This window comes from Lactuca serriola, chromosome 6, assembly GCF_051521515.1.
Source record: "Lactuca serriola cultivar US96UC23 chromosome 6, Lser_US96UC23_V15, whole genome shotgun sequence".
In the NCBI taxonomy this organism is placed as follows: Eukaryota; Viridiplantae; Streptophyta; class Magnoliopsida; order Asterales; family Asteraceae; genus Lactuca; species Lactuca serriola.
This window is the reverse complement of record NC_136413.1, coordinates 91942897-92014985: the sequence shown is the minus strand read 5'-3', so window position 1 is coordinate 92014985 and position 72089 is coordinate 91942897. Positions and strand designations below refer to the sequence as shown.

The 72089-nt window shown below is 36.3% G+C and overlaps 1 protein-coding gene and 1 non-coding gene across 3 annotated transcripts; one reads left to right on the top strand and one right to left on the bottom strand.

Annotated features, from left to right (window-relative positions):
- Window positions 1-10172: 10172 nt before the first annotated feature.
- On the bottom strand, window positions 10173-10279 carry LOC145060810 (small nucleolar RNA R71). The gene has a single exon (XR_013686993.1). It is a non-coding gene; the product is annotated as a small nucleolar RNA R71 (small nucleolar RNA).
- Window positions 10280-47792: 37513 nt separating this feature from the next.
- LOC145056513 (uncharacterized) lies at window positions 47793-51725 on the top strand. 2 transcript variants are annotated; one of them, XM_079004204.1, is made up of 3 exons: window positions 47793-48390; window positions 48484-50288; window positions 51099-51725. In XM_079004204.1, the coding sequence occupies exons 2-3, from the start codon at window positions 48633-48635 to the stop codon at window positions 51462-51464; spliced, it is 2022 nt and encodes a 673-aa protein (XP_078860330.1). In that variant the 5' UTR covers window positions 47793-48390; window positions 48484-48632; the 3' UTR covers window positions 51465-51725. The 2 variants fall into 2 exon arrangements, with proteins under 2 accessions (XP_078860330.1, XP_078860331.1); XM_079004205.1 differs by having other exon boundaries at window positions 47793-50288.
- Window positions 51726-72089: the final 20364 nt, after the last annotated feature.

Here is a 72089-nt window from a genome sequence, read left to right as displayed (position 1 = left end):
TATCGTTAGTAGGCCACGTTCATGAAGCCGGTCTATAAGGGGGGGTGGGTATAAGGTTACTGCCTATAAAATGGCAGTTTAATGGGTGTCCACTCTCACTCACCGCTTCCTTGACTGGTGGAGGGTCGTTAACCGAACGGGTAGGACAGGACTTTAATTCTCCCTTCATTAAAAGTATAATGATAAATATAAAGTAACTAAACTTTTATTAAAGTTACCAATCTTAGTTGCTTTAGGAAAAATGTGAATTTGGTGCTAACAAATGAAATTGCACTTTGCACCTTGTTAAGTCATTAGTGAAGCGTGTGTGGTTAACCGACACACTAATCTGGGACTGACAATGTGTGGCAAAGGATAGTTTGATGTTAATCATAGATCAATGGAGTGTGTGTGGTTAACCAGCATATTGATTAGGTGGTTGTAACATTGGGTGTACCAAGCTAATTTGCATGGTTATTCACTCCTTGTTTATGATCCTCGGCATCCCAGTCACATACTTGAAGGGCACAATCGAGATTTAAACATGCCATAGAATAGTTCAATGAATCTCAAAGGATCTAGGAATTTCAATTCGTTTAAAACCTAGAGTTTATTTTCGTTTTTCATGGTAGAAATTGGTAAATCGTCATTTACCTACCTTCAAATATTTTGTAGCTTGGATTGCGACATCCCTCTTCCAAGTTATAAAATATAGTGTTGGGTCCTAGCCTTAATATTTCATATTGGGTGTTATATTAAGGACTTAAATCAACCTGCTTGAATTTCTCCCTCATAGATGTCTAGTTCAGACAACTATGGTCTTCCTTATCCTTTTGGATAAAGCTTTCCTAATGAAAATGATATCCTACATGGCGATCAAGGTGAAAGATTAATCCCTTTATCGTGCATTAACGGAACTGGAAATCATACTTCACTTCCTCCACCCCCTCCAATTATTCTCCCTAACCCATAAGTTCTTGAAAAGGTCAAGGTCACTCAATCCCTATTGGCAAGCAATGTCTATATGTGCTCACATCTTGAAGATGAAGTCACATATTGACAAGATGGGAGAGTTGGGTGTCGAAGTCTTGAGGAAGTTGGTTGTTGACTGGGTTCTTTAGTCATTCCTTGATGACAGATCACGACATGACCCTTATTGATCTTACTTATTTGCTTGTTGCTGCTGAATCAGCAATGATTTGGAGCACTGGTAAAGCAAATTTGATTGGAAGATCTACTTCCCAAACTTCCATGGACATTGACAATGGTAACATTAGAAGTCCAGAAAAACTTTATCTTCCCAATGGAAATGGATCAGCCATGGTCAAGTCATTTGACCCAATGGTAAAGAGAAAAGCTAAGTCTGAGATAGTACCATATACCATTATTAAAGAGTCCATATGTTTCTATTGGCAAAAGAAGGGGCATTGGTTGCAAAGCTGCCCTATTTACCTGAAGTTCACTAGGATGGTAAAAGTCAACGAATTTGACTATGCTTCAGGTAAAGTCCACTATCTAACTCTATTAAGTTCCTATTTGGAGATTCTTATTACATGACGTGACTAGGTCAGTAGGTCGCATTTTGATCTTTTGCAGAATCAAAGAAAAAAGAAAGGAAGCTTAAAGGAAGAGTAAGCTGATTCTGATCGCGAAGAGATGTATTTCGATTGCATGGTTCGATGATCAGAATTTTGAGCTGCTGCTTAAGAGTCATGATAAATTGCTTAGGATTAGATAACAACAAGTTTTTCATTTGTAATTGCATCGTAAGGAAAAGTTTTCCGCAAATTTTTAAATAAAAGAAAAGTTTTTTTTATTTTAAGTTTCCTTATAATGGCATTTGTGGAAAATTGTTGTTTATATAATTCCATTGATATTAATATTGGAAAGTGGATTTGATTTTTTCGTTTGTGGTAGTGTCATAATTTTCCAAATAAGGAAAGATTCTCGTCACCCAAGTTTCAGCTGGATAGAAACTTGGAATCGTGCAACCTGTATTACAATGATGAATGAGAATTTTCATCTTTGGAAAATTAAGACTAATTCCTTGTTCACATGTATATGTGAGTCAACTGAAGGACTAGGAGATCGGGTACACTTGGTTGTGCGTTGATCAGGTCCACCACAAAGAACGATAAGGCTATTCATCATGATTTAATAAAGTTTAGTTAATATGGTTGTGCTTACAAGTTTAAGTATAATTCAGAAACATTGGAAAAGTTTCAATGTATGGCAGGACGAATGAGAAGAATCAAATTAGGCAAAAAGATAAAAGTTTCTCCAATCTGAAAAGATGGGAGAGTACTTCAGTATCATGTTTTATGATCATCTTAATGATTATGAAAAAACATATCATAATTGATCCTCTAAGGACATCTTAGTGCATTTGTTTGACTAAGAAGAGGAATCATGAATTGTTGAAATGGTTAAATCAAATGATGAATCATACTTCGTTCCAAAATTGAGTCTTAGAGTAACACTCCAAGATCGAGCCTTGAGTGGAATAATGTTAAGAAGGTTTAAAACACTTATCAAATGTAGATTAAAATGTTTTGTACTCTTGTACATTTGAAATTGGTGAGTTGTGATGTTTTGGATAAAACAAAGACAAACTAAGGCCAATTGTGTGAAGTGTTTGTCTTGATAAGAATCCTCACTAACTCTTGAATATTTTCTTTGTCAAGGAATGGTTCTTAACAAGAGAATCTTATATGTCAAGAGGTCAGTGGGAGCCTTAAAGATCTTGAAAAATTCAAGAACTAATCAAGGGTATTATTTATCACTAGCACACGACTTGAGGTTTGTAACCTATCATGTTGACATACTCTTGTTTCTGTGTCCATTCCAGTTAAAGTTGAATATGCATATGAGTTCTATGAGTTCTCAGTTGTTTGCATAACTATTTGGAAGCAATGGTAGGCCCTTGTGTTGTCAGGTAGCAAGAAGTTAAGATTGAACAAGTTCAGTCCATATGAGTTTGGATTTGGCACTAACCTCCTCTTGTGGTTATGTTTTTGAAAAATTCACATGGATAGGAACACATACACCATAAAATCTAAGTGTCATAAGGTTTCTCTTCGATTCATGAAAATGATGGTGAGGAAACGCTTTCAATAAGTAGATTTTAAGGAGATAGAAATTGTGATATTTGCATTCTCAAATTCAATTATGATTACGACATCCCTTTTCATAATTCAAATTGTGAGCAATGACAAAGGTCTAAACATTTTAGACTATGATTACGACATCCCTTTTCATAGTTCTTAAATTGTTTAGACACACATGTGAGCTATCTAAGGAAAGGTCTATGATTTTGGGAAGCATAGATAAAGTCTTATCGAAGCATCTCGTATCAGAAACCTGAACTTTGGTAATGCAAGTCCAACTGATTTCTAGATACATGTCAAAGCTAGTGGGAGCATAAGTGTTATGTTGATCGGAATATAATTATCATGTTAGTGGGAGCATGATTATTTTGTTAAGTGTTGCAAGTTAGCAATGTTAATTATAGAAAACAGAAGTTTCAGTTTGCAGAGTTGCAGGGTTTGAAAATTTATTTTTCTATAATTAAGGGACAGGAAATTATACTTCATTCCAATTCTAAAAGCTTAAATTGAGATTTTAATCAAATTTAGTCAGGTATATATATATATATATATATATATATATATATATAGATATATATATATATATATATATATATATATATATATATATATATATATATGAATGTTATGTTGGAATGGTTCAACATAAGGAAGTTCTATATATGGAAATATTATTTACGTTCTAAAATTCGAGTATGATTACGACATACCTTTTCATAATTGGAATTATGATAACATGGAAAATAGAAATAGAAATATTATTACAAAAGACTGGTCTAGTATCATGTCTTTATGTGAGACATTATGAATCGTATCCCATATGCTTCGGATATAGGATCGATTATATGTGTTGTAATGTTAATCTGTTCTAAATTTTCCAAATGCCTAGGGCATTAAGAGGAAAAGGGCTAGAACTGGATATGACTAAAATGATTTAGCAATTGTCAAGGACAATCTAAGGCTTACCAAAGATTGGTTGCTCATGGACAGTTGGAAGTATAGTGTAAATTTTTGGAAGAACCATATTGACATATTCTGAAAAGAGGCAACTCTTGTTCAGCAGTGATAGTCAAAATGGGAATATGGAAATGTTTCCATAGGAGGAAGTTATTCATTAAATCTGTGTAAGATTGGAAAACTTAATGCAAGAAGGATGTTCAAAAGAATGTACTTTGAATATGAGACTTCATTTCCATGGAATTGCTCTCCATTGGAATACTTTGTAATGTCTGTTACCAAGTTTTTGTGACTTTTGTGCATAATCATTACAAGAGGATCATTGCAGATAAGTTTAGAATCTAACATATTTCAGTAAATGGAAAAGAATCTTGTATTCTTACATTTATCATAACGATTTGGACCTGTGAAATGAGCATCATTGAAATGTTTTCAATTGATCTATTCCACAAAGAAAGGACCATAGGTAAATATAGTGTGCATGCTTGTAGCATGGGACAACTATTGTTTTAGTTCAAGTATTAAGTTGATTATTTGAAACATTATACGATGAATAACGAGTTATCAATATGACTCAAAAGTTTTGGGGCCATATAGGATTAGTACTATTCTTGTGTTTCACTTTGCATGTTTTGACTTCCCGAATAACTAGGTTATTCAAACCGTCCACAGTCGATCACACTTTGGAAGTAGGTATTGAGACAAGACTGTCATGAATTGGTCTGTAGTTTGTCTAGGTGTTTTAGACATCGCTGTAGTATTCATTAGTGCTCCTAGAATAAGATTCGAGTATTGGATTAAACCCACACTCATTTGAATCACTTCATGGATTTTATCACGAGTGATCGTGAGACGATGATATCTCATATTCTTAAAACGGAGAGATATGAGTTGCAGTCTACAAGTCGGTTGCACATTGATAATGTGAAAACGCACCAGTAACTTGGTGTTATAAAACACATTATTGTGTATGATTTGATGAGTAGATAGAACAAGCATATGATTTAAAGTTTATCCATTCCTTTTACCCTTAGAGGGATAAAAGCGATATATGTGGGCCCCTCAATGATTTAGTGATGACAACCCTAAGTGCTCAAGCGGGCCTGGACTGATTTGATTTGTTCAATTAGTCGGTCGTCATAAATCAGAAATCGGGAAACAACAAATAGACAGAGAGAATGATTATAATCCATGCCTCAGTCCATATGATATCTAGAATGGAGGAATATATGATCCCTTATCTAATGGACACGTCATTGACAAGGTCAGAGTTCGACAGCAGCTTTTAAGAGCTATGATTGCTAGTCGGGATTTTGGAGTCGTATTTGCAATAATAGTTTTGGACTTATCCAAGTGGGAGACTGTTGGATTAGATTTTTTAGCCTATAACCATTATTGGTATGTACTCGAACCGAGAGTAGCATGGTTCATTTGGGATGCATATCATCAGGACAATTTGTTAGGATGGACTTTTGAGAAGAGGTTATATATGATTTATTAATATATTATAAGTTCTAATATATTAATATGAATGCATATGATTTAATTAGTATTGATCAAGAATTAGTTTTGAATTAATTTAGTCATCAAAAGAGACTAATTTAATCTATGGGGACTAATTATGGTAATTGGTTATATTTATATGTGTTGTGCTTATAATCCATATTGGACTAAGTTTATGTATGGATACATAAAGAGTTGGGCCACATGTACCATGGATCATAAACCCATGGGTATGGATTTGGGTTATACCCATGACCCTTGGAATCCTACATATAAATATATGATTGATAACCTAAACACGCCTACTTCTAGTTCTTGGAGATCATGGAAGTGTTTTAGTGCATGGAAATTCTCTCTCAAGAGTCACCTTTGTCCTGGGTGTGCTGTGAGCCATTTGAGGCATTCATACTTTTGGTGCTAAGCTCTTAAGGCTAAATACAACAAGGTTTCAAGCTACATAAAAAGGTATGTAATCCTAACTAGTATTTCATATTGTTTATGTTATTTGCATGCTAGTTATAGGCTTAATGCTTTGGAAACACTATTACATGTATAATTAGAGAAAACATAGATCCAAGACATTTAGGGTTGTATGTGCACCATAGGATGTTGTAGTATTCTAAACCCAACACCAAGTGTCATGGGCTCCCCCCATGTCTTTACCTGAAAAGCCATGGGCTCCCCCACATAGTCTTACATCCAAGTGCCATGGGCTCCCCCCATGGTCTTTCATGCAAATATCACATAGTCACTAACATACCACTTAACATAAAGCTAACTCTCATACCACATATCTCTACTACAACTATTGTACCACATATCTTAAAATGGGTCGGCCTTGGTGCCTTAGACCCATTCATATGGTTAGAAGACTCACCTAACACTGTTGAAGTCCCGCGGATAAAACTCTAGCTGTTGGTTGACAGGTTCCCGAACTGTCAATCATCAAAACGATACCCCATTAATAATTGGGTTCCAATACGTAACCGTAATTCCATGCTTGGGGTAAAAAGACTACTTTACCCCTAACTTAACTTTATTCAAGTCGAAGTCCCAATCCAAAAGCCCAAAATTCAAACTATGGACCAAAGCCCAACATATGGCCTAATTTTCCAAATTGGGCCCAAACCTCTACATGGGCTTATCTTAAGGCCCAACCATTTATTCTAGTTCAAACACTAGGCATTCTGATGGCCTAATAGCTAATAATCCTCAAGGCCCAATTATGGCCCACTTATGGCCCAATTTTCGAAATTGGGCCCAAGCCTTTCCAATGGGCCTTATCCTAAAGCCCAATAACTTCCGTAGTCCATAAATATGTTCCCAATTGGCCTACAAAGGCCCACAACAGCTTAGTCAAATAAGTGGCCTAATAAGAACCCAAACCCAATTTGGGTTTTTCACATAAAATGACGATTAGGGTTAAGTGTTCCTACTTAACCCATTAAGGACTTAATCAATTAAGTCCATTACTCCACTAGACCAACTTAGTCGGGCATAGTTCAAAATTCTAAACCAATGGTCCTGCGCGGGTCCCGACAAATCCAAAATACATATTCCCAAAATTAGGTTTTTCTAAACCATAATTAGGGTGTCCAACCAAATCAAAAACCAATTAATACAATAATTCTATTTTTACATTAATTAAAGTCTAATCTAGTCGGGTACCACCCACTACCACCTCGAGTAATGGTGGTTAGCGGTGGTTCACGGTAGCAACCACCACCTCACAGTGGTGGTGATTATGATCTTTGACCACTACAACACCAAAGGTACTCCAAATATCAATCCAAATGCACCCGAAAGCCCACAGCCACCCGAGATGGTGGCTAATAGTGGCAGAGCGGCGGCAACAGGTGGTGGTAGCGAGTTCTCTTCATTTTTTCTTGTCCAAGAAAATCCATATATCATTAAACTCATGACCTATGCTCACACACACACACCAAATCATGCCCACAACCACCCCCATAGTGGCTGGTCGCGGCAAAAGAGATGGCAGCCACCACCTCACGCTGGTGGTGGCTGGTCTTCCTTGGTTTCCAGGCCAAATATGGCTCATACAATCACACAAATACCGATAGCACATAAATAATCGAACGTACCTTCACCCACACATCTCCTAAATGGATGAAGTCGCTAGAGTTGACTACCGTAGCAACGCGATAGTCTCTGGCAGCAACAATGATGTTTACGACGTCCAACACTGAGGGCACGACGGGGAGGAGAGAGAGGTGGCGGTTAGGCCTACTGGAAACTTCCTAGCTGCTCACGACCTGATATGTGCATAATTAGTTAATTATTTAGCATACATTTTTATTCATTTTTAACTAATTATGTGAATAATATGGACAAAAGGTACTTAAAATGTTTAAATTTTGTTTTCAGTCCAAAAGACATGCTTGGGAATGAAAGGTAACAATGGGAAGCAACTAGAGAACAAAGAATGAAGATTGAGGGACAAAAGCTTACCTACTCAGCGAGTACATGAGTCTACTCGGCGAGTCCATCAGAATATTCCAGAAGATAGCCACGACTCCTGATTTAAGACGGATAACTACGAGCCTACTCGGCGAGTTCGGTCTGCTACTTGCCGAGTACACCCTGTTTTGAGATAGCTATAAAAACCGAGCCTTTATCCGATGGGACTACTTTCTGGCGTTTTTTGAAGATCCAGCTGCGATTGAGAACCCTTGAAGGCGCTGAGGAATTCTAATCTTCAACCTTTTGAAGAATTAAAGCAACTAGGTTAATCATTCCACTTAGCTTTAGGAATTGAGTATGTTTAATCTAGCTAAACTTGTTTTTGTGTTTGTTTTTACTGCAACTATGAGCTAAATACGTTTTTGTTTCTATTTGGGGAATACCAAGGAACTCCTATGGTTTAATTCTTAGCTTTTGGTTAATTGTTTATTGGTGATCTATTAAATTAAGTTTGTTAAAGAACCTTATGCATTAATCACAATTATTTTCTATTAATTGGAAGACAATTAAGTTGCATGAACATCTCTTAGTTGTTAACCTCATATGTCTATGTGAACACTAAATCATATGCTTAGGAATAATGATTATGAAACTAAGATTGATGAGACAATAGTTAGATTAATGTGGGAGCTTGTTTGAGAAACCATCAAACAAGAGGTTAATTGAACCACTAAATTGATTAACCACTACAAATCTTATTTAATCCAAATTATTAATCTAGGGAATTAATTAGCTTAAACACTTGATCACTGCTTGAATTAATTAATTATCTAAGGGTTAGGAGTAATGAACATGAACCTAACCACTATAATTGGTAGCCAATAACAATTAATCTATCATAAATACAAAATAACCATAGGAGTGAATTGGTTGAACCAAAATAGAAACATCTTTATCAAATTTGGTGAATTAGTTGTTTGCTTTAGTTACTTAGTTAATTAAGTGTTTTATGGTGTGCTTAAGTTTCTAGTCTTGTAAAACTAGAAGAAAAACCTTTTACTTTCATTAATTGCTTAGTTAAAATTAGCCATTAGTTTAATTTTCCGTTCCCTGAGTTCGATACCCTACTTACTCAACTATACCACTAAAAGATAGGTTCACTGCCTTTATGTGCTAAATTTATTAATAAAAAGTAGGAATAAAACAAGTGCATTTACACACATCAAGTTTTTGGTGCCGTTGCCGGGGAATGGTTCTAAATAATTAATCTAATCCGTATTTTTTTTCGATCCTTTGTGTGAGTTTACTGGCACAAAGTTAATTTATTGCAATTTAGTAGTTAGAAATTAGGCTTTAGCATTTGTTTTAGTTTTAAAATTAAGTTTAAAATTTCTTCAAAATTACACTGATACTCGCCGAGTGCAGTCGCACCTACTCGGCGAGTACAAGGGTATTTGGCAGATTAATTTTCGATTTTTTTAGTATACTTTTTTGTTCTTTTTACGTTTTTATCTTGTTTGTTTTAGGACTTTCATGACCAGAGGATCAAACACCCCGCTGGTACCCCTGTTTGAAGATCCTGAATCCGCAATGAAAAGTAACAAAGGAAAGGACGTGGAGAGCTCGAGTACACCAAAGAAGCCACCTTTGTCCAATTTGAAGACTGTTTTTGGGAAAAAGAAGAGAAGCAAATCAGGAGCATCCAGCGCTTCTTTAGTAATCGACAAACCGGTTAAGGAAGATATTGAGTACGAGACCGAGGAAGAAGAGTAGCCTACATACGATCACGAAACCGATTCCGAGGAAGAGTTAGCTATCACAATGGCTAACATTGATGAAATCCCCATGGGAGAATGGAAGAAGAGGATGCGCGATGACACTGGCCCGGGACTTGTGCAACCCGTAATTCCTGCGACTGCTACTTTCGAGCTAAAGGGTCATATCCTAACTTTACTTAAAGAAATACCTTTTTATGAAAAAGACCATGAAGATGCCTACAAGCATTTGGACGAAGTCAATGATGTAGCTGATTACTTCAATGTTCCAAATGTGCCCCGCGAGACTCAGCTACTTCGTATGCTTCCGGTGACATTCAAAGGTGCTGCAAAAGACTAGCTCAAGTCACTTCCCCCCGGATCAGTCACCACTTGGGCCAAGATGAAAGAAGAATTCATTGATCACTTTTGCCCACCTTCCAAGATAGCCAAGTGGAAGAAGGCCATTGCTAACTTTGAACAGCAAGCTGGAGAGTCGCTATATGAAGCATGGGAGAGGTACAAGAGCTTACTAAGAAACTGCCCACACCATGACCTAAACAGCCAACAAGAAGTCTCCATCTTCTATGATGGAGTCAATGTCACAACTAGGCAGTTACTAGACTCGCAAGGCCCGCTCACAAAGAAGCGGCCCCCGGTGATCAAAGAATTGATTGAAGAATTCTCTAAACACTCTAGAGAATACCACAACCCTAGACATGATGTCACTAGGGGAGCCGCTTATGCAGCTACTGAAGACTTATCTACGGTCATGGCTATGCTAAAAACAATGGATAGGAGGATGGATAAAATGGATCAAACGATCCATGCTATTCGGGTGGGTTGTGAAAACTGCAATGGGCCTCACCTCACTAGAGACTGTGATTTAGATGAGAATGGCAACAAGAAGGTGCAAGTTTGTTACTCAAGTGGAGACCGATATGATGAAGACTGGCGCAAACAAAAGAAAGAGTGGCTCCCTTATGAAGAGTACAAGAAAGCCAAGGAGGAAAGGTTTAGGCAAAAAGGGAGAGGGTTCTACCAAAAGGAGGAGCTGGTGCAAGAGAGGAAGCCAACCTTGGAAGAAATGCTCACCAAATTTGTAGTTGCTTCAGAAAAAAGACATAGTGATCATGATGCTGCAATTCAAGAAACAAGGACCATGCTCAGAAACCAGCAAGCATCTATCCACAATATAGAAGCACAACTTGGGCAACTTGCTCAACAAATCAACCAAAGGGCACCGGGCGAACTTCCTAGCAAAACTGAAAATAACCCACGAGGCGCGCACATAAACATAGTCACAACAAGAAGTGGGAAGATAATCACTCCCCTGGCACCTATTCAGACTGAGGCATCCAAGGAATCACAGAAGGAGGAGGCAGAAAAGCAAGCAGAAAAACAAAACATACAATCTGACAGCCCTACTCGTCGAGTACCACGTATGGACTCGTCGAGTACACCACCAAATCCCAACGAGCAGGTCCCTGAAAAGCTTTACCAGCCTCCAATGCCATACCCAACCCGAGCTAAGAAGGAGAAGCAGGAAGAGGAGTATTAGAAGTTTCTAGATCATATCAAGACTCTTCAAATCAACATACCCTTCATTGAAGCCGTCATGCAAATGCCCAAATATGCAAAGTTCCTTAAGGAACTTCTCACTAATAGAAGGAAGATGGAAGAAGTGAAGAAGGTAGTAATCAATGAAAACTGCTCAGCTGCTATGCTAAATAAGCTACCAAAGAAGAAAGGTGATCCGGGGAGTTTGACTTTACCTTGCCAATTTGGCAACTTGGCCACCATTCATGCCTTAGCCGATTCGGGAGCAAGTGTGAACCTAATGCCATATTCATTCTTTAAGAAGCTGGATCTCCCAGAACCAAGGCCAATTCGCATGGCAATTCACTTGGCAAACAAGACAGTCACCTTCCCAAGAGGCATATGCAAAGACATACTAGTCAAGGTGGACAAATTCGTCTTTCCCGCTGATTTTATCATTCTAGACATGGAGGCGGATCCACAAGTGCCAATCATCCTTGGAAGGCCCTTCCTCAACACGGCAAGTGCTATAGTAGACATGAGGGACTCGAAGCTCACCTTGCGGGTAGGAGAAGATTCAGTCACATTTGGGGTAGACCAAGCTATGAAGTATTCAAGGAACAGTGACGACAAGGCATTCTCAATTGATATGCTTGACGAATTATTGGAGGAATGCATAAGTGAAGATCCCAGCAAGTTCACAACTGATGATGAAGAATTTGATCCAGAAAAAGACTTAATGGAAATTGAAAGAGTGCTGGAAGAAGCAGATTATGAAGAATTGGTGAAGCAAACTGACAGTCCTACTCGTCGAGTAGGACCGATCTACTCACCGAGTTCCTCTTTAGAAAAGGCAGAAGTCGTGAATACAGCCACAAGCTCGCCGAGTACCCTACCTGCACTCGGCGAGTCCAACAGTCAGAACCAAAAATCGGAGCTCAAAACTTTACCAGAACATTTGGAGTATGCTTTCCTTGATGAAGGCAACCAAAAGCCTGTAATCATAGCTGCTGACCTGTCTAATTCTGAAAAGGAAGAACTCGTGCAAGTGTTGAAGAAGCGGAAGCGGGCCATAGCATGGAGCATCACCGACATCAAGGGAATAAGCCCATCTTATTGCTCCCACAAGATCAATCTTGAAGAAGGAGCAAAGCCAGTTGTACAACACCAAAGAAGGTTAAACCCAAATATGCAAGAAGTAGTCAAGAAAGAAGTGGTCAAACTCTTAGATGCAGGAATTATCTATTCCATTTCCGACAGTCCGTGGGTGAGTCCGGTCCAAGTGGTGCCCAAGAAAGGAGGGATGACGGTCATAACCAACGAAAAGAACGATCTAATTCCGACACGAACGGTAACCGGTTGGAGAGTGTGCATCGATTATCGAAATCTAAACGATGCCACTTGTAAAGACCATTTTCCCTTACCTTTTATTGATCAAATGTTAGAAAGACTATCGGGCCATAGCTACTGTTGCTTTCTAGATGGATTCTCGGGTTATTTTCAAATACCCATAGACCCAATGGACCAAGAAAATACCACATTCACTTGCCCAAGTGGGACTTTTGCTTATAGACACATGCCTTTTGGGATATGCAATGTACCCGCGACTTTTCAAAGGTGTATGACAGCCATATTCCACGATATGGTGGAAAAATTCATGGAAGTTTTTATGGATGACTTTTCTGTTTTTGGATCTTCTTTCCATGATTGTCTCACAAATCTTGACTTAATGCTTGCTAGGTGTGAAAAAACCGACTTGGTCCTCAATTGGGAGAAATGTCACTTTATGGTCAAGGAGGGTATAGTTTTGGGCCACAAGGTTTCCAAAATGGGAATTGAAGTGGATCGGGCAAAGATTGACACCATTGCCAAATTACACCCACCAACTAATGTGAAGGGCATTAGAAGTTTTCTAGGACACGCGGGTTTTTACCGGCGTTTCATAAAAGATTTTTCCAAAATAACTAGACCTCTAACACAATTACTACTAAAAGATGCACCATTTACTTTTACTAAAGAATGTTTTGAGGCATTTGAATGTTTAAAGGAAAAATTAACTAATGCCCGGATCATTATTGCACCAAATTGGAACTTACCCTTTGAGATTATGTGTGATGCTAGTGACTTTGCATTAGGAGTTGTCCTTGGTCAAAGGGTTGATAAGCACTTTCGACCCATATATTATGCTAGCAAGACTCTAAATCCAGCCCAAGAGAATTACACCACCACTGAAAAGGAATTATTAGATGTGGTGTATGCCTTTGACAAATTCCGCCCTTACTTGGTTTTATCCAAAACTACTGTTTTTACTGACCACTCGACTATCAAGTATTTGTTTGCAAAACAGGATGCCAAGCCAAGACTGATACGATAGGTGACATAGAGATACGAGACAAGAAGGGAATGGAGAATGTAGCAGCTGACCACTTGTCAAGGCTTGAAAACCCGCAATTGCAAGAAGATAAAGTTGGAGACGACTTCCCGGATGAGTACATTATGGTGACCGTGGGAGAAGAGCCATGGTTCGTAGATATAGCTAATTATTTAGCTACAAAATACATCCCGAAAGATTTTAGCAGTCAACAAAAGAATAAATTCTTTTCTGAATTAAAATATTACTTTTGGGATTAGCCATACCTCTTCTGGAGCTATGCGGATGGGATCATACGAAGATGCGTATTCGGGAAGGAAAGCCGGAAAATATTAGAGCATTGTCATAGCGGGCCCACGGGTGGACATCATGGAGCACACTACACTACAAAGAAGATCTTTGACATTTGGTTCTATTGGCCCACAATTTTTAAAGATGCAGCCCAATTTGTCAAAGAATGTGATGCTTGTCAAAGAGTGGGAAACATTTCATCTCGAAATGAAATGCCACAACATAGTATCCAAGTGTGCGAGGTGTTTGATGTGTTGGGAATCGACTTCATGGGACCATTTCCCATGTCTAAAGGAAACAAATACATATTAGTGGCGGTGGATTATGTATCCAAATGGGCGGAGGCACAAGCGTTACCAACAAATGACGGTCGGGTGGTGGTGCGGTTTTTAAAGAAATTATTTTCACGATTTGGAGTCCCGAAAGCCCTTATAAGTGACCGAGGCACACATTTTGCCAATGACCAATTGGAAAAGGTGTTAAAGAAATATGGGGTAACCCATAAGTTTTCCACATCGTACCATCCACAAACTAGTGGACAAACCGAAGTGACAAATCGAGCTTTAAAGCGAATTTTGGAGAAATCGGTGGGGAGCGATCGCAAGGAATGGTCGGATAAGCTAGATGATGCACTTTGGGCTTTTCGTACAACTTTCAAAACACCTATTGGTACTACACCATATAGGTTAGTTTATGGAAAGCAATGCCATTTGCCGGTGGAGCTAGAGCATAAGGCGTTTTGGGCTTTAAAGAGGTGTAACTTCAACATGGAGGAACTAAAGAGCAACCGGTTGATACAAATGAATGCTCTTGAGGAGCTGAGGAATGATGCATACTCTAGTTCATGGCTTTATAAACAGAAGACCAAGATGTGGCATGACAAAAGGATTAAAGAAAAAGAATTTCATGAAGGCCAAAAAGTGTTGCTCTTCAATTCACGACTAAAGCTTTTCTCGGGAAAACTCAAGTCAAGATGGGATGGTCCTTTTCTAGTGAAGACGGTGTTTTCACATGGTGCTATAGAGCTATTGTCAAGAGATGGCACGCCTTTCAAGGTCAATGGTCATAGGGTCAAAAAGTATGAAGAAGGAATCCCCTGGAATGAAGGAATGGAAGAGTTGCTGCTGCTGGAAGGGATTGCAACCACATAGAAAGGGAGGAGTCCAGCTAATGACTCCCTAAAAAGAAGCGCTTCTCGGGAGGCAACCCGAGTTTCAAGTTTGCATTTTCTTTCCTTTTCTTTATTTTCATTATTTTTTTCTTTTCTTCATCTACTTTTAAGAACATAACTGCTTGAGGGTAATGACTCCCTAAAAAGAAGCGCTTCTCGGGAAGCAACCCGAGTTTCAAGTTTGCATTTTCTTTCCTTTTCTTTATTTTCATTATTTTTTTTCTTTTCTTCATCTACTTTTAAGAACATAACTGCTTGAGGGTAAGCAATGCGTAGAGTGTGGGGTGGATGGCTTAAAAACATGAGAAAATACATTAATTTTTCAAAATTTTCACAATTTTTTCAATCTGCAAGGTTTACTCGCCGAGTAGGCACGTATACTCGGCGAGTACCTGCCCAAGTAGCCCAATAAAACGCGTAACGGCATTTATACTCGGCGAGTAGCCACTTTACACGGATGAGATATAAATCTGTAAAAAAGAGGGTTTTCACCCATTTAACCCCCATACTCGCCGTTCACAGCGATCTCTTAAGCAGCCCTGCGAATTTTGCGATTTCTTCAATTATCTTCGATTTTCCACTTAATCTTCATCATTCAAAGAAAAAGGTAACATCTTTACACTTTAAACTCATTAAAGGTTCAATCTTTATCATAGATTTGCCCCTATTTTGCTTGATTACGGATTTGGGGGTTTCCTCAATTTCTAGGGTTTTAATTTAGCCATGAATTAGGTAGTGTTAGGAGGAATTTCTTTTGGATTTATGGTTAGATAACTCATTACAACAAACCCCTGTGAAGAATTTGGAGTTTTGGATAGCCTATACATGTCCGGCACCGAACAGTTCCCGAAGTTCATCCTACTCGCCGAGTAGGTCGTGTACTCGGCGAGTAGATGACTATTCAGACCCAATTTCTTTGTTTTTAATTACTGGGTATTGTTTGTTTGCGTGTTTTTGATGTTTTTATGCAGGTATCATGGCCAGAAGGGGGCAGTCTTCTCGTGGAGGGAGCCAAAGTGATATCCCATGGCTTTCATTCCAACAAATCACTTCCAAGTCATCACAAACTAGGGCCAAAAACCGATTAGAGGCGCTCAAACAAAAGGAAATCCATTTACCAAACGCAGTTGACTGGGGGTGGTTGGGAAATGTGGGATTGGAGGAGGAGCTTACACCTTACTTGGTGAAGGAGTGCAGTTTGGGGTATACCACCATCACATGTGATGGTTGGTTACAACTATTCAAGATACAAAAGGTTGTATATGTCGAGTTGCGTTGGGAATTTTTTGCTACCATCTCATTCCGAGGTGGTAGTGAGTATTACAACCCCAACACAATTTCTTTTTCTTTGGGCGGGGAGCTGCGACAATGCAGCATTGCTGAGTTTTCTTGGAGACTGGACATTTATGACCAGAGCACGATGATGCCTGAAGACTTTGAAGCTTTTCTGGAAAACTGACATAAGGAACTCCCCGAGGCGGTGGTGGCCTCTACATGGTGGAACATGATCGCTAACCGGGTGTATATCCCTTCCACCTCTCAGGAAGGCCACATTCGCTTGCCAATCCACCGCCTCATTCACCGCTTCATGGCTAGCACCATCAACATGCGGAAGGATTGGGACAAGGTCCCAACCCTTGATATCTTCTATTTATGGAGTATTATTACTCCCGACGCTTTCTGCAATCTCCCCTATTGCATTGTCAAATTCCTTGCTGAAGGGGCGGTTAAGGAAAAAGTCAACTCAAAAATCAATGGAGGCATGTTTGTTACTAGGCTGGCGAAGTCGTTTGGGGTCCTAGATTTGCAACAAGTTAGGGAACTCACGGTTATCCACCCTCCACCATTCAACACTACACTATATAGGAGGGCACGGATAGTTGAGAAGTTTGGTGATTCATTCTCCATTCCACATGAAGACGAGCCGACAATTCCCGAGGAGCCGGGAAGGCGGGTCCGACAACATAGTGAGCGGGTACGAGAAGACCCACCGGTTATTCCGGTGGAGTAGGAAAATGATGGATGGAACCAATTGGAGTACCGACGCTACTTGGATGACATTGGACGAGGGTTGAATTATAATAATCAATCTTTTGAATACCTCTTCCAACAGATGCACATTGCCCCAAGACCCGGGCCCGACTATCCATACATTATGAGTTGGGACGAGAGAATGAGGAGAAGAGATGGAGAAGGAGGAAGTGGCGCGGGAGGAGTTGACATGAAAGATGAAGAATGAAGAGTTTTCTTTTATGTTTTGTGTTTATGATGTTTTGTTATGTTTTGAACAATTGTCAAACACTTGGATGATTTTTATTTTTGTTGGGATGGTTATTACTTTCACTTTTAGTTGTTTACTTTTCAGGGATAGAAGATTAGGAAGCATACTAAATTGTGAGGGTCAAGTAAGGAATGAGAGGTTTTCAAGAAAAGTATGGAGTCTTGTCCTTAGGATTGCGTCCGTGAGAGTCAAGAGTAATGGAGAGTGTTGCTGCTGAAGGAATTAGAGTGAGGGTCAGTGAAATTTTCAAGTTCAAAACCTGAGTCGAAAGGAATATCAGCTGGATCAGTTTTGGCAACACAGCGCCTACTCGCCGAGTGCACAAACTCTACTCGGCGAGTACATGGGATATTACACGATATACTACCAAGTCAAGAGATACTCCCCGAGTCCACGTAGCTACTCGCCGAGTAGATCTGCAATCTTCGATTTCCATAACTGCTTTGAGTACTTTCACTGCAGCATTTATCCACTTTTTGTCAAGAATTGTCACTGGAGATTTTCTAAGAAGCTTGTTCCGTGAAATTTTCGAGCTGTCAACCACACGAGACGCATGACACCCAAGCCATGGATGAGCTGTTCCCATGGCTAAAGTCAAGAGAAGAAGGAGCTGAAGAAGAGAGTATCAACCTATCGACTGCTACCCCAGGGGAGTTTGTTCCAATTCTTTCTATATTTACATTTTTATTATTTGCATAATATGCAATGAGGGCATTGCATAAAATAAGTGTGGGGTAGGGGGTTGGTCACATATTAGAAAATTTAGAATCTTAATTTAGGCTAATTTTAAAAAAATTGTTGCATACCAAAAATATTACTTAGGGACTTAATTTAGAAAATTTAGGTAAAAGCAAATTAGGATTCCATGTTAGAATTGTGTTGATGATTGCATGAAAACCCAAATGTTTAGTTGAGCCTATACACGTTCTATTGCATTTGTGGCTTCCTTATTCCAGTCAAATCATGAGACAAAAACACGACCCGCTCAGCCTGAGGGATGCAATATGTTTAGCAGCCTAAACCTAAAATGTATCCAGGAAAATTATTATCGTTAGCCAATAAAGGTTGAGGTTGAGCGCCCCTGCTTAAGCATGTAGGTTTATTGAGTGAAAAAAGTGAGGTACATGTAAAAAAAAGAATTGCAAGAAAAGTTGAAGAATTTTGGAGCAAATAAAGTGAAGATCAAAAGATCAAAATTCCAAGAAATTCAAAAAGTTGAAGATACCAAAAATCAAACAATAAAGGTGGTGAATTCAAAGAGATCAAAGATCAAATTATCAAGGAAGTGAAGAATTCAAAAGAGCTCCATAGTGGTATCGAAAAGTTGTAATTCTAGATTATGTATGCTTGGGTTGCTCAATTAAAAATACCTTGAGGGTAAAAGGTTTTCTGCGGATGGATTCGGAGGGTTGCATAAAATGAGTATAGTTCGGGGTGAGTGGGCGAATGTTTATGAGGATTATGAGTATTTGGAGTATGGGGGTACTTAGGACAATTTTAGACACAAATGCATGCGTTGCGGTCTTGGCATAATGGATGGGTTAGATTGGAATTGTCATATGTGATTCTAATATTTTTAAAATTCAGTTTTGCTTGGGGGCAAGCAAAAGTCAAGTGTGGGGTATTTTGATATGTGCATAATTAGTTAATTATTTAGCATACATTTTTATTCATTTTTAACTAATTATGTGAATAATATGGACAAAAGGTACTTAAAACTGTTTAAATTTTGTTTTCAGTCCAAAAGACATGCTTGGGAATGAAAGGGAACAAGGGGAAGCAATTAGAGACCAAAGAATGAAGATTGAGGGACAAAAGCTTACCTACTCGGCGAGTACACGACCCTACTCGGCGAGTACACGAGCCTACTCGGCGAGTCCATCAGAATATTCCAGAAGATAGACACGGCTCCTGATTTAAGACGGATAACTACGAGCCTACTCGGCGAGTTGGGTCTGCTACTCGCCGAGTACACCCTATTTTGAGATAGCTATAAAAACCGAGCCTTTATCCGATGGGACTACTTTCTTGCGTTTTTTTGAAGATCCAGCTGCGATTGAGAACCCTTGAAGGCACTGAGGAATTCTAATCTTCAACCTTTTGAAGAATTAAAGCAACTAGGTTAATCATTCCACTTAGCTTTAGGAATTGAGTATGTTTAGTCTAGCTAAACTTGTTTTTGTGTTTGTTTTTACTGCAACTATGAGCTAAGTACGTTTTTGTTTCTGTTTGGGGAATACCAAGGAACTCCTATGGTTTAATTCTTAGCTTTTGGTTAATTGTTTATTGGTGATCTATTAAATTAAGTTTGTTAAAGAACCTTATGCATTAATCACAATTATTTTCTATTAATTGGAAGACAATTAAGCTGCATGAACATCTCTTAGTTGTTAACCTCATATGTCTATGTGAACACTAAATCATATGCTTAGGAATAATGATTATGAAACTAAGATTAATGAGACAATAGTTAGATTAATGTGTGAGCTTGTTTGAGAAACCATCAAACAAGAGGTTAATTGAACCACTAAATTGATTAACCACTACAAATCTTATTTAATCCAAATTATTAATCTAGGGAATTAATTAGCTTAAACACTTGATCATTGCTTGAATTAATTAATTGTCTAAGGGTTAGGAGTAATGAACATGAACCTAACCACTATAATTGGTAGCCAATAACAATTAATCTGTCATAAATACAAAATAACCATAGGAGTGAATTGGTTGAACCTAAATAGAAACATCTTTATCAAATTGGGTGAATTAGTTGTTTGCTTTAGTTACTTAGTTAATTAAGTGTTTTATGGTGTGATTAAGTTTCTAGTCTTGTAAAACTAGAAGAAAAACCTTTTACTTTCATTAATTGCTTAGTTAAAATTAGCCATTAGTTTAATTTTCCGTTCCCTGAGTTCGATACCCTACTTACTCAACTATACCACTAAAAGACAGGTTCACTGCCTTTGTGTGCTAAATTTATTAATAAAAAGTAGGAATAAAACAAGTGCATTTACACACATCACGACCTATGACTCACCGTTCACAGCTCCATAACTTTGATATCGGTGCTCTTTAGGCTGCCCACAACATCCGACAGCGAGGTTATGGATGGCGGCTTTCGGCGACAGGTAGCAGCGGACCTGGTGGTGCTCGGAATCAACAAAGCCATCGACTGAGAAGGCTCCTCAAGTGGTGGCAGCGAGAGAAAATGCTTTCGGGTTAGGGTTAGATGGTGTGACGAGAGGGAATTGATGGCACATTTAATCCCGCTCCTTCCAAATTTCCATTCACTTTTGTCACATCTAGTCCCTCCTCACCAGATCTTCTTCAAACTAAGCCCCATAATTTACCCATTAGTCCCTGCCCCCAATAATCTATTCATTCTAAGTCCATAATTTACCATTTATACCCTGACTTCTGAAATTCCTTTCATAATAAGTCCAATACTTACCAAACACCCTCTGTCTTCTAAAATCTTTACAAAATAAATCATGAAATTAAACTTTAACCCCCGAAAGTCTAAAATATATCATTTGGCTCCCCAAAACTAGCTCCCCACTAAATAATACGGATTTAGGGTGACTATTCGTTCATCAATTTTTATCTATTTATTTATTAAAAAAAACAGGATGTTACATGATCTCTACTAGAAAAATCCCTACTTGAAAAGCACCAAAAACACTACACCACCTTCTTGGATCCTCACAAAAACTTCAAGAATGGAAACCATAATTATGAACTCACTTCAAAGGTACTTGGTGGCCACAAAGTAGGGTTGGTTGCTTGGTGACAAAAATGGAAAGTCCAGGTCGTTATAATTCACCGCAGCATGGTGGGTGGTTAGCTACGACATGGTGAAAGGTTTAGATCGCGACTGTCTTGTTGTATAGCTGCCACACCCGATCATTGGTTGGCCATGCCACGGAGGTCTGACCGTTCAATTTTGACCAGTTTGAATTTTAGTCAAAGTTGAGTAGAATTGGGTATTTTGACTAAGGGTTGGTTCCAATTTGTCATTAATTATCTTGCGTTAGCTATTCTGTTGCTGAGGTCGTTGTTGAGATTTTGTTATTTAGCCCATATGAGTTTTCTTTCTATAATATGTGTTACAATGTATATCCTTGCATGATCGAATATAGATGAGTAGTGGTATGATGGATATAGTATCTCTAGAATAGGTGATCGTTGTAGTAAATGTTGTAAGTATTGTATGTATTCATGTAAGATAGTTTGAGAACTCTAGATCTAGGCTTTTTTGTTTGTTCCTTATATGGTTGTGGCTTTAAAGTAGGATCATCTATTCTGTTGTCTATCTTATCTCTAATTACATACAACTATGAACTAATTTGGTGATCGTTTGTAGCATAGAGTGTAGTATGAGCCTGTTGTATGATGTGTACATGTTGTAGTGAGCTATGAGATAGGTGGACTAGTTTAGACAATTTCCTATGTTGTTGGATTGTTTATTTCTCTGTTTGTTATATATGTCAATATATATTGTGGTGAGTAAAAGGCGTCCATACTTTGTATGGTAGACCAAGATACTGTTGGATATAGTGTCTAATTCCATAACTTTATTTGCTATATACTTGACCCGACCCGACATGGTCCATTTGGGTTGCATGGAATTGCAATACTTGGATAGACTAAATGAGAGAAAACACTTGTGATTATTAATATATTATAAAGTTCTAATATATTAATAATAGTATTATTTAATTAGTGTTGATAAATTATTAATTTAGAATTAATTTGGTGATCAAAATGAGACTAATTAAATATATAGGGTTGATTATGACAATCATATAATCTTTTTATGGTGGATTTATGATCCATGGTTTATGGAGTTGGGTTATAACCATTTGGAGCTCCATGGATAGTTCATGGGAGTTACAAACCCATGGATCATTAGAAATGAAGAGTCACGACAATTAGGGGCGTTCATGTGTAAACCCTAATTGTGACAACACTATAAAAGGGACCCTATAGCTAGCAAAATCGGACTACTAGTGAGTTCTAAGAGGGCATAACCGATTTTTGAGTGCAAGTGTATTCTCTCAAGTTATTTCAAGCATTGTAGTGTTGTGTGAAGCATTTGAGGCACAACATTTGGGGTGCTAGGCTCACAAAGTCTTCTAGGAATCCAAGCAACAAGAAAGGTATGTACTTCTACTAGTTTTATATTATATATTCCCCATGTCATGCTAGTTAGGAAGTAAACCTTGAAAAATCAAATTTGCATGCATATTAGAGAAAACATAGATTCAAGGTTTATAGGGTTGCATGTACACCATAGGAGTGTTAGAATGCTAAAAAACCGTCAATGGTATCAGAGACAGGTTTGTTTTCTGTATATTTGATGCAAACTGCTTGAAAAATCGAAAAACTGTTCACTGTTCGACTAGACTCGCCGAGTGCAAAAGGAGAACTCGACGAGTCCAAGGCAAAGTTCATCCTAATCGTCGAGTAGGATCATGCACTCGATGAGTAGGTGCGTGTTGGGCAGTTTTCCGAGTTTTGTTGCTGGAAATGGGCTAGAATCATTATCCCAAAGTGTTTTGGACTTGTAAAATCTATTTTTCTAAGGGGTAATGATTATGTTAACCCATTTCAAATGACCATTATCAATTTTCAAGTTTTATATGTGTTAATATGATTTCTTGAAATTGTTTGATATGAATATTTGTTCTTATGAGTTTTAGAAGATCATAGGAATTGTGTGTAACCTACATGCTTATTTAATTAATGATCTTAATGCTAATGATGGTGTCCATAACTTGTCCTCAAGTTATGGATAACCAAAAGTCACTTCTTTAAAAGTTGTCATTAAAGAATAGGAGGTTTCATAAAATGAAGAGTCTTCAACTTTATAAACCATTAAAACTCATAAGTTACAAATTGAAGAGTCTTGAAATAGTTTCAAAACTTGCCCTCAAGTTTTGGAATTTGTAAAGTCTTACACTTTAATACTTTAATTCCAAATTAAACCTTAGTTTGTTAAAAGTTAAAAAAACAACACATATACTATCATTATAATCTTATTTATATAGATATGTATAAGAATAAGTCAATCTTACCGCAAGTAGGCCTCATTCACGAATCCGGTCTATAAGGGGGTATAAGGTTGTTGCCTATAAAATGGCAGCTTAATGGGTGTTCACTCTCACCCACCGCTTCCTTGACTGGTGGAGGGTCGTTAGCTGAACGGGTAGGATAGGACCTTAATCCTCATTAAAAGTATAATGAAATTATAAAGTAACTAAACCTTTATTAATTCCCAATCTTAGTTACTTTAGGAAAATGTGAAATAGGTGCTAACCCATGAAATTACACTTTGCACCTTGCCAAGTCGTTAGTGGAGCGTGTGTGGTTAACCGGCACACTAACAGGGACTAGTAAGAGTGGCAAAGGGCGACTTAAGTTTTATCATAGATTGGTGGAGCGCGTGTGGTTAACCGACACATCGATTAGGTGTTAAAATTAAGGGTACCAAGTTAATTTGCATGGTTATTCACACCTTGTTTGTGATCCTCAGCATCCCAGTCACAGACTTGAAAGGGCACAATTGAGATTCAAACATTCCATTGAAAGTTCAATGTATCTCAAAAGACCTAGGAGTTTCAAATCCAATTAAAACTTAATAATTTATTTCATTTATAATGGTGGAAATTGGTAAATCGTTATTTACCTACCATCAAATATTTCATAGCTTGGATTACGGTATCCCTCTTTCAAGTTATGAAATAGTTTGTGGGGTCCTAGCCTAATATTTCATTTGGGTGACTTATTAAGGATTCTTCATCTAATTAAACTTGTCCTTCTTTCTATCAGATGTCTTCCAACACTACTACTGGCTCAAACCCTACAGGCTCCTTTTCCCTCATGAACTTGTGTGGGAAAGTCAATTTTGATGGGTCTAACTTCAATGAATGGATTATTAACATCAGGATGATTACCCGCTATGAGAACAAGGAATATGTCCTCGATAAGGAGCTTAAGGTTATTAATGAGTCCGCTGCTACTCCTAAGGAGGTTGTGGAGTACACTGCACATGAGAGGGATGCTACCAAAGTGTCTTGCATCATGTTGGCTACCATGACTCCCGAACTCCAGAAATCCTATGAAGATGTCTACCCCTATGAGATGCACTTGGATCTGATGGATAGGTACCATCAGAGCGCGCATCAAGAGAGGTATGAAATCATCTCCTCCATGATAACGGCCAGGATGAAGGATGGTGAACCCATCACCGGTCACTTGCAGAAAATGCAAAGGTTCGTGGACCAGTTGTTGAAACTGAATGTGGACTTCCCTGAGGATTGGCGATTGACATCATTCTCCATTCCTTACCTCCAAGTTATGATCAGCTTTGGATGACTTATCATATGAACAAGGAGGAGGTCACACTTAGCAAACTTCAAGGACTTTTAAGGACCGCTAAAAGTGGCCTTAAAGGTAAGTCGGCTGTTACTTCTACTCCTACTCCTACAGCAGCCCCTGTTCTGGCAATTGGGGCAGGGAAAGGGGAAGAAGAGGAAGACCCCTTCGAAGGGTACCAAGGGAAAGTCCCTTGATGGCTCCTCTTCAAGTGGGACCAAGAAAGGTCTCATTCCTCCTTCTTCAAACCCAAAGGAAGCACAATGCTTCTACTACCATGAAAAGGGGCACTGGAAGCGAAGCTACCCCAAGTACCTGCAAGATGTAAAGGATGGGAAAGTTAAACCCACCCATGCAAGTATTTATACAATATTGTCTAATAACTCGTCTAATGCTAATTCTTGGGTGCTTGATACAGGTTGTGGTATTCACATTTATACTGATTTGCAGGGCCTAAGAAGAAGTGAGCAAGTGGAGCACATGAAGATAAACTTAGTCATGGGCAACAGGAAAGCATCACCTGTCACCAAGATAGGAGTTTATTCTTTATTGCTTAATAATGGGTTAATGTTAGATTTGAATAAATGTTATTACTCTCATGAAATGGCGAGAAATATTATTTCCTTTCATGGATTGTACAAACAAGGGTTTACATTTTCATTTGATAATAATAATGATGCTATTAATGTTTATTACAATGATGCATTTTACTTTAAAGCTTTACCTTGTGATGGTGTATATGAAGCTGTGAATGTTATAGACAATCTAGGAAATAATGGGTTGTATACTGATTCTTCAAATATCTTGGATAAAGCATCCTTGTGGCATTGTTGTCTTGGACATGTCAACAAGAAGCGCATAGGCCAACTCCAAAAGGCTGGAGTTTTGGAATCATTTGACCTAAAGTCGGATGATAGTTGCGAGTCTTGTTTACTTGGAAAAATGACAAAGTCACCCTTCACTGGTACTTGTGAGAGGGGTGAGGGTTTGTTGGACCTCATACACACAGATGTTTGTGGATCCTTCAAATCAGCCACAAGGGATGCTAATCGTTATTATTTGACTTTTACTGATGATTATAGTAGATATGGATATGTCTATTTAATCAAGCACAAGTCAGAGATTTTCGAAAGGTTTAAAGAGTTTAAACAGGAGGTTGAGAATCAATTGGGCAGGAACATTAAAATGCTTCGATTAGATCGTGGTGGTGAGTATCTTAGTACAAAGTTCCTCGATTATCTCAAGGAATGTGGGATCATCTCACAATTGACACCTCCTAGGACACCACAATTGAATGGTGTGGCTGAGAGGTGTAATCGAACCTTGTTGGATATGGTTCATTCCATACTGAGTCGAGCTTCGTTACCAATCTCATTATGGGGGTATGCCTTAGAGACTGCCACCCATATCCTTAATCTAGTCCCTACTAAAAAGGTTGCCAAAACACCACACGAGATGTGGACTGGGAAAGTTCCCAATTTAGACCACATCAAGATTTGAGGTTGCGAAGCTTTTGTGAGGCGCGAGTCACATGACAAGCTTGAACCTCGAAGTGAGAGATGTATTTTCATTGGCTATCCACAAAAATCCTTTGGTTACCTCTTCTACAGACTCAGTGATAATGTGGTCTTTGTAGCAAGAAGAGGAGTCTTTCGTGAGAGAGAAATTATAAGCCAAACAGTGGGAGGCAAATTGACCTTGAAGAGCTTCAAGAGTCAAGTGGTGAAGGAACCTCAAACACTATCAACCAACCTGAGGAGGAAACTCCTGTTGAGACGATAGATGAGTCCGTACCTCCGAGGCGTTCCACTAGAGTTAGGAACACACCTGAATTTTATTATGGTTATCACATCACCACTGAAGGTGATACATTTATTAGTGATAGTACACTAATAGATTTGGATGAACCTAACAATCATAGGGAAGCCATGGCAGGCCCTGGGTCTGCTAAATGGAAGGAGGCTATGGAAAACGAGATTCAGTCCATGTATGACAATCAAGTGTGGGACTTGGTTGACAATGTACCAGCTCATAACACAGTTGGGTGCAAATGGATCTTTAAAAAGAAGACCGCCATAGATGGGAAGGTACACACCTACAAAGCAAGACTGGTGGCAAAGGGCTTTACTCAAACTCCAGGAGTTGACTATGATGAGAACTTTTCACCAGTAGCAAAGATTAGGTCTATTAGAGTTTTGCTAGCCATAGCTGCATTTCATGATTATGAAATATGGAAAATGGATGTCAAAACCGCTTTCCTTAATGGAAAGTTGGCAGAGGATGTTTACATGGCTCAGCTAAATGGTTTTGTCGATGCAAAGTACCCTAATCGGGTGTGTAAGCTTGAGAAATCAATTTATGGATTGAAACAAGCATCCCGTAGATGGAATCTTTGCTTTGATGAGAAAGTCAAAGATTTTGGCTTTTCGAGGAGCGAAGATGAGTCCTGTGTGCATGTTAGGGCTAGTGGGAGTATAGTCAGCTTTCTAGTGTTGTATGTGGATGACATACTACTCATAGGAAATGACATCCCAACTTTGCAATAGGTTAAGTCCAGGCTTGGGAAGTGTTTCGCAATGAATGATCTTGGAGAAGCTGCCTATATCCTAGGGATAAGGATAATGAGAGACACGAGTAAGAGACTAATTGGAATTAGTCAAAGTACCTACTTGGATAAGGTGCTGAAGAGGTTCAACATGCAAGAATCCAAGAAAGGGGAATTACCTATCGAGAGTAATGCCAAGCTAAGTAAGACTCAGAGTCCGAGTACAGAGGTTGAGATATAAAAGATGAGTCGTATACCATATGCTTCCGTTGTGGGCTCTATCATGTATGCTATGACTTGTACTCGCCCTGATGTGGCCTTTGCTTTGAGCTTGGTCAGTATATATCAAGGGAACCCTGGCAAGGCTCACTGGACTGCAGTAAAGAACATTCTCAAGTATCTGCGGAGGACTAAGGACTGGGTCCTTACCCTCAGTGGCAGTGATGACTTGAGAGTGGAAGGATATAGTGATGCTAGCTTTCAGACTGATAGGGATAATTTCCGCTCTCATTCAGGCTGGGTCTTTATCCTAAATGGAGGCGCAATTACTTGGAAAAGTTCCAAGCAGGAGACAGTAGCTGATTCTACTTGTGAATCAGAGTACATAGCAGCGAGTGAAGCAGAAAAGGAGGCAATATGGCTAAAGAACTTCATCGGAGACCTTGGAGTTGTACCAGCTATAAAGGAGCCAATGGAATTTTTCTGTGACAACGAAAGTGTGGTTGCTTTAGCTAAGGAACCAAGAGATCACGGAAGATCTAGACACATTGACAGAAAATACCATTTCATCAGACATTGAATAGAAGAAGGACTCCTCGTGGCAAAGAGAGTATCATCAGATGAGAACCCAACAAATCCTCTCACGAAGGGACTGAGTAGGGTTAAGCATCTATAGCATGCGAGGCGCATAGGGCTGAAGGATGATATTACTTTTAACAATTAGATAGTTCTCTGAAACTTGTAAAATGTAATTGACATTTTGATGATTAAATAAAATTTGTTATTTATTTATGAGTAAAGTGTTACTATCTTATGTTAATCGTTTACTATGGTTTCAATTTTGCATGTTTTGACTTCCAGAATAATTATTTTATTCAAACTCTCCACGGTTGGTCATATATCGGAAGTAGATATGAATCAAGACTGTCATGAATTTGGCATGTAAAATTTGTCTAAGGTGCATTAGACATAGCAATGGTTGCTACAACATTCATGAGTGCTCATAAGTCTTGAGTATTGGATTCAACCCATTCTCACTTGCATCACTTCATGGAATTTATCTCGAGTGATCGTGAGATGGTAATATCATATAAATCTTCAAACCTAGAGATATGAGTTGTTGACTATGAGTTGGTTATCCATTAATTATACGAAAACTCATTGGTAACTCGATGTTATAAAATGTGCTTTTGTGCATAATTCAACAAGTAGTCAGTACAAGCATATGAGTCGAAGTTTATCTATTCCTTCTAGAAATATAAGCGATATATTGCCCCCTCGATGATTTGGTTTTAACTTATGTACCGAGCCCAGTCAAAACCTAATTGATGTGTTCAATTTAGTTCTATGTCGAAACAAATCAGAGATCGAGAAACAAATGTTGGACAATAAGTAAGACCATGTTCCATGTGTTTGTTCGGCTGATATCTTGAGAGCAGAGGATTATATGATCGCTTATCTTAAATGTCGTATCATTATCATCTCAGTTCCAAGAGACTTTGAAAGAGCTACAATTGCTAGTCGGATCCTGAAGTCATATCTGCAAATATAGTTATTAGACTTATCTAAGTGGGAGACTGTTGGATATAGTGTCTAAGTCCATAACTTTATTTGGTATGTACTTGACCCGACCCGGGATGGTCCATTTGGGTTGCATGGCATTGCAATACTTGGATAGACTAAATGAGAGAAAGGACACTTGTGATTATTAATATATTATAAAGTTCTAATATATTAATAATAGTATTATTTAATTAGTGTTGATAAAGTATTAATTTATAATTAATTTGGTGATCAAAATGAGACTAATTAAATATATAGGGTTGATTATGACAATCATATAATCTTTTTATGGTGGATTTATGATCCATGGTTTATGGAGTTGGGTTATAACCATTTGGAGCTCCATGGATAGTTCATGGGAGTTACAAACCCATGGATCATTAGAAATGAAGAGTCACGACAATTAGGGGCGTTCATGTGTAAACCCTAATTGTGACAACACTATAAAAGGGACCCTATAGCTAGCAAAATCGGACTACTAGTGAGTTCTAAGAGGGCATAACCGATTTTTGAGTGCAAGTGTATTCTCTCAAGTTATTTCAAGCATTGTAGTGTTGTGTGAAGCATTTGAGGCACAACATTTGGGGTGCTAGGCTCACAAAGTCTTCTAGGAATCCAAGCAACAAGAAATGTATGTACTTCTACTAGTTTTATATTATATATTCCCCATGTCATGCTAGTTAGGAAGTAAACCTTGAAAAATCAAATTTGCATGCATATTAGAGAAAACATAGATTCAAGGTTTATAGGGTTGCATGTACACCATAGGAGTGTTAGAATGCTAAAAAACCGTCAATGGTATCAGAGACAGGTTTGTTTTCTGTATATTTGATGCAAACTGCTTGAAAAATCGAAAGTGCATTGCCTTAGTCAATGGTATCAGAGGTGTTGTGGTGGTTGTGAGGATGGTGACAGGATTAATGTAGTGGTGGTTATGATGGTGGTGGAAGTAGTGGTGTTGTGGTGGTTATTGGTGGATCTTGATGGTGATTGGGGATTAATGATGAGTGGTGATTGGTTCATGTTGCTAACGTTGCTCCTGAAAGTACATTGCCTTTGAATGTTTACCCTAAAAGTACATTGCCTTTGAATGTTGCCACTAAAAGTGCATTGCCTTATTCATATTTAAAAAAGTTTTAAAAGTACATTGCATATTCTGATGGTGGTTGTGAAAGTACACGACCTTAGATAATTTGTTAAAAACTAATCTTCACAAATGGTCCATGTGGTTTTCTAGATTACCATATTTAGTCCCCAACTTTTTTCAGACTCAGGTGGTTTCAATTTCTAACAAAGCTTGGTCCTCCACCAATCCACCCATATAAAAAGACTTTTATACCCTTTTGATTTTATTTTACATTCTTTTTACTATTTTACATCTAAGAAAAAAGAAATTAAATAAATAAAAGAAATAAAAGTACCTACATCCCCCCACCCCACCTCCACTCTTTTTTCTTTTATTCTTCTTGTTTCTTTTCTTCTTCCTATTTCTCTCATTCTCCCAGGATCAATTACACCCACCCTAAAATTTGATGCCACCCAACCCACCCCTTTCCCTTCCCATTTTTCCCTCTACCTTCCTTGGAAACCAATTCACCATACCACCATCACTTTATTCATCTCTCACCACCATTGATGAAAATCAAACCTCAAACAACCCTAAACCTGCAAATCATAACCTAAACCTCAAAAAACCCAAAACCTGAAAATCAAACCTAAAAAATCAAACCCTGACCTTGAAAATCGGAACACACATGTCGTTGAAGAATAAGATCAAGAAAATTCCATTGACTCTCTTGTTAACCAGCATGCGACGCCAGCTCTAAAATTTGATCGACACCATGTACGACTCTACCGAGGTCTAATGTGTATGTATGTATTTCATTCACATGAATGCTCAACAACTGATGATTATTAAGAAATAAATTAGATCCCTTCTTTTCTTCTCTTAGAATCGCATAAATCCATACCACTTCTCATTTAATTCTCGAGTTTCCACTGCTAATTTCTTGCTACTCTGAAAAATACGAAGCTATGGTGATGGTGGGTTAGTGTGACATCCCCAAATTCACGGTCATTTTAAAAAAATTATTTATGCTTATTTGAAAATCAGAGTATTCATTTTTAAAGAATAATATTGCAGAATTTGTTCCTAGATGATAAATACATTATCAAATTATTTCCGAAGAAATGTATTTTGTTTATATTAAAACTTTAGGATGTCATCGTCGATACAGAAACATAAGCATAAACAAAACTTACATTCATTTACACTAGTGATCTACATCTCCTTTAATCTCTCAGTATAATGTAGCTTCGTATCGACACCTGTTGTGACAACCATTAAAATTTGAGACAGTACTAGATTTAAATAAACTTAGTTTCACATATAGGCACGACACATACTAGACTTGGTAGCTATAAGCTAAGTTATAACCTACTAGACACTTGGAAACAATCAGAAACAATGGATAGCGTACTTAGATTTCACATTGATACGTGGCTTCTATAGTTACTTTAACTGTAACAACTATTCAAATTCTGGTCATTCCTTGACTTGAACACCTTTTCATGAATCATATACACACATCATGCACTTGAAATAGTATTAGAAATTAGGTATGAGTCTCATAGGAGCTTAAGTCAAAGCTGAAAACTAGGACTAGTATACTTGATTCTTTCGTTTCACTTGAATCTCGGAATCACTACATAGAATGTCAATAAACCGACAAAAACATATCTCCAATATTTTCATAACTATAAAAGGGTTATAATACCATAAAATTATTTGAAGTCTCAAAAATTTAATTTATTTGCTATCCAAAGATTTATTCAACCCTAGAACCCTACAAACCCTAAAAACTCAAATTTATAAACTTTAACCTTAAAAATTCTATAAAAACAATTATGAACCTTATAACATTATATTATAATAATTAAAATTATGAAAATGTATTCAAGGAAAATAAAATTGAACTCATTAACATTTATACTTAATTCATAAGTCAAAAATCAAGGTTTTATAAATAAGAAAAAAACTATATTAAGGTGCATATTTTATATAAAAATTGAAATTTTTATAAAAGATTTGAAAGTTATAAAATTTAAAGAAAGAGGGAGCCTCTCTCCTCTCCAAAATTTGGACCCTACACCCAAAGGAGTCTCTTCCCAGCACACATAATCATTTTTTCCAACTCCACACTCCATCTTCTCTCATCTCTCTCTCATTTCTGTCTCACACTCCACCACTCCATTTCTCTCTTCCTCTTTCTATGAACCAAGAATTTCCCAGCCAAATAACAACTATAATCACAAAATGTTTATCATCTAGAAGTGTTCTTAAAGGTAAATCCGAAATCCTTCATTCTCTATTCATTTTTCCTTCATTTCACTAAGATTTTCATGCACACATACACACACATACGGTTTTGATGATAATGGTGGTAGGATTTCACCCAAAAACAACATGCATGTTGTAAATGGTGAAATCATATTACCTAAACCTAAGTCAAAATCAAGATAATGCACCTTTCTACAAGTTTTGGGTGAAAAATCACCACATGCGCCATGAGTTTTCTTTCAAAAATGAATTTTGAACATTCCAAACTCATGCATAGCCATTAAACCAACATACATGTGAAGATTTTTTTTAAATGTTAGATGTTCAAAGTTCATTGCTAAAAGCTTTCAAATGTGTTCATCAAGGATTTTATTTACATAAAGATACCCAAAACTCATTTTCTTCCTGAATCTGTTTTTTCCCAGAATCCCACCAACAAAATGAGAAGTTCTAGATATTTTCAAAAAATAATCCCTCTTTCTCGAATTTAATTATTTTAAGAAAATAAAATAATAATTCATATAAAATACTTTCAGAGCTCCATAAATACCGGATAAACTTGTGGATGACCCCTAAAGCTAATAAAGGCTTCTCATTAAGTTTCATCGATTTTGGTTAGTTCCAATAAATCATAAAACCATTATAGAGAATGTGAAAAACCCATATATGATTTTTCTCAGATTTTATACCATGTGGAATAGTCAGAAAAATATTTTGAAGATTTTTTCATGATGTATTTATATTTTTCCACGATTTTTTGAGTATATAATGGACTAAAATCGGGAAAAATAGTTTTACTCATCTAACATTCAGGAAAATTTACCAGAACATCTTATATTACATTAGGATGCTATATAAAATGTAGGATGATTTTTGTCTTCTATACGCTATTTTTGTTCTATTTTCCTAAGATTACATACGCATAAATCCAAAAACTGAACTCCCATATATGAAAATCACATTTGGTATTTTTCCCAGCTTACGTACAATGTATATGAAGTTTACAAAAAGTTTGGTAATTTTCCTTAACTGTTTAATAATTATTCGCGAATTAATGCTTATTTAAGTGAATAAAACAAAGAAAATATCTAAACTATTTGGAAACAAACTTTTATATTTTTCCCAGCTTTTATATGTCTATTAACACTACTAAAAAAGTTTGGGTAATTTTTGAAATTGTTTTCTATTTATCTCTATTTTGATAGAATAAATACAGAAAAATCATGTAAAACTAGTTGAAAATTAGTTTTTATATTTTTCCCAAATTATATATGTTTCATAACAGTAGTGCACAAAGTTTGGGGAATTTTCTTAACTGATTTGATATTTTTCATGAATTTGTATTGATTTAGAGAATTAAATATAGGAAAAATGGATCTATATATATAAAATGCATGAAACATTTTCTGAAAATCTTTTACTGCAATTAGAACACTAATAAAAAGTTGTGTGATTTTAAGTTACTAATTTCTATTTAATTAGAATTCCTTGATTTAAAACACAATTAAATTACAAAAACCAGGTTTTATTAATCAAAAGTAACATATAATAATTTTCCCAGTTTAGGGATGCTATGAAATAGTTACACAAAAAGTCTAAGAATTTTTCATGATCATTTACTATTTTTCCATGATTTTGTGATTATTCAAGAAATTAAAATGGTGAAAAATAGTTAGAGAAATCAAAAATTCAAGGAAATATATTTTAAAGTCTTTGACTTCAGTTAGAATTAAAATACAAAGTTTGGGAAATTTTGGAACTAAATTGATTTAGTTTTTGAATATTTAATCATTGGAACACCTCCTCAAATGTTAAAATTTAACATTTCAATAATAGGAATTTCACACTTAAATTGTTATATAACAATTGATTCATGGAAATCTAATTTTCACAGAAAAATGTTGTAACTTATCAATATCGAAATTTTGATACATTATTGACATAATTCTATTATAGAAGTTAAGTATACAAGTATTAGATTTCGATAAGAGGCTTGTTAGTGTGTAACTTCGTTGTAGGAATCGGTAGTGGTATAAGTGGAACTTAGTTCAAGGCATCATTTGCATCATCTCAAAGCATTGTGAGTATTCACACCTCCTCTTATTTTCGGTTTTTGTGTTTTGGGTTAGAAAAACATGTCCAAAAAACTATTTATCATTTGTTGTATTTAAATTGATTTGTATCAAACTTGATTGTTATATGTTGCTATGTATGCCCATGCAACTTGAAACATGAGGCCTTATCGTCATAAGTCCCTTCCACTTTACTCCAACCATTAACTCTTTGAGCCAATGGTCATTATGGATAGCGCTATTACGAATTGACATCTCCTCACTCTCCCGATTGCTTGAGTGCATGATACCAAATTAATGTATGGAACGATAAGCATAGATCTTGATAGGACATCAGTCATAGGCTTGGTTGTGAACTCATTTTTTGCTTATATACATACAAATTGGCTTATTTATTATAGCAATAAACTTTGTTTCTCATTATAGCAACGAACTTTTATTACTGGAAACTTATTTACTTGTCTTAGCAATGAACTTGTTTGCTCTATGTAGCAACAAACTTGATTGCTCATTATATCAATGAAACTTGTTTACTTGTTTTAGCAAAGGACTATATTTCCTATGAGAATATGAACTTTGCATCTCATTTGAGCAACGTTCTTTATTTCTCATGAGGACAACAAACTTTGTTTATGCAAACTTATTTACTCATTTTAGTAATGTACATTTATTTATGGAAACTTCTATCAAAACTTTGATTACGATTCATGAAACCAATATAATTTTTAACCTGTGAACTCACCAACTATTTCGGTAGTTGACCACTCATTTTACATGCTTTTTTAGGAACTCGTCTATAAGATGGCACTTAGGGACACATCACTTGTAGGAGCATTCGCATGTGTTGTTTTTCAATTATATTGTAATTTCTTTTAAAAGTTGTTCAAACCCATTGTAAATTGTAATGTTTTTAATACTATGGTTGGTGTTGTCTTTTAACTTTTGCTATGAGACCCTTTGTACTGCCATGTCCCATGTTTCCGCTTTAGCGAGGTGTGACACCTGTGACACAAATAAATTGAGTGGGTCAGGTTGGGAAACCTGGTGAGTACATAGGGTTTTCAACCCACAATAATAAAGTTATTATGTTTCATCATCAAACAATTAACTCAATTATCCATCCTCATTATCTTCTTTGTTTCTTAAGGATCTACACTAAGAATCATCTATCATTCACTCATTCATTTCTAAGGATTGTTCTAAGGAATAGGCACGAAGTCCATCTCTGCCAAGGTTTATTTAACAGGCACTAAGTCCATAGTTGCCGATGTTATTTGTTGGGCACTAAGTCCATAGCTTCCAATATCCATTTATAGGGCACTAAATCCATAGCTGCTAACGTTAATTTGTAAGGCACTAAGTCCATAGTTGGTAATGTTCATTTGTAAGGCACTAAGTCCATAGATGTCGGTGTTTATCAGTTTGGCACTAAGTCCATAGCTTCTAGCGTTTATCTATCAGGCAGCAAGTCCATAGTTGTCAATTTTCATCTATATCATCTTTCATCTCTCATCATTCATCTAACCATCTTTACCCAATATTTTTATAGGTATAAAATATATATACAATTTAAATCAAATAAAACATGTATATTTTGTTCATCCAACATAAATATCAAGAACACAAATAATATGCACACATAGCACGTAATTTATATTAAATACTTCATACCTATGTGTAAGATGAAAGTAACTATGCACTCACTTGTTAAAGTGACGATTCCAAACTCGGGCAGCGCTTCACTTCTAACGAGTCTATTTTCCTTCGACGAAGCCTAGTATTAATACCACTAGATTTTAGTCTAATATTTATTGAGAGTATTTATGAGCGGTATTGTTTTATAAGTGTTAAACAATACTTTTCAACCACTATGTATAGACTGTGTTCAGACATGAAACACTGGAGGGCATGACCATTTTGGCATTATAACACTTCTGAAATCCAACAACCCTATGTGACCCTTCAAGTAAGATTTCCCGTACCGCGAGTAGTTAAAATATATTATAATAACACTATATTTATTATATTTTATAGTATATTTATTGTTTATAAGTTCATAACAATGATAATAAATTTAACATAATCTATACTTAGAGTAGAGTAATCACAACTTACTTATAAGAGGGTTTGGATAGGAACCAGGCTCTACGGGGGCAGAAGTTCTGAGCTGAAAAGCTCTTCTTCTAAGAAACTTCTGGCACTCTGGGATTCTCCTCTTAGCACTTAGGAAGTACTAAGGGTTGGGAGAGGTTTAAAGAGAAGTTAGAGAGAGAGAGAGAGAGAGATAGAGAAGGGTTAAGGTGTGAAGGAAAGTGTTGAGCCTCGCATGGTATTTATAGGGGGCTGATCCTTGGTACGTTGGGTGTTCCTCGGAGGTATGCTGCATGTACGAGGACTACGCTCCTCATACGAGGGGGCATGTGTCACTAATCTGAAGCGAGGTCGTGGGGAGCAAGCAAGGGCAGAGATTCGACCATGTCACCCTCTTCGCATCAGCACCCTCTTGACTTCTAAATTTCGTAACATTCGCATAGAAGCTCCATTTTTGACGTTCTTTATATACACGCGTAGGTGGTGACGTACTCTACAACTTTCATTTAGACCCCGTCGACTAATTTTGACTTTATTTTTAAAGTTATATTTTAATAGGCCTGGACAGGTAAAGACCGTTAAAAATTCATAACATTGTCATCCGACGTCTGTTTTCATCTGTCTTTTTATCGTCGAGCACTTATCAATGAGATCTTCAACTCTCATTTAGATTGTGTCAGCTAAAAGTCGGTCGATCTAAAATTCGAATTCCGGGTTGTGCACTGCTATGCAAAATCTTGGAAAAATCATAACTTCCTCATATGAAGTCAGATTTAGACGTTCTTTTTATGGACACTCTCGGTTTAACATATACTACGACTTTAGTTTCTATTGCTAAGTCTAAAAATATTTTATCACAAACTCACCTTTTGTGTCACACAATGTCGTGCCGGTTTTGTCGTGAAACTTTGACAGGTCATAACTTCTTCGTTATAACTCGGATTTCAACGTTCTTTATATGTACGAAACCCTTGTGAAATATACTATAACTTAGTCAATATTATATCAAAAGTCATTCTTTGACGCTTATTGTCTTTTAATTGACTAGCCCGAATCTGCGGACGTTATAGTTAACGATTGTTTGGAAAAGATGAAGGGTGTATATGGTTGGTGTAGGGATGTTGGTCGATTTATTTTTCTGTTTTTTCTTGGCAGATATAGTTTTAGTTGATGGTTTGGAGTTGATTATGGTGGTCAAGTGTTTTTTGGTGATGGTGGTAATGATCCGATGATAAGGTGAGCATGAAGGAGGTTACAAGGGTGGTTTGTTTGTTACAATTGAAGGTTGTGGTGGTGATTTTCTGATTGAGGATGAAGGTATCGACTGTAACACCCAAATTTTCAAATAATTTTTCACATTTTAAAAACACACTTTCATACATAATTGTTAAAATATCATTGTATCACATAATCGGTTCATAACATCACATCCCAAGATCATAAAACGTAAAAGCTCCTCATGTGTGTATTAATCAAGCCGGCGCCTTCCCGCGATCCTCACTGGTACCTGAAACACATAACAAAACACTGTAAGCATAATGCTTAGTGAGTTCCCCGAAATACCACACACAACACATATTAGCCACTCGAGGCTATAACTCTGTTTTACCCTCTGGTCAATCTGTCTTAGTGGGACCCTCCAGTCCCATAACTCTGTGGACCTTCCGGTCCTAACTCTGGAAACTCTATAACAAACATAGCATAAATCACATAGAAATCACATCATGCGAAAGCATACAAAATAGTCTGTCACATAATTCTAATTACCACTCTAGGTAAAGTATAGTGAGAAGACTCACCTCGGGTAACTCGGTAAATCTCGAACTCTGTAAAATCGGGTCTAGCCTCCGCCTAATCATATGAAATAAACACTCTAAATCAATACATCTCTCAAGGCTAGACTATTCCTTCTGTTAGTACTCTTAGAAGGGTAAAAGACCATTTTACCCCTCTCATGGCTCAAAGACCCTAAAGTTGACCAAACCCTAAAATTCAACAAAAGTCAACTCTCCGGGTTACGCTGCGCGTACCAAACATGTACGTTGGGCGTACCCGGCGTCCTCATAGAAACAGGGTGCGCGACCCCTTACGCCGCGCATACTGGGATTACTCCTCGTGTAAATCCCAGTTTCAGACTCTAAGCTCTTGAGGTCTTAGATAGTTAAGACCCACGTCCAACTTCTAGATTTGACCATTTCTAAGCCTCTTAATCCATAAAGTTGGTGACTTTAAGCCTTTGCATGGCTGGACAAGTCACTAACTCCCATAACATTCCATTTCCCAACTCTAGAAAGCTCATAACTCAAACATGACCTCATAACAACGACCAAGATGGAAACTTTATGGATCTATAACACAAATATCATTGAAATGGGACAGATCTAGGTCCATGGAGTACATTACACTTATAAAGTCTCCACCTTTGGGACTTTTAACCCTAGAAATGGTCCATGCAATCATCTAACCAAATAAAGAGGAAAGTTTTGAGCTTTATACCTCTAGATGAAGCTCCTTTCTCTGTAGATCTCAGATCCAAACTTGCTCTTCAAGCCCTAGCCTCCACAAGCTCTTCTCCTTCTTCTTCACTATCACACCAAGACACTTTTAGCTCCAAAACACACACACTCAAGCTAAGGACGATGGAAGGCACTCTCTTAGGGTTTCACTCTCTAATATGGAGGCTGAGAAATGAGCCTTAGCATCCTTTAAATAGTGCACAAGCCAAACATTTAGGGTTTGCATCTAGACCTATTACGCCCAGTGTACCCAGGCGAGTCCGCGTCCAAATTAAGCGCATGAGTACACGCAACGTACTCCCCAGTACGCCCAACGTACTCATTTACTACAAGAACTCTCTCAAGGGACCAATCTTGACAACTTGATAAAATGGAAGGGTTAAAATAGCTTACTTGACTTTCAGGATGTTACATCGAAGGTGTTTGATGGTGGTCAGAATGGAGGGATAAGGGTGGTTTGTGGTGGTAGAAGGTGACAATGTGATGACGAACACCACAACCCCCAACTCCAGATCGTGAGTAGGATACCTCGTCTCATGAGGTTTCAGCTGCCTCGATGCATATGCTATCACATGCCCTCTCTACATCAGCACCGCACCCAGTCCCGATATCGACGCGTCACAATATACCACAAAGTCCTCCATTCCCTTCGGAAGGGCCAACACTGGGGCTTCGCACAATCTCTGGCGAAGTGTCTCGAATGAGGCCTGCTGCTCCGGGCTCCAACTGAAAGCCACACCCTTCCGGGTCAACCTGGTGAGAGGAACAACAATCCTGGATGAATCTCCGATAATAACCAGCCAACCCAAGGAAAATCCTGATCTCTAAAGGGGATCTCGGCACCTCCCAACTCATCACCGCCTCAATCTTGGCCGGATCGACCAATATCCCATTCTGGTTGACGAGGTGTCCTAGAAACTGGACCTCCCGCAACTAGAAATCACACTTGGAGAATTTAGCGTAAAGCCTCTCCGATCTCAGAACTCCGAGGATCTCCCTCAAATGCACCTCATGCTGTTTTCTGGACCTCGAATACACCAATATATCATCAATGAACACGATCACCGAACAATCCAACATCGGCCTGCACACCCTGTTCATGAGATCCATGAACGCCGCCGGTGCATTGGTGAGTCCGAAAGGCATCACCACAAAATCGTAATGCCCGTAACGAGTCCTGAACATTGTCTTCTGGATATCCTCATCATGCAACCTCATCTGATGATATCCAGACCTCAAATCAATCTTGGAGAACCAAGACGCTCCCTGTAACTGATCGAACAAATCGTCTATCCTCGGCAAGGGGTAACGGTTCTTGACCGTCAGCTTGTTCAACTCCCGGTAATCAATACACATCCAGTGTGAACCATCCTTTTTCTTGACAAAAAGGATCGGAACTCCCCACGGCGAGTTACTCGTCCATATAAACCCCTCAATGTCAGAGATCCACCTCATTGCGGCTATCGAAACCTGAGTCCCATCAAACTCTGGTGGCTTCGTGTTGCTGAACTCCCGGTACAGCAACGCGTCACCGCCCTGCGGCTTGGCAGCAGCAACGGCCGCAGTGGCTGCAACAACAGTAGCATCAGTAAGAGCAACATACCGCTCATCAAAAGTCTCAATCAGTGTGGTCTTGATAGACCCGAACATCTCTGGAATCTCAACGCGGATGGCAGCAGCCACCTCATCATGAATCATCTGGCGGAGCTCCTCATCGCTCACACCCCCTCGCTAGTCCCTGGCCTGTGGCGTGTCCCCACCATGATGTCTCTCTGAAATACAACAAAAGATATCAGAGACTCGCTCGAGTGTACACACACTCGATATCCCAATCCTACTTGATCCCTGGTAGCCTAAGGATTCTTACTTGGGCTATGCACTGATCCGGTGCCTTCGGTAGTACGGGCCCAATACTACCGTCCACACCGCATCAATATTCACCCCAAGTCCTCCTCCTAGGTTCCCAAATCCCAAGTACTCTATTCTCTTTCTATACATAGCCTACTCTCTAACAGATTTCTCATAAGCTCCTCGCTGCTATCTATTCACTCACAAGCATCTCCTAGCAGCAAAATCCCTAGGCTAAGGCATCACAAATCAGGCCACTCTAGTCCTAATAAGAATACCTAACCTACTCTAGCACACATATCATATCATAACATATCTCATAACTCACAATGTAAAGATATTTTGGGAAATCACCGTTCGGGCGCTGGCTGATCGTACACACTGCTCTGCTCTGCTCTTTCAAAAACTTTTTACTCTTGAGAAAAACTTTGTGAATTTTATTTTGAAAATCTCTCAAATCCTTAGTTTGAGTTAAGATATGCCCGAAGGTGCACCCGAATCCCTCAAACCAAGGCTCTGATACCAATTATTAACACCCAAATTTTCAAATAATTTTTAACATTTTAAAAACACACTTTCATACATAATTGTTATAAAAATATCATTGTATCACATAATCGGTTCATAACATCACATCCCAAGATCATAAAATGTAAAAGGTCATCATGTGTGCACTGATCAAGCCGGCGCCTTCCCGCGATCCTCACTGATACCTGAAGCACATAACCCAACACTGTAAGCATAATGCTTAGCGAGTTCCCTAAAATACCACACACAACACATATTAGCCACTCGAGGCTATAACTCTGTTTTACCCTCTGGTCAATCTGTCTTAGTGGGACCCTCCAGTCCCATAACTCTGTGGACCTTCCGGTCCTAACTCTGGAAACTCTATAACAAACATAGCATAAATCACATAGAAATCACATCATGCGAAAGCATACAAAATAGTCTGTCACATAATTCTAATTACCACTCTAGGTAAAGTATAGTGAGAAGACTCACCTCGGGTAACTCGGTAAATCTCGAACTCTGTAAAATCGGGTCTAGCCTCCGCCTAATCATATGAAATAAACACTCTAAATCAATACATCTCTCAAGGCTAGACTATTCCTTCTGTTAGTACTCTTAGAAGGGTAAAAGACCATTTTACCCCTCTCATGGCTCAAAGACCCTAAAGTTGACCAAACCCTAAAATTCAACAAAAGTCAACTCTCCGGGTTACGCTGCGCGTACCAAACATGTACGTTGGGCGTACCCGGCGTCCTCATAGAAACAGGGTGCGCGACCCCTTACGCCGCGCATACTGGGATTACTCCTCGTGTAAATCCCAGTTTCAGACTCTAAGCTCTTGAGGTCTTAGATAGTTAAGACCCACGTCCAACTTCTAGATTTGACCATTTCTAAGCCTCTTAATCCATAAAGTTGGTGACTTTAAGCCTTTGCATGGCTGGACAAGTCACTAACTCCCATAACATTCCATTTCCCAACTCTAGAAAGCTCATAACTCAAACATGACCTCATAACAACGACCAAGATGGAAACTTTATGGATCTATAACACAAATATCATTGAAATGGGACAGATCTAGGTCCATGGAGTACATTACACTTATAAAGTCTCCACCTTTGGGACTTTTAACCCTAGAAATGGTCCATGCAATCATCTAACCAAATAAAGAGGAAAGTTTTGAGCTTTATACCTCTAGATGAAGCTCCTTTCTCTGTAGATCTCAGATCCAAACTTGCACTTCAAGCCCTAGACTCCACAAGCTCTTATCCTTCTTCTTCACTATCACACCAAGACACTTTTAGCTCCAAAACACACACACACACACACTCAAGCTAAGGACGATGGAAGGATCTCTCTTAGAGTTTCACTCTATGATATGGAGGCTAAGAAATGAGCCTTAGAATCCTTTAAAATAGTGCACAAGCCAAACATTTAGGGTTTGCATCTGGACCCGTTACGTCCATCGTAACCCTGGGTACGCCTAGCGTACCCAGGCGAGTCCGCGTCCAAATTAAGCGCATGAGTATGCGCATCGTACTCCCTAGTACGCCCAGCGTACTCATTTACTACAAGAACTCTCTCAAGTGACCAATCTTGACAACTTGATAAAATGGAAGGGTTAAAATAGCTTACCTGAATTTCAGGATGTTACATCGATGGTGTTTGATGGTGGTCAGAATGGAGGGATAAGGGTGGTTTGTGGTGGTAGATGGTGACAATGTGATGGTGAAGGGTTAGTTTTCCCTAGTTGTGACCTCGCAAGTCTTCTTGGAGCAATCGGAGCCACCACATCAGAGAACCGGAGGACCAGGTGTCATCTGGATATAATTTTAATCTCCTTTTGTCAAATTTCACTCTAATACAACTCCTCATTAGTGTTATGCCATGTGTCATCTAGATATATTAGGCAACTCATTTCAAAATTTAAATTTATATTTTCTAATTATATGTTAAATTTGAAGTTATAATAACTTTAAAAATTTGATATATCTGTTAATTAATAGTTTATTTAAAATGAATTATTTAAAATAATTGATTAATAATTATAATTTTTTATTATAAAAGTTTAATTAATTTTATAAATATGGTTCCCACGAGTTATAAACTAATATATATATATATATATATATATATATATATATATATATATATAGTTTTATGTCTTATATTAAATTTTTTGAAATAAATAGGTGGGGATAAGGTTATGATGGAGCAAGTAATATAAGTAGCACATTTAACGGATTGAAATCTTTGATATTAAAAGAAAATAGTTTCACATATCATATACATTGTTTTGCACACCAAATTCAGTTAATTGTTGTGGTGAATAACTAGCTTTGGTGATTATTGTGGTTTGTGGTTCTTGTAAGAGAAAAAAATATGATACGAGAGATACAAAAAGAATGAGTTGAAGCCGAAATTGGCATTGGTGAAACTGAAATAGGAAGAGGGTTGAATCAAGAGACTTCTCTTGCTCGAGTTGGAGATACTAGATGGGGTTCACATTATAGAACACTTGTACGTTTGATGAATTTGTTTGTAGAAGTTGTTGAGGTACTTAAATATGTCAAAGAGGAAGCGGCTTCATTAGTAAAAGGGAAAAAGAAAGCATTGCTAGTTTTGAGAAAAGATGGGTTTCCACAAATTTTTATGAAGGTATGTGGTTTTTGTGAAAAAACATAGTATTGGAATTGTGGAAATGTCGGAATATTATGTTACCTCATGAAAGCATATGATCATTATGACTAATCAACATCATTTTGAAGTTGTGATTTTAACACAGTTTTAGATATGCAGGTTCAAGAATTTGGGGATCGATTTATTGAAGTTGGCACAAAATTAATAAAGAACATGGCGGCTTTAAGTCATTGTGACTCATTTTCTAGGTTTGATAAATCAAAGTTATTGAAATTAAGCGAGATATACAAAAATGATTTTGACGATTCAAAAAGGGTGCATTTTAATGCATAACTTGATATCTATCACCAATCTTTGCTCCTTGATGAGAAATTTGTTAAGTTGAAGGGAATTGCGGGTTTCTTTCGTTTGTTGGTGGAAACAGGGAAACACCTTTTTTTCCATTTGGTTTATAGATTAGTAAAAATAACTTTGGTTTTGCTCGTCACAATTGTAACCATTGAATGATATTTTTTTGCAATGAATTTGTTGAAGAAAAATTTGTGTAATAGAACATGTGACAATATTATGAATGATGCTTTGATTTGTAGTGTAGAATAGGAAGCATTTGAGAATTTTAAGACTTAAAATGTAATTACTCGCTTTCAGAAAATGAAAGAGCGAATACATGAACTTTAAAATGTAATATATATTCTATACTTTATTTTGTCACTTTGTTATGTCTAATGAAATTACACTTTTTTTTTCTTAATGTGTATTACACAATTTTTGGTGCAACCCATTATTTGACCTTGGCTCTGCCATTAATTACCGTTGAAGCAGGGGCGACTCAACCAATTTTGGGGCTCTAAGCGAACCAAAGATATAGGGCCCTTTAGCCTTTACAATACTTTACATTACAAACCTTCCACCTTTATCCGAGCTTGTGACCAACAATAATAAACTAAAAAGTTTATATATAGCGGAGTTAATTTTTTTTTATTATTATTATGTATATGTTTTTTTAATCACCAATATAACTACAAATGAACAAACATAATATTGGAAGTAATGGGTTAATGAAAATGGCTACTGCCTGACAGCCTTGACTCGCTGACTGCTTCCTTGAAAATATTTGGAAATTAAAAGCCATACAAAAGTATTGAAGACTTGACAATTAAAATTTTGTATTATGTAATCAATTGATAATTGCAAATATTTAAACTTAATTGGGCAAACCTAATAAATAATGGAAAATTGGAAAAGACGTGAAACACAAACCGTTTCGCGATGAGGATTTGAAGAATTGAGAATCAAGATAAAAGAATAAAAGATAAATGCGGAGTTTTAGTTTTCAAGATCGTATTGATGTGCCACATGTGTTTCATCTTCAAGAATCAAGACCGCTCACCGTAATGCGTCCTATCGGACAATAAGTAATGGACTAATAGAGATTTAAGATATATTAATATTGGGTTAAGTTCAAAGAATTTAGGGTGTAACATCATGTTTATTGTCATTTCTTATTTCAGGGTCGTGGGCCTTAACGAGTTAAAGTTCAGACCTTTTGGGAGGTGATAATTATGGTTGTAAGATCTAACACTAGATTTTTGTATTAGGCCGAAGGGTAAACAGGGAAAAGTAATAGACCGGGTTTCTTTCATGAATTACAAATTTTAGTTCGATAAGTTTTTAGTCCAATATATCTAGATAATATTATGCGGCTCTTCAATACCTTTCCGTGCATATAAAGGACGTCAAAACAAGAGTTGAAACGAAGAAATTATGGTGGTTTGAAATTGTGTTGAGTTTGGAAGGAGGGTGGTATGTTGGGCATACCAACATCTCTAAGTCACACCTTCAAGAACGTACATAGGGTTTTGGATTGTTGATTAAGATTTTATTTGGTTTTGGTGATTAGTGGATTCGTGGGAGAAAGTAGTGCAGAAAGGGAAGCGTGTCTCAGTATTTTGGGGTTCTTCATTTCATGTGAGTTTATTTTCATTGTACCTGTGGGTCGAAGTCACCAATGTCGACCCACTAGTTTTAGTTATCAGTTATTAGAAGGATGGCCTAGGGACTGTATGTAGTCACGTATGATAGAGTGAGGACTATTGATTTAGGCTTTCCTGCCTGATCCTTGTTTGGTTGTGACTATAGAATAGGATCATATGTCCAGGTGTCTATCTCATCTCTGGTTAAATATGGTTACTCATTCCTTGTGGAGTTTGTCACGTATCCTTGTGTATATGATGTTGTTATGCTGTGGGGATCTGCTATATATATATATATATATATATATATATATATATATATATATATATATATAAGGCGTGATAAGATGCAGTAGTAGTGGTATACTGGTTAGAGTACCAGTGGACAGGTTATCGTTTAGTGGAATGTCCTAGGGATTGTACGTAGTCATGTAGGATTGCCTGAGAACTCCTGATCTAGGCTTCTTACCTGTTCCTTTTTTGGTTGTGGCTCTAGAGTAAGATCATTTGTTCGGGTGGCTATCTCACCTCTGGTTACTTATGGTTATGCATTCCATGGTGGTTAGCTGGTAGTGGAGCAGTGTGATGTGAGAGATCTAGTAGGCGGTAATGTACTGTATGATTGATATTTGCATGTATTATGTACCTACGTGATCATTGTTTGTTTATATGTTGACATATGGTAGTGGTTGAGGTTGAGACGGTCTTGTTGTGTGTTGTATGCCAAGATACCTGGTGCGGGCTGGCTGCAAGCCGTAGGCATGGAGACTCGGGAAGAACGATTTATTGAGGTGGCAGGCCAACAAACCCTAGGTATTCCAGTCCGATGGTTGATTGTATCCATTGCATGTTGGCATTCCAGTCCGATAACTGATTGTGCCAGGATATTCCAATCCGATGATTGTAATCCCATTATGCATGCTGGTATGTTTGTTGTATGTGGTATTTTGGAGGAAACTCACTAAGCTTTGTGCTTACCCAATTATTTATGTTTTAGGTTCTATCGGTGATTGTGGGAAGGTGAAGACGAGATTGTACGCACTAATCAACAACATTAAGGATTCCATGTTTCTTATATTACTCTGATTTTCGATAAATGTATTTGGAAATAAATGGTTTTTCTTAATAATGAATTTATAATTAAGAAGTTTATCTTATTTAAAATGAAAATTTTTGATTATGAAAATAGGACGTTACATGGGGTAAAAATTGGGGCCCCTAAACCATAACTTAACAAAATACAAGGTTGAGCCGCTACAACATTGAAGATTTATATAATATCAACGTTGATTTTATCTTTTCTTTTATTGAGATGTCATACACTTTATCATAAAATACCTACAAACCAATTAAAATGAACGATAATTTACACATATCATTTTTTAGCTATACACAACAATTTATGTTTTAGTTGATTGTACTGTACAATCATCTAAATTATAAATTATTGTGTATAGCTAAACAATGTTATATGCAAATCCCTAAATGGTAAAGTAGTCGAAAGTTTAGGTTTAAACCATAAATAAGATATTTGATGTAATAAATCCTAAAAAAAATTAATATTAGAGCAAAAATTAGGTACGATGACATGCTTAAATTTCATTAGAATTAGGGGGACAATTGTTGAAAGAATGAAAGTTGAGTGCCGAAATTACGAGTTTGTTATTTTATAACGTAAACTCCCCATTTAAATAGGGTACTATATTTAAAACGCGCTCTCCTTCTCTCACTACGATACTCCTTCCGTGTTCTTATCTGTTGAATTAAAAGTAAAAAAAGAACGGGACCTTTGCCCCTTCCCCCAACTTAAAGCTGACCCAAAAATTTACCCTTATCATCGTCGTCCTCTTCTTCTTCTTCTTTCTCCTTCTTCTTCAACCTTTTATGAATCTGTAAAATTGTCCCTAGACTTTACTCCCGTCCCTTCTCTCCATTAAAAGAAAATGCCTGATAAAGTCCCAATCTTAATTATTTGATACTTTCCTTTAGTTTTATTATTCTTTTTCCACACACACGGTTTCCTCCTCTTTGCTTGAATGGTGGGGTTTGGGTTTTATAGCGTCTGATTCTCTTCGTGACCTTTTCAATTTCCGTCTTTAGATTCCCAAAACCCTTGAAGATTTCCCTATTTCTGGTGATTTTTTAAATATTTTTCAAACCCCACCTCCCCACATGTTTTGGGGTTTGTCTGATCTGGATTGGATCGCAAGGGTCTGTTAGTTTTATATTTGTATTGGTGGTGGGAGTTCAGTAGCCAAGTCCTTTTTCTCATCAATCTTCGTCTGCCGCCTACTCAAACGACCCAGAATAAATTATAAGAAGGTCAGATTTTTTCATTCGTGAAACCCTTGTAATTTACATTTATTCCATTGTAACAACTTGATGCGAATACAGCTGTTTTTTTGTTCAATCTAGTTGATTTCAGTGAATGTTAACGATGGCTGCCAGACTGAAACTGTAATCCGTATCGCTGAGATTCGAAGGAAACCCTATAGTTTCCGCCTTCCGTTTTTTTCTTTATTCGGATGTTTCATTAGGGTTTCATTGGGTTCAAAATTTTAACGATGGCAGCCATCGACTTTACGAAATATTCCCATAGCCCGACACACAAAGCCGTAGTAACAAAAGATTACGGTGGTCTAAGAAAAATCATCGCCGGACTTCCACGCCTCTGTGACCCATCAGAGATCCACAACGAATCAATCTCTTTAACCGAGGAAGCCAAAGCCGATACAATCTCTTCCGTAATCGACCGACGTGACGTCCCTAATCGCGATACCCCACTTCACCTCGCAGTCAAACTTGGTGACGTCACCTCCACAGAAATGCTCATGCTTGCCGGAGCAGATTGGAGCTTACAAAACGAACATGGCTGGAGTGCTCTACAAGAAGCTATATGCAACAGAGAAGAAGTAATCGCTAGAATCATAGTCAGACATTATCAACCAATCGCCTGGGCTAAATGGTGTCGCAGATTACCTCGTTTAGTAGGAACAATGAGACGAATGCGTGACTTCTACATGGAAATCACTTTCCAATTCGAAAGCTCAGTCATCCCGTTCATTTCCCGAATTGCCCCTTCCGATACCTACAAGATTTGGAAACGTGGCGCAAATCTAAGGGCAGATATGACATTAGCCGGTTTCGACGGATTCCGTATTCAACGCGCGGATCAAACCGTTTTATTCTTAGGAGACGGATCGGAAGACGGAAAAGTCCCGCCCGGGTCCCTCTGTATGATCTCACACAAAAACAAAGAAGTGATGAACGCGCTAGATGGCGCAGGTGCACCGGCTTCTGACGCGGAGGTGCAACAGGAAGTCCAAGCCATGTCTCAGACAAATATATTCCGCCCAGGGATTGATGTGACACAAGCGGTGCTTTTACCTCAGATGACGTGGCGCAGACAGGAGAAAACAGAATCGGTTGGGAGTTGGAAATGTAAAGTGTATGATATGCATAATGTGGTTGTGAGTATAAAGTCTAGGCGGGTCCCGGGTGCCATGTCAGACGATGAGTTTTTTTCATCGTGTAATGAAAACGAAACGGAAAGCGAGGAACTTAACGAGATTTTAACAGACGAAGAGCGGAAGCAACTCGAGGCGGCACTAAAGTTTGATTCTTCCGAATTTGGCCACGAAAATAACGAAAATGTGATCGGGCATCGACATAGTTGTTTTGAGCAACGCGATATTCCAATTGAAGATATACCGAGTTACAAAAATGGTGAGATTAAAATTGAGAAAGATAAAAAAGGGTGGTTCGATGGGTGGAGGAAAGGCGGGAATAAAGTTGACCGGGGTGGTCGAAAGGGTGTGGCACCGCCTCGTGGGTCGTTATGTTTAGAGGAAAAGGTTAGTGATCTTCTTGGTGACTCACCCCCTAGTCAAAGTCAAAGTCAAGGTCAAGGTCAAGGTCAAATTCAACCGGGGAGGCATTCGATGGAGGTGACTGTGAAAGAAAATGAGAGTAGGAAAGTGAAGGAATTGAAGGCGTCTTCTTCGAATGGGTCAACAAGTGGAAATAGAAGGAAAGATGGAAGTCGTGAGAATGAGTATAAAAAAGGGTTGAGGCCGATTCTTTGGCTTGCTCCTAATTTTCCTTTGAGAACTGAGGAGCTTTTGCCTTTGCTTGATATATTAGCGAATAAAGTTAAGGCGATAAGGAGATTGAGAGATTTGCTTACAACAAAGCTTCCAATGGGGACTTTTCCTGTTAAGGTACTTTTTAAAGTTTTCGTTATTATTTTTTTTATCAAATTTGTTAGACTTGTGATTGGTGTTTGGATGTGGTTATGTGAAGGGTAATGAATGGTTTTTAGTATCAGTTTCGTAGTAGCTTCAACCCTGCATGTGCAACAAAACGAATTGTTAGAAGGATAGAAACTAAAATTACTTCTTATGTTATCTATGGGTTAATTACTTATTTATGCAATGAAGTTTTACGTTTTTTTTTCCCATATTATGCAATAATGTTCATTGTTATACAAAATATGCATTGGCATTTCGTACTAGGAGCAATTTTTATAACCTTTTTGCTTGTAATTGGTTAATCGGTTATATGTAAGAAGTGGCCATATTGTATGAAATAAACATTGTTTATAAACGTAATGCTTGGTGATACTAGAAATAAGATTTATTGAAATGTTAGATGGACATCTTCATGTTATAAAGGATTCATATTTTTCATTTAAAGTTGTTATTGTGGTTGAATCTGATTCATGATGGACTCTGTAAAGGAATGGAATGGTTCATTCCATTGGAATTGATAATAAACCTGTTTGTGTTTGTTTATCCGATGAAATGGAATGGAGCATTTCTAAAGGAATGTGATTCCTTCCATTTTGTTGATTCCATCATGGAATGAATTGAAAAATTGCAAAGTCTTATGTATGCAAAGTTTTTATAACACAAATCTTGTATAAAAGTTTTCCTATTATAAATTCACAGATTTACAAAAGTTTTTATATACTGATATTATTTTCTGGGTGATAATAATAATAATAAAATAATAATATGTGATGTTTTCAGGTAGCAATTCCAGTGATCCCGACCATAAGGGTTTTAGTTACTTTCACAAAATTTGAAGAGTTACAACCGTTGGATGAATTCACAACCCCACCTACAAGTCCGACAAGTGGCGACCGTGACAGCCCATCAATGGCCAATCAATCCTCCACGTCATCATCATCTTGGTTCCAGTGGATCAAAACTCCATACCACCGTGCCAGCTCATCATCTGGTGCTTCAAGCAGTAGAATCGAAACTACTCAAGACCCTTTTGCTATTCCTGCTGACTACACATGGATCAGTGCAGAAGCCAAGAAGAAGAAAATGCAGGAGAAGAACAAATCAAAGAAAGGAAGAACTCAAACTCAAACTCAAATCAAAGAATGATTTGATTGATTGATATTTGAGATATAATACCACCAATTATTGGCTAAAATTGTTTTATTGAAATGTTTTTACTAATTTGCACTAGTTTAAAGAAGGAAGTTTGGAGCCATGACTTGTGAGTCTTTCTTAGGGTTGAGACTCCAGTAAATCATTGTGGGGGGTATAAAAAGTTGAAGTTGTGATTCTTGAATTGCTTCGTAGCCATTGTGGAATTTGATTGTTTTGACTTTGTGGTCAATGCGTTTGATTTTTTCTTTTTTATCCATCTTTTTCACTAGTTTGTTCATAAAAAAAGTTATTTTCTAACAATCTCACAAGTGCAATGTGAATTAGGCACACAACAACCCATAATTAATGAATGAGATAAACGAATGAAATAGCTATGTACTTTTGTTCATTTGTTTATTATAGCATCTCACAAGTTTATTTCTTATAAAGGCATTGTATTTTGAAAATGTTACCCAACTATAATAGTCAAAATTGCGTTGTATTTGGATGACATTGTTATAATTTGGTATATTTTTCAAAATACAATGTTGTAATAAAAAGAAGATGAAAATAGAATGTTATAATCAACAAATAAATGAAATTATATTTGCTATTTTTTGTAGTTAACCTTTCAAGAATTACACATATACGTGTATTTTGAACCTCCCCTAGCTATCCATCATCCGACACACTATCAATTGAACAAAGACCAAAACTTTAGTTTGGATCTTGGTAAATGCCAAAAACAGAAAACAAAAACATCAAAAGATGATTATTGTAAGGTTTACCTGGGTTCAAATTCTTTAACTTGAGCAATATTGTGCCATGATCATCAAGCAAAGTTTACTCTTTATTGGTATTCCTCTATGATCAGTCCCATCCATGTTAATCATGGCCTTGCTTTTGATACCGTTGATCTTCCCTTGATATTGGTTGATGAAATAGAACTCCTTTTGCTGATTTTGATTTTGTTACTTGATCTGTAATCTGTTGTTGCTTTCTTGTTCTGGTTTCCTTTTGTTGGAGTTTGAGGATGCTTCCAGGGTACATATAATTAAGCTTAGAGTACAACTCCTTCTCCTTCCTGTGAAGAAATTTGATCATGAAAAATGGAGGTTCTGAAGTCTGATCATATGTTATAATAGTGAACAATAAGTCCAAAATTGGTATGAGATCTTTGGTAGGGGGCACAATGCACTCATGTTTTGTCCCACCAAGATATGCTTTTGCTTTTTTGGTACATAAGTGGCTAGGGGAGTAATAAAAGGTTTAAGCATCCAACCTGGAACCAACACTTGGAGGCATGTTTATGGGTTTTCGGTTGTCTTTTTTTGATCACTTTTTAAGCTTGAAACATGTAGGATTCGAATATAAGTCAACTCAATTTTAAAGAGTTTCATACTAGTTGATTGTCATTAGGCCATATTGATTATGGTTGGGTTTTTCTGATGCTTATCTTAACAAAAAGGTGAATTTATGATTTCATGTTTTTGTTTAATTTTAATCAACTTATCTCGACAAATGAATAGTTGGAGTTGAAGGGCAAAAAACAACATTTGAATTGAAATAAAGTAACTATATATCATTTACAGATAATCTTGAAGATCATGTAGATCTGACAAACATGTCGTGTTGAGTAGAAATATTAAGTTGAAATATTAAAGATGTCAAAAGAGTTTGACCCTATCTGAATTGTTTAATTATCATGGCATGTTGTTCAATCCGTTTTCATGTTGAGTTTGTGTCAGTTTAGTGGGTTAGAATTTAGATCTTATAAATATGATGTTTCTTATTAGGTTGAAACATGTAACATATTGAAAAAGTAGTGGTTGAAGAGGCAAAATGGAAAAAGTAGTAGGAAAGAATAGGAGTGGAGATGCCGAATAGAGAAGAAAAAATGATTGCAACATAAATGATAGTATTCTAAAATAATTACAAATAATATCAAAAATAAACTTGAGTTAAAATTTATGAAATAGTAAAATTTGCGTTTATTTATAGTTTCCTTGTTAATTTTACTAGTAGTAATAGGCTACCATCTCAATAATTTTTCTATTTATCACACTTGATTCGTAATAAAAAAACAACTTTGGGTCTATAAAATTCCACATCATGTAGTATCACTTTTTGTCAAGATAAATTTTGATATTTAAAAGGTGTTTGGGATTTCATTTTGATGCTTAAAAGGAATTTTAGACTAAAAAAACACTTAGTAGCAACAAAAGAAAAAGAGTTTATTATGCACACAAGGAGTGATTAACAGTGGTCAAATACCTTTATAGACTATACTTTAGTTTTACATTTTGTCATTTAGTCATTTACAATCCTTATATTATTACGAAATTAATATTTATTCCTATTTATTTATTGTGCACATCGATTATTTTCTTAGTACAAAATATAAAAAGTAAGATGCCCATGTGATACCAAATGTGAAGTACACAGGTTTCAGTGATAATGTTGCACAATCATGTCAACATGTGTCCATATGCCCACTATGACTACAATCTTCACAAATAAGAGAAAAAATAATAAATTAAAAGGGTAACTTTATTTTATATATATATATATATATATATATATATATATATATATATATATATATATATATATTTTGCTATTACTTTTCTTTTTCATATATATATATATATATATATATATATATATATATATATATATATATATATATATATATATTGTTCAAAAGGTACGTTGAACTTATTTTTTCTATACATTGCACCAGTAATTTTACCATTTTACTCAAAAGGACTTAAGAATTTCTTTTAAGAAAAACTATTATAACATGTTTTTACGGTGCCAACGAATCAAAAAATATTACAAAAAGATAACCAATTATGAATTTTTGTTTTTTCACTTGTGCCAATTTTAAATTTTGTTACTAAATTTGTTTAAACTTTAAATTTTGATATGAACATTGTCAAAACATTTTATTTTACAAATTCAACATAAATTTATGTTTTATGCAAATTTATTTTTTCACAACTGTTTCGAAAAATTTCCAACTATTTTTAAGATTTTTATAAACCTTTTTACAATATCTTTTACAGTATATATATATATATTTTGCTATTACTTTTCTTTTTCATATATATATATATATATATATATATATATATATATATATATATATATATATATATATATATATATTTGTTCAAAAGGTACGTTGAACTTATTTTTTCTATACATTGCACCAGTAATTTTACCATTTTACTCAAAAGGACTTAAGAATTTCTTTTAAGAAAAACTATTATAACATGTTTTTACGGTGCCAACGAATCAAAAAATATTACAAAAAGATAACCAATTATGAATTTTTGTTTTTTCACTTGTGCCAATTTTAAATTTTGTTACTAAATTTGTTTAAACTTTAAATTTTGATATGAACATTGTCAAAACATTTTATTTTACAAATTCAACATAAATTTATGTTTTATGCAAATTTATTTTTTCACAACTGTTTCGAAAAATTTCCAACTATTTTTAAGATTTTTATAAACCTTTTTACAATATCTTTTACAGTATTTTTACAACCTTTTATAACCTCTTTTTTACATTTTTTTCAAAAAAATTGTCATGCAACTTTTTAAATAAAAGCATTTATAAATGTTACAAGTTTAAAACGTTCAGAAATCGTTCCTTAATTTTTTTAAACTTGTTTTATAATTTTTTGAATTTTTTTTTAATCTTTTCATATAACTTTTTAAACGAAAAAAGTTCTAGATGTTATCGGTTTAAAATGTTTAGAATTTTTTTTGGTTTTAATAAAGTTTTTAAACTTAATTTAAAAAAAAAAGTTAAAACATTTTTTTCATACAATTTGTTTTTTGGAATGACAATTTTATTAAGAAACTAATAAGACACTAGAAACAACTCATTACAAATAAATAGAAGTTAAGCAAGATTTTGAACCAAGGAACCCAACCCAACTTAGATTTACTATATCTATTAGAAATCTAAAAAATGTCATATCTACCACATCTTCAAAAATCAAGGATTTCCTAGGCAAAACCGTTCCAAATAGAATGAGATTGTGAACATTCCATAAAAACCAAAAATTAGTCATCACGACAACATCAAAAGCCTTACATTGGCCTCCCAAAAACCTAACTATATCTGCCCAAGAGACTAAAGGCTAAAGACCGAATGGTAACCAGATCAGGAATTTGAACACCCACCAAATCGTAATATGCATCCACAAATCTATAAGCTCCAAACAACCTACAAATAAGCTCTACCGTCTCTGTTGAATGAGAATAAACAAGACACATGATCAACTCCACAACAATGCCCATATACGAAAGTCTCTCTTTAGTGGGAATACTTTGTAATTGCAATCTCCAAAGAAGAATGTTTAACTTGATAGGAACCTAATTGTTCCATTGAGTCTCCATTCCTCCCGTAAAAAGCATCCCATTATCCACAAAAGAACAAGCAAATGAAATAGAAAAACTGTTTGTCATGTCAAGGAGCCATCCCAGTCTATTCGACTTGGACTCCAATTGTACATCCATCATCAAAGAGATAAAACTATCCCACCATGTCTGCTCAACGTCACCCCCGGGATTATGTCTGATAGACCCCATTTCCTACCCAATCTCTAATTAACGCCTGTCTGTGCATATCAATAGCATCAAATCTTATGAAATGACACTGCAAAGGTCATGTTCCCCGATCATACATCATGTCAAAAATACATATATCTCCCATCCCCCACCTATATCGAGCATAAAGGGTGAAAGTCCAACCTATGGTCCCTCACGTGACCCAACATACGAATAATCCTATTCTAGGGACCCACCCAATATCTCTTTGCAGTCATCAAAAAACATCCCCCCCACCTATACCATACAAATCTTGAACCACCCTCATCTACAATGGATTTAGAGAATGGTAAAATCTCCAACGCCACTGAAAAAGCATATCCCAATTAAATGAGAACAAACTCCCCACACCCAACCCACCCTCTCCTCTATTAGCCAAAACTCTATCCTATATAACCCAATGCATGCGCCTCTCATCAAGGTCCGTACTAAAAAAAACAAAACTAACTCTCAACAACTCCATGGATCGAAGCATAAAATTTTGGACTAGAAATATTGACATTAAGTAAGTACCCATGCTACCCAAAAATAACTTTACAAAGGTATGTTGATCGACAAACAAAATGCATTTCAAATTCCAACCTAACAAGGCATTAACCCTAAACATGTTCTGACCTGCTGGCACACCTAAAAGAGTGAAAGGAAGAGAATCTGACGCACACCCACCCTCTCCGCAACAACCTTAATATATGAATCAGAAACTCCCACTCCAATCAATTTGCTTTAAGACCCGAAGTAAGAATGAAACATCACATAATACGTGTAAGGGTCGAAGTCTTGTAAAGAGTCGAATAGTGTTTAGTCAATTTCGTATGTAACATATTTGCTAAGTCATTTTCATACGAAGCTTAATAGTTTTAGACTTAGTATTTTTTGTACTCTCTGTTTCCCTATAAATAGGGACCGAGCCTAGATTTAGAGATACGAGTTTTCCAATTTCGTTATCTGTTTTGTAATCGAGCTTATTGAGAGTAATACAAACTTCAAAGTCTTATTTACTTTCTGAGTTTGTTACATTGATTGTTCTTGTTCTTAATCGATTTCTCGAATATAATTCTTCTACAATTGGTATCAGAGTAGGAATCAAACTGCATTGATCTGATTTTCATTCTGAATCATCTGATTTTGAGTCATTTTTTTTGTCTCAAAAGTTTCCGCGCTTTTGGTTCTGAAAATCACGTCTGATCTACAGATTTGATTAAATTCTGCATTCAAATTGTATAATCGAGTGATCGATTATAAGTTTTTGATCAATTCGTTTGATCAAATTTCAAATTCATCAAGTTTCTGTGATTTCTGAAATTTTCTTGTGTTCATCAATGGCGAACTTCAACATGAACACAATGAATTCATATTCCCATCTGCTTGGATCATCAACCAAAATTCCAATGATGATTCCAGAATATTACGATCAGTGGGCTGATCGTATGGAAGACTACTTGAATGGTTTGGATGAAGAGTTGTGGAATTGCATCAATGGAACAGTTCAACCTCCATTGATTGTTCAAAACATAGGTTCATCTGGAACTACTTCTGTTGTTGAAGAGCAACAAACAAGACTAAAGAACAATGAAAAGAGATACATGAGAGAGTTGAGAGGTGCTTTGCCACATGTTGTTTACAACTACATTCGTGGTTGTAAAACTGCTAAGGAGATTTGGAATACTCTTAAGGAAAAGTATCAAGGAAGTGAGAAGACTAAGATCAATTTTGTTACGCAGTGTTTAGTTGAACTGAAGGAGTTCAGACAAAAGGAAATTGAAACAATTGAAGTTTACTACGATTGTCTGAATGAGTTGATCTACATATGCAATCGCTAAGGAATTACAAGGTCCTTAATGGAGTATAATCTTACTTTTGTTATGAGACTTAGGAAGGAATGGAGGAGTGTTAGTATGATGATCAAAAATCAACAGAGCTTTGACAGTTTATCTTTGAATGATGTCTACAATCAGCTGAAGACACACGAAAGTGAAGTTTCTGAAATAATGGAAGAAGCGAAACAGAGTTTAGGCGGACCACTGGCTCTGGTTTCGAAAGTGTCTGAGGTGGAATCTGCTGAAAAGGAGAATTCAGATGAAGAAGGTTTTCTCTTGAATTCGGATAATGAAGCTGTAGGTTTTTACTCGAATAATCGAGTTAATTTTTTTTTTCAAAAAGCCTTTTGATCCTAAGGGAAAGCAGAGTGAGGTGAAAGGAAATTTTACGAAGTCTGGTGTAGAAGAGAAAATGAAATTTGAAAAGTCTGAGAAGAATGATGACAAGGTGAAAGAGTTTAAGGCAGAAAAGAAATTGAAAGGGGATTCTGGTGTAGATTTTCATTACTGTAACGGTGCGAATTACTTTGCAATTGATTGCATGCTTCGAAAGAAAGACGAAAAGAAGAATAGAGTAAAGGATGAAGCATATTATGCTGAAAAACTGGAGGAAGTTCGTGAGAAAGCCAAGGGATTTTCCCTTGTGGCAAGACGAGAGGATGAAGATGAAGAAAGTGTCACTTATCAGATTTGGTCATCTGGGTTTGATGACGAGGAAATGAGGCATCCTACTCATGGTGCCATGTTTTCAAGATTTGAGGATGGAGAAAAAGAGGAGATATCTGGACATTGCTTCATTTCAAAGTCAAGTAACAAATCTCCTATGACAACTAAGGTACGTTCTATACTCGAATCTTTTAATATTCCTTTACATGCATATGATTATGAAATAATTGCTTTTGATGATACTGTTGCTTACTTTTATGCTATTGTTGTGTCTGCTAGTAACGAGGCAAAGAAAATTAATAATCAATTGCTTACGACTCAAAAGTTGCTAGACACGAAACGTTGCAGGGTAAAGTATCTAGAGTTACAATTAGGAAATGTCAATAATGATGGAGAGAATCTAGATAAAGATGTAAGGATGTTGTTGGCACAATGTAACATCTATTGTAACGCTGCAAAATGTTTATATGCCAAATTAACTGCTTTACATCATTCTTCTGACATTAGCAAATAACAACATCGTAAACTTTTTCCTTTTCTTACATTCAAAAGAGAAAAAGTTGATGTCATGTCATATGATTGTGAAAACACAATTGCTGATTCTAACAAAGTACCAGACAATATGTTTGCTTATGGCGTTGTTAAAATAGATGAGTTTTTAAATGCTGATGAATTGGTAAATATTGTTAATGAAAGTTTGACAAAAGATGAACAAGTGAAAATTTTGAAAAGAACTGCACACTCAAAACTTGATTCACAACTCAATTTTGCTGATGTCGATGAGAATTCGGATATTCTTAGCGAAATCAGTGAAATTGAAGAAGAAGAAAGTATTGATTGTTCTCAGTTGTCTATCATTAACATCACATCTAAGGTCAAAGGTAAAGAAATTGTTAATGATTCGATGGTTGAGGATGATATTGGAAAACCCTCTACTTCGAAATTTTTTGACATTGATGATGTGGAAGTTCGAGACAGTCAGACAGATAGTAGTGATGATGAGGAGGACGAAATCAAAGCTTCGAATGTTTGTAAGATAGAAAAGAAAGTTTCAACTGAAACTTCAATTCCAAGAATTGTTGTTGAACAAGTGTATGGTGACAAGGAAAAGTTCGACAAAGTGATTAGTGAAAAAGGAGCACATTTTCTGGAAACCAACACAGTTGTGTATCCAAATTTTACATGTACTGATAATGTTGTGTTTCCAAATCAAGTGTTTGTCACTACTGGAAATACAGAGAATATAAAGCCAGATTTTAACAAATTGGTCGAAGAAGACAATAAGCGTTCAACAAATGAAGGACTCTTTTCAAATCAAACACAATTGAAAACAACCTCACTAAAAATTCGTATGTTTTTCAAAAACAAAAACCAAAACAAAAATGGGTTGTTAAATCTGAAAAAGAAAAAGAAGTTGTTACAAAAGTAGTTGTTGATTCAACTCCAATTGTGAAACTTAATTCAAACAAATTCAAAGTGCTTGTTGATAAGTTTTCAAAAGAACACAAAGTTTCAAAAAAAAGGCACAAAATATAATTTTTTGGCAAGTAGTGTCTAATGAAAAATTCGATCTAACTAAATCCAAAGTTTCGTCTGAGAAAAACAATGTTTGAAAATCCAAATTAACATATATTTCAAAAACAAAGAGTTTTCAAAAGCCTTTTGTCACAGATAAACAAAGAAACACGTCTTTTCATCAACCAATGAATGTAATAGACACCTTTCCCATTAATCAAAAGGTTGCACATGTTCGAAAATTTGATAACATTCGAAAGTATGAGACATCACAAAAGGTTGTGAATGATCAAAAACTTAACAATGTTCAAAAATCAACGAATAGTCAACCCATTACAAACGAAATTTCAAAATCAATAGTGACATTTACACCACAAAATTCAAAATTTCCAAATCCTTCAATCACAAAACCAACAAAGGTTTCATGTTCAAACGGAAAATCAGAAATTCATTCCATTAATAATTGGTTTGAGGGACAAGGCAAAAGGTATAAGTCTGGAAGGTTTTCTCAAGTTCCGATCAAAACAACTTACGAAAAGTATTTGAATGAGTCAACAACTGGAAGTTTATCTTCTCAAGATTCGAATACTCCAGTTCAGAGATGGAAACCAATCAAAAAATTAACAAGAATTGAGAAGCCTGAGGTGCAATCTAATGAAAATCCAAAACCATCGAAAAGTTATATTTCAATATCTTTAGATAATGATGTTGATTTAATTGATAGTATCAAAGCAAAAGTTCGAACTTGGGTTTTCAGTTCTAAAATTCACTCTTTGTTTCAAGCTAATAACCAAGGACCCAAAAAGCATTGGGTACCTAAATTCTTTAATTAAATGCAGGTACTATGTGACAAGCAATATGATACGAAATGGTACATTGATAGTGGTTGCTCACGTCACATGACTGGAAGGAAGGAGAACTTAAGAGATTTTCGAAGTCTTGAAAATGCTGGAGTAGTGAAGTTTGATAATAATAAAAAATGTCAAGTCAAAGGATATGGCAAAGTAACGAATGGGCAATTCACAGTAAATCGAGTTGCATATGTGGAAGGTCTTAAACATAATTTGATTAGTGTTTCGCAATTAGTTGTGGGCACTAGAAATCAAGTGGTGTTTAACGAAGAAGGGAGTATAATCTCAAATGTCAAGACGAAAGAAGTGTTGCTAAATTCGAAACGATATGGCGATATGTTCACACTGGATATTAAACCCATTGTGGGCAAACCATCTGTTTGTCTACTTTCAAAAGCATCAAATGATGTCAGCTGGTTATGGCATAGACGTTTGTCATATTTAAACTTTCGAAATCTAAACAAGTTGGTTACAGAGGACTTAGTCCGTGGTCTTCCTGTGTTAAAATTTGATAATAATACTCTTTGTGCAGCTTGTGAACAAGGAAAACATCGCAAAGGACATCTTATCGTGATAGATTCAAAAATTGTTGAACCATTGGAACTTCTTCACATAGACCTTTGTGGACCTTGGATTGTTGAAACACTTAACAAGAAACGATACATTTTGGTTATTGTTGATGATTTTTCACGTTTCACTTGGGTATTTTTTCTCATGTTAAAATCTGAAGTTGCTCAAACAATGATTGATTTTATCAAAAAGATAGAGATGAGTCTGAAGAAGAATGTTCGAAGAATAAAGAGTGATAATGGTTCAAAATTTAAGAATAACATGTTGGATTTGTTCTTAACTGAAAAAGGAACTTCGCATAACTTCTCATCACCATATACACCACAACAAAATGGTGTTGTTGAAAGAAGGAACAAATCATTGTGCGAGGCTGCAAGAACAATGTTGACATATGCGAATCTTCCTCAATATCTATGGGCTGAAGCCGTCTTTACAACATGCTTTACTAAGAATCGTTCTTTTATTTATAAAAGATTTAATATCACTCCTTATGAAATCATAAATAATCGAAAACCTAATGTCAAATTTTTTCATGTTCTTGGTTGCAGATGTTTCATCATGAATCTTAAAGACAATCTTTCCAAATTTCAAGCTAAAGCTGATGAAGGAATATTTTAGGATATTCGCATAATTCAGTTGCATATCGAGTGTTGAACAAACGAACTCGCAAAGTTGAAGAAACTTTTAATCTTACCTTTGATGATTACTATGTTAAACAAGTGGAAAGAAAGTTTGAACAAAAACCAATTCTTGCTAAATAAAACAATCAAATTGAAAATGATAATTCCATTGATTTTGATTATGATCTAATTTTTGGTGTTCTGGATATGGAATTGATGCAGAAGTTCATGCTGATGATAATCAAATATCCGAATCTTCAAAACATACTGATGATTCAACACTCACTTCGGATACTACTGAGAATGGCGAAAGTATGCTAGATGCTCGTATAAAGGGGGAGCATACGAACATACCTCTAAATGTTGAGGGGGAGCATCCTTTCGAGGGGGAGAAGAATAGTATGGATCGTGAATTTGAGGGGGAGCATCAAAATGATAATCATGTTGAGGGGGAGCATGATGATTTAGATACAATTAATCTTGAGCAAAATGATGAATTTCATGAATTTGATGATAATATTTCTATGGCAGGTACTGAAAATGAAGAAATGTACGAAGATGCACCATTGGAAATTTGATCCAACATATCCACCACTTGAGAAATGGACAAAGAATCATCCAAAAGAACAAATAATGGCTAATCCACAAGATAGAGTTTTAACGAGAGCTTAGATTCGTGTGAAAAATGAAATATTAAATTTAAGTCAAGAATATTGCATGTTTAATATTTTTATTTCGAAAATAGATCCAAAAACAGTTAAGGTTGCTATGGAACACTCAGATTGGGTTGTTGCTATGCAATCTGAACTTACTGAATTCGAACGAAACAAGGTTTGGAGACTTGTTCCAAAACCTAATGATGTTTCTATTGCCGGGCTAAAATAGATTTTCAAAAATAAAACCGACAAAGATGGCAATATTATTCCAAACAAAGCTAGGCTTGTAGTAAAAGGTTATTCGCAAGAAGAAGGTATCGACTATGAAGAAACTTTTTCCCCTATCACAAGACTCGAGACTGTTCGAATATTTTTAGCCTATGCAGCACACAAAGACTTTGATGTTTATCAAATGGATGTCAAATGTGCATTCTTGAATGTAGAGCTCGAAGAGACATTATATGTTGAACAACCACCAGGTTTCGTTAATGAAGAATATCCTAATCATGTTTACATTTTAGATAAGGCTGTGTATGGGTTAAAACAAGCACCAAGAGCATGGTATGCAACTCTTACCAATTTCTTAAAACAATCAAAATTTAAACAAGGATCAGTTGACCCCACATTATTTTGTAAGAAAGTTGGGGATCATCTAATGCTTGTTCAAATTTATGTTGATGATATTATTTTTGGCTCTACTGATCCAACTTTGTCTAGAAAAAGTAAATTCGAAATGAGCATGATGGGTAAAATCAATAATTTTCTTGATTTGAATATTCAACAAAACAGAGAAGGAATTTTCATCAACCAAGAGAAATACACGAAGAATTTTCTTGAAAAGTTTGGAATGACTAATAGCACGAAGCTACGAGTGCCAATGGCAGTAGGAACGAAGTTAACACCTTCGTTAGAATCACCTACTGTTGGTCTTACTTTGTTTCGAAGCATGATAGGTTCTCTACTTTACTTAACTGCAAGTAGACCTGATATCATTTTTTCTGTTTGCAATTGTGCAAGGTATCAAGCAAATCCAAGAGAACCACATTTAACAGCTGTGAAGAATTTTTTTTTATTATCTCAAAGGAACAGTTTCGTTAGAATTGTGGTATCCTTCGAAATCAGGATTTTATATTCAAGCCTTCTTAGACGCAGACCTTGGTGGATGTACTCTCAACAGGAAAAGTACAAGTGGATGATGTCTGTTATTGGATGGGAAGTTGGTGAGTTGGCAGTCGAAGAAACAAACTTGTGTAGCTATTTCTACTGTTGAAGCTGAATACATTTCTACTGCTGCTTGCACTTCTCAAATCATTTGGATTCAAAGCCAATTGCGTGATTATGCAATTAACACGAAAAGGATTCCATTGTACTGTGATTCACAAAGTGCTATTCGCATTTGTCATAATCTAGTACAACATTCGAAAACAAAACACATTGCTCTTCGTTATCATTTTATAAAAGATCATGTGGAAGATGGTAACATTGAAGTTCATTTTGTGAAAACTACCGATCAACTTGTTGATATTTTCACTAAACCACTTGATGAAAAATCTTTTGTGAGAATTTTAGCAGGTTTGGGAATGTTAGATGCGAATTCAGTACCAGGATCAAATATTCAAGATTAATGAAATGATGTTGGTGAAAAAGGTGTTGATTTAGAGACTTATCGTATTAACCATTCAGAGGTTACTGTGCATTAAGAGGCTTCGACACGCTTCATTTGCGTAGATTGTAACTAAAACTTTTCACGTTTTTGATAACATTCTTTTTATTTCATTAGTTTAGCATTTGTTCATTGAAAAACAAAAACTGAAAAACCAAAAATATATTTTTTTTGCATTAATTTTCGAAAATTCAAAAACAACAAAAAGATTTTCTTTTGTTATTTGTTTTCTTTTCAAAAATATAAAATCACAAAAAGATTTTTGTTACTTGGTTATTTTTTTTTTGTTATTTTTTGTGTCTTCAAGAACATTTTCACGACAATTTTTCAAAGGGTCATGCTTATGTTTCTATGGGAAGGTAATTTTCTTAAATATTTGTACTAGTTAAGATGTCCCTAGAAGCATGCTGCAACATGTCGACCCAAGCCTCAACTGACTCTATGTGTGTTACGAAAGCCTTAATGAAATTTTCATATGAAAATTTCTTCCCAATTAGGCTTACATTCGCATTAGTCCAATGGGCTACCTTACTCTTCTCAAATGAGTTAAGAGTTATCTGTTTGGTCCATATATAACAGAGGTACATTCGAATCTTAGCCAATCTTTTTCATCACAAATTTCTTAACACATTTCACACACAAAGACACATGTTCAAGAGGTCATTGATCAAACCAATCGTTACTTAAACATGTCAAAAATCTGTGTTAATGATCTTAAATCATGAGACCGTGATGCAAGTGAAACCCAAATATACGAACTTATTAAGGAATTGATGGGGAACTTTGTTCCAGATTCTTACAAAACACCGGTTTCTGTACCAACGTTTTGTATACTCCAAATCACATTTTTTCGTATGAGTGGTTTTGATCGAATGTTCGAAGCCCACGACATTTGTTTCCCAACAAAATCCAGTTTAAATATTTTTCTTTGAATGTGATTTCCATGTGAGTATCAATTCTTTTTCTTAGTCACTTTAACAAATTTTCCACAGCCACTTGTCACTGACTACACTAGTCAAACAAGTAATTTCGATTACAATTACTCACCTTATGTTTAGGCTGATATGTAACGAAATTTGTATACCACCCATTAAGCCTTTAAAAAGAAGCCCTTCAATACTTCTCTATAAGTATTCGATTGTAATTCATGGGAAAATGAACAAGCTGTTAGTTATCTCTCTTGATAATTAACGAAGCAACCTTTGCCCGGGGTTTAACTGCTTTCATGTCAAAACATTTGACATCACTGATCCCAATTTTTTTTTTTTAAAAAATTGCTTCTTATCTCTTTCCATTGAATCGCTGCACTCACGAAATCCTTGAGGCTCTAAGTAATACCAACTTAGGCTGAAGATTTCACAAGACTGGCAAATGACTTTGTTTCGAATCCCAAAAACGAAAGAGCTCAACCTCCAATCTGAAGGGTTTGATCTTATCCACAAGTACTCACGAACAGTCTAAAAGTAACCGTTTGGAAACTTGGTCCTAGTTTCAAGGAACTTTATCTGACATGGCTACAATAACGGCTACAGGTGCGTAATTCAAGGCGAGACGTGACATGATCTTAATAAGAAACGGTTCATCTTATATTGAAGTTACATATAAAAGGCAATTTCTTTTCAATTGCTCATTACGCGTTCAAAATTCCTGAAAATTGGAAAAGCCCTAATTCTCTCAAAGCTTTCAAACAACTCAACAATGGCTGATGTTCTAACCTCCAACACTGAAGAGGTTGCTTCTCAACCGATGATGAAGATTCAAATCTCAAACTATCAGGTTGAATCCAATGTATCGTTGTATCCAAAAGAACTCAAAATGCTGATCGTTGTCTTGAAGAGATCTGTTTTGGCTACTGCGATGTTCAACTCCTTCGCAGTTCCAATATCTTGGTTGTCCATGGCTGCTTCTACTACAACATACAACAAAGCCATAGATATGATTACATTTAACTTGGTGAATGAGAAACGTATTCGTCTCACCAAGAAGATGTTTTCCTAGTTTTTGGAGATTCCCAATTCACCACCATTCTTCAAACCTACAAACCCTCAAATCATACATATGTTCAACGAGATGGGTCACCAGCCACTACTTGAAAAGATAAAAGATTTCAAAAAGTCCAGGCTTCCCTGTATATGGAATTTTTTGTTTGGGATTTTCCTCTGATGTTTAACAGGCATAAGTGTGGGTCTTGACAAGGGAAGACTAGAGGTATATGCAATGGTAATGGGATTATATTACGATTTGAGTGTGGACTATGCTACTCAGTTGTGGAAGGAATTCACGAAAATTTTGGTAAGAACAAGTGTGGCTAAGGGAATTTCTTGTGGCAGATACTGGAGTTTAATCTTGGAGAAAGTATATGAGAAAGAGGGAATTCAAGTCCCTGAGGGTGAGGATACTGCTGAATTCACGAAGTATCAGTTCCCAAAGACATTCGTAGATGATGAGAATATATTTACAAGTGTTGCACGTATTCCTGATGTAATGTTCCAGAAGGTGAACCATACTCACAAGATTCTTGTGAAGTATCTGAAGAATGTAAACCCAGATGTGGCAACTGGGGTGTTACTTGAAGTCGAAGCAGGATCTTCAAAGCCATCGAAGAAGACGAAGTCTGATGGTGATGAAGTAAAAGCTCCAAAGTCAAATTCTTCACCAAAGAAGTCAAGGGTGATGATAAGAAGAAGGTAGAAGAGAATGAAGATCAACCTTCGAAGGAAGTCGTTCCTTCAAAATCAGGAGTTCTTAAACGATTTCGCAAATTATCCTCTGATGACTTTCAGACGGTTCGTAAGACCCAAGTTAACCATAAAGGAGTTGTAATCCGTGAAATTCTTGCTCCTTCTTCTCTATTGTTCAAAAAGATGATGGGTTTTTGGTCATAAGACATCCTATGTGCTCATACAAACCCTAATGCTTGGATCTAGGTTTCTCTATTGTACATGCTTTGAATCCAAGACTATAAACCCTAATTCTAGCATATGGAAATCAATATTAACATATAATTAGGTTTAAGATATTACCTTGATTGTTATGTAGCAATAACAATCCTAATTCCTCCTTGAATTGGCTTTGGAAGGCTTAGACTCACAAGTGTCACTCCTCTAATGGCTTACAAACACCAAGAGCAAATGGAGAAGGTATAAAGAGAGAGGAGAGGTGTTAGAATTCGTCCCTAGGACTTCTTGGGAAGGGTTAGACGAATTCATGAGCCTTAGGGGGTTTATATAGGTGTAAAAATTAGGGTTTTAGTCCTTATCGTTATCTAGTTGCTTGCCCACCAAGCAACCATAAGATAAGTCTTAGAAACCCTTATCCTAGTCGAATTCTAAGGCATTATCACCTTAAATTCGTTCACCCTATATATAAGATAATCCTTACCTTATTTTGTAACTATCACATAATTACAATTTAGCCCCTCTAGTTTAATTAATTACACTTGATCACAAAATTAATTCTTAATTAATTATTGACCAATAGTAATTAAACAAATATGATTTCTCCTTTAATATATTATCCTTATAACATATTAATAAATCATAATAACCTCTCTCTCTATTTATTTTCTCCAATCAAGTTGCTTTGGTGAAGGCAACCCAAAAGGACCATGCACCATCGGGTCAAGTACATACCAAAATAGTTATGGACTTAGACACTAATCCAACAGTCTCCCACTTGGATAAGTCTAACAACTATTCTGCGTATGACTTCGGATCCCAATCTGCAATCGTAGCTTTCCAAAGCCGCTGTCAACTCTGATCATATCAAATACGCGTGTCCTTAGATAAGGGATCATATATTCCTCCATTCTAGATATCATATGAGACATGATTTCAAATCATTCTCTTTGTACTACTTCTCGATTTCTGATTTATGACGAAAGACTAATTGAAAAATCAAATTAGCCCTAGCCCGGCCGAGCATTTACGTTTGTCATCACTAAACCATCGAGGGGCCCAAAGATATCGCTTTTATCCTACTTTGAATAAATGGAATGGATAAACTTTGATACAATGCTCGCTTGCACTCACACACAGAATCACACACAACAATATGTTTTATAACACCAAGTTACTAGTGCGTTTACATATTATCAATGTGAAACCGATTTGCAAGATACAACTCACACATCTCGGTTTCAAGAATATAAGATGTTATCGTCTCACCAATCACTCGTGATACAATTCATGGAGTGATCCAAGTGAGCGTGGGTTTAATCCAATGCTCAAATTCATATTCATAAGCACTCATGAACGTTGCAGCAAACATTTGCTTATGTCTAATTCTCTTTAGACAATCCACACACCAATTCACGACAGTCTTCATTCATATCTACTTCCAACATATGAACAACTGTGGCCCGTTCGAATAATTCGATTATTCTTAATAAACTCAATTATTTTGGAAGTCAAAACATGCAAATGTGAAATACAAGAATAATACTAATCCCATATGGCCTCAAACCTTTGAGTATAAATAAAACTCCTTTTATTTATCACCATATCGATTACTCATTATTTGTCGTTTCGGTTAATCAACTTCTTACTTGAATTATTACACTTGTCCCCTGCTCCTAGCATGCACACAATGTTTACCTATGGTTCTTACTTTGTGAAATAGATCAAATTGAACACATTTCCAATCATTCTCATTTCACAACTCCAAATCCTTTTCATAAGTGTAAGAATATCAAATTCTTGCCACTTATAGAATATGCTAGATTCTAACACTTTATGCAATGATCCTTTTGTAATGTCACTGCACCAAAGTCACAAAGACTATTGCCAATGAGATTATAAAGTCCTCTATCGGAGATTGTTACAATACAATTCCATAGATGTGATGTCTCTTACTCAAAGTACATTCTTTGAACATCCTTTTGCATAGAAGTTTCTAATCTAGTAATAGATTTCTCAATATTCAATTCCCAATATGGATACGCTTCCATATTTTCCATATGACAACTTATTCTTAATAGAATCTTTTTTATTCATGATAATGTCGATATTGTCCATCCAATATGGAAACATTTCCATATTTTCCAATACTATACTTCCAACTACTCACAAGCGATCAATCCTCGTCGAACTTTGGATTGTCCTTTGATAGTTGTTTAATTATTTTAGTCAAAACCAATTCTAGTCCCTTTTCCCTCTAAATGCGCTCGACATTTGGAAAATTTTAGAATGGTCAAACATTAAAGCATTTGCAATCGATCCTATACCCGAAGCGTATGGGACACGACGCATAATGTTTTATTTGCTATGTTCTCAAAATTCAAATTGTGAAGAGGAATGCCGTAATCATAATCGAAATTTTAAGAACACACTATGTACCCTTGACTAAATTTATTAACATTCCACAACCTAATCCTTTAGATTTGAAATGAAGCATAATATTCTCTCCCTTAATTATAGCAAAACAACTATTCCATCCTTACAACTTTGCAAGGAATGACTCTTATTTTCTATAATTAATATTGCCAACTTGCAATACTTTCCTTAATAATCATACAATCATAACATTTATGCTCCCACTATCATGATGATTATTATAAAACATAACACTTATGCTCCCACTAGCTTCGACATGTATTCATAAACATCTTAACTTTCAGAAAAACAATACTTATTGAATTTCTTAAGTTCATGTTTCTAATACTTAGTGCTTTGATAATCTTTTATCAAGGCTTCTTATACACGTTTTCCTTAGATAGTTCATATGTGTGTCTAAACAATTAAGACTAATTGCCAAACCTCACAATTCAAATTATGGAAAGGGATACCGTAACCATAATCGAATTCGAGAATGCAATTTTATAATCACTATCTTCTTAAAATCTTTCTTAGTGAAAGCATTTCCTCACAATCATTTTCATGAAAGAGGAAATCTTATGACACTTAGATTTAAACGGTGTATTTGTTCCTATCCATGTGAATTTGTCAAAACCAAAGTTTACGACGAATTAAAACTCATATGGATCGAACTTTCTTAATCTTGATTTCTTGCCTTATGGTAGCACAGCTGCCCACCACGTCTTCCAAGTAGTTAAGCAGCTCACCTTTTCCTATCAATGTACTTTCCATTGATCAAGGTCCTTGCCTTTTATGCATTCAAATGAGAACTCATAGGACTCACATGCATAATTAACTTGATTGGATTGGCACAGAAACAAAATAATGTCTTCACGATAGGTTGTAAACCTCAACTCGTGTGCTAGTGATGATCGATTAGGTTTATTTGATTTGTTCTTGAAACTTTTCAAGACTATAAAGACTCCCACTGACTCCTTGACATATACGATTCTCTTGTCAAAAAATTTATTGACAAACAAATATTCAAGAGTTAGTGTAGCTTTTATCAAAACAAAACACTTCATAATTTTGGTCTTAGTTGGTCTTTGTCTTATCCAAGACATCACAACTTTCCACAATTGATGAATGTTATAAACCTTCTTAATACTATTCACTCAATGTCACAATCTTAACTTTAGGACTTGTTTTGGAACGAAGTATGATTGACTTCTTGATTTGACCATTTCTTCAATCTTTGATTCCTCTTCTTGGACATACAATTGTACCAAGACTCACTTAGAGGATCAATTGAGATATGGTTCTTAATCATTAAGACCTATCATAAAGCATAAAAGGTACTCTCCCTTCTTCTTAGAATGGATAAACTTTTATCTCTCTGCCTACTTGATTCTTGTTATTTGTTCTACTATTGATTTAAACTTTTTCAATCAATTCATAATTACACTTAATCTTATAAGTATAATCATATTTACTAAACCTTTAGTAAATCATGACGAATATCTTGTTACTCTTATGGTGGACTTTGATCAATACACAACTTTGTGTTCTCGATCTCCTAGTCCTTCACTTGACACTTTGTCAATGAATCAGTCTAATTTCCAAATACGAAATTTCTCATTCATCGTGCATCCACGTTGCATGATTCCAAGTTTCTGTCCAAATGAAACTTGGGCGATGAGAAACTCTCCCTATTTGGTAAATTCTCGACTTTTCCATAAACACCATAAATAAGAATCATATCCATTTGTTGTAGAAATATGCAAACACCAATTTTCATAACGATTTCATTGCAAGGAAATAAATAAATAAATAAGTCAAACGAAAATTTATTTTATTTATAAAAGTAGTGGAAAACATTTGTCCTTACAATGCAAAATCCATTGAAAACTATGTATTTCAAAAGAAAATTTCTAACAACTCTATCATAACTATCTAAGCTCAAAATCTAATTCTTCAAGTCCATGCGATCAAGATCCATTCCTTGTGATTAGATTCATCTTGTTCTTTCACCAAGCTTCCTTTCTTTTCACCGATCCTGTAAAACATTCAAATGCAATCTTATCACATTATGTATCAATGAATAGGAACTTAATGGAGTTAGATAGTGGATTTTACCTGAAGCGCAGCCATACTCTTTGACTCTCCCATCTTCTGGACTCTTCAGGCTCTTTGGGCAGACTTGTATCCAACGCCCTTTCTTTTGGCAGCAAACGCAGGTCGGTTCTCCTAGAACGTCCTCGGAAGCATGGTTGGTTGACTTTCCCAACAAATACGCTCCATTGCTTCGCCAAATCATTTCTGATTCAGCAGCAATGAGCATATAAGTTAGGTCAATGAGG

Coding starts and splice junctions, on each gene's coding strand:
- LOC145056513 (XM_079004204.1), top strand. CDS start 48,633: ATGGCAGCCATCGACTTTACGAAATATTCCCATAGCCCGACACACAAA. Junction 50,289..51,098: donor TGGGGACTTTTCCTGTTAAG/GTACTTTTTAAA, acceptor TGATGTTTTCAG/GTAGCAATTCCAGTGATCCC.